At 34.5% G+C, this 72,089-nt stretch overlaps 3 protein-coding genes across 4 annotated transcripts; all 3 read right to left on the reverse strand.

Annotated features, from left to right (window-relative positions):
- Positions 1-9,308: 9,308 nt before the first annotated feature.
- On the reverse strand, positions 9,309-32,848 carry LOC109021335. 2 transcript variants are annotated; one of them, XM_035683061.1, is made up of 9 exons: positions 31,849-32,848; positions 31,704-31,730; positions 28,896-31,605; positions 24,899-25,399; positions 23,999-24,736; positions 22,238-22,975; positions 20,811-21,545; positions 19,400-19,886; positions 9,309-9,611 (listed from the first exon to the last, which is right to left on the reverse strand). In XM_035683061.1, exons 3-8 carry the CDS (start codon positions 31,602-31,604, stop codon positions 19,581-19,583), a joined length of 5,727 nt encoding a protein of 1,908 aa, XP_035538954.1. In that variant the 5' UTR covers position 31,605; positions 31,704-31,730; positions 31,849-32,848; the 3' UTR covers positions 9,309-9,611; positions 19,400-19,580. The 2 variants fall into 2 exon arrangements, with proteins under 2 accessions (XP_035538954.1, XP_035538953.1); XM_035683060.1 differs by having other exon boundaries at positions 28,896-31,730.
- A 1,321-nt stretch (positions 32,849-34,169) lies between these two features.
- LOC109021333 lies at positions 34,170-34,880 on the reverse strand. The gene has a single exon (XM_019003949.2). The coding sequence runs from the start codon at positions 34,878-34,880 to the stop codon at positions 34,170-34,172; it is 711 nt and encodes a 236-aa protein (XP_018859494.2).
- Positions 34,881-67,067: 32,187 nt separating this feature from the next.
- LOC109016358 (protein LIGHT-DEPENDENT SHORT HYPOCOTYLS 1-like) lies at positions 67,068-68,546 on the reverse strand. Its single transcript, XM_018998777.2, has one exon. It carries the CDS (start codon positions 67,951-67,953, stop codon positions 67,396-67,398), a length of 558 nt encoding a protein of 185 aa, XP_018854322.1. The 5' UTR covers positions 67,954-68,546; the 3' UTR covers positions 67,068-67,395.
- Between the last annotated feature and the right edge of the window lie 3,543 nt (positions 68,547-72,089).

Consider the following 72,089-nt stretch of genomic DNA (forward strand, 5'->3'; position numbering starts at 1 on the left):
TCCTTTTAACTCATTTATCAATGGGACTGCACACGCAGTCTCCCAATTCAAGATTGCAAATAGAATTTTCCTTTTCATATATGGTTTGCAAAATTATTGATTGCCTTATAATGTGGATGTTGTTAAATTATGCCTTCATTTGACAGCATAGTAATTCCTTTGTTGACTGACTTTTTGAAGATTGGGAGAAGACAAAAGTAGAAGTAGCATCACTGAAGCGAGAATTAGATGAAGCTTTGCAACAGAGAGTAGCTGGTGAAGAAAGGTCAGTGCAATTAGATGTGGCACTAAGGGAATGTATGCCGGAGACGAAGACATTCCTCACAAGAATTGTAGATGTGGTCTGTGTTGGATAATTAGGTTGAAAAAAAATAAATAAAAATATTATTATTAAAAAATAATATTATATTATTATTTTAGCTTATAGTTACCTAATCCATTGTGGGATTCTACTAGAATGACTTTAACTTTTAGGCAGAACATCTAGTTTTAGCCAAATTTAGCTTTGGCTTTGGTTAGACCAATGCCAATGAAATTTCCTTCTTTTATTTATTTATTTATTATTTTTTTTTCCGTTTCGTATCCACCAGAATTTCCCCCCCTCGCCCCCCTTAGCCTTTACGTTCCGCATGTTCCAGCATGTTTTCTACGCAATTTAGCATTTCGTCCAACATTTCCTTTCATTTTAGCTACTCTTTTTTTTCATCATACTTCAAAGATTATTTTGTTTATTATTCCTATAAAAAAAAATCATTATTTCAAAATTAATTAAAATATAAGAATTAACACTACATAATTATGATAATGTTTTATTTAAAGTAGAAAAATTATGCACAATTTGACTATTATCATTTTCTATATATATATATATATATTATATAATAAAATATTATTCTCATTAGCCACTATTTACCACCCCACACATTCACACCCTATGAAAAACATCTCACACCCTATGAAAAAACTATAGGTGTGGGGTGTGAGAGTGAATAATGGCTGATGCATAGTATTCTTCATATATAATACTTTGATCGTACACTTGAATCACTGTAGAAATAAATATAATTCCCTATACCATTTTAACTTGCAATAGGAAAAAACACTCACAAATCAACCTCCTCACATGACTCTCCATTTGAAAATTTTAAAAAATAAATATGTTGCCCCCAAACCTCGCTTAGGATTAGATGAAGACTAAAGCACCAGGACATGCAACTCTAAGTTACACACCCCTTATTCATGACAATTAACATGCAATACACCTACCATGTTTCTAATAGTACGCAATAATCGTAGCGGAAAAATTTATTTCTAAGTAAAGTTTTTGAGCAATGAAAATATGGTACCAAATAAAGTAACTATTGATCCCAAAGTTGTTCAAAAGTCTCCCAATACAAAATAAAAGGGTTTAGCGCAACCCTTGATACCAAGTCACAAATTCATCAAAATGAATTATCCTCTCATAAAACCTAGGGCCCGAATAATTGTAACCCAAAACTTCGTGTGACCTCTTCGGCTTCCAATACAAATTTCCATGCCTGAATTATATAGTCATTCACGTAATCCAAAAGGCTCTCTAGAGTGAGGGCTTTCTCAAGCTCGGGAGCCCATTTTGGAATGTAATTTTCATTTAGAATGTCTTGAATCTCCAAGAAAACGCGAGGTAGCTTTTAAATAAGAAATAACTATATGGTATTGAGATTTCAAGCATGTAAAGGCAAACCATGAATATGAATGCATGAGCATGGACATGAACTTGATTGAAAACTTGATTCTTTCTTGTACATGTACTTTTTCAAACATTGACCTTGTAATCATGTAACAGAGTAACAAAATGACCATGTAACAAAATATCATTTTCGATTCATATTAAGCATTTGTAATCATTAAGCCATATAACAATGTGTGGACACCTCATAGCTCTCCTAAGCACTGTGTACTCTCTATTAGTTGCCGCATCACATTGCCTGTCCTCTTGACCAGGTGTGAGTATGTTAAAATCCATATGATATGATAGTTTGCAATTCGCCTTCACCGCATTCTCAATGTATTGCACCCATTAGGGTTAGGTGATACTTCACTCCGGAATTATTTAAAAGAATCCATTTGAAGTCCGTTGAATGTGATTGGTCAACTCAGGGGTTACTTCTCCAATTTAAGCACTTCAAAGAGGATAGAGAAGTTCCACTAGGATATTCTCTCATCCTAGCATTTGGGGTTGTGAGAAAACCATTTCTTTTAATACACAACCTGAAAATATTAGACATCTAACCATGTAACTTTCATGCAGCAATGCCATGTACTTATGTCATATACAAGAATGCCTCAAGTGTACAGCTTGAAAGAATTAGAACATGCTGAAACATATACTTGTATACAACATGTGAGAGCTCAACAAATCATATACCAATTCTCAAAATCCGAACATGCCATATGAACCAACCAATCAACAAACAATCATTTTTAAGTGTAAAATGTACATAAGAGACACAAATTATAGCATGTGACAAGCAACAATTCCATAATCCAATTTGAACGATCAAGATGCAAAGTTTATACATAAACATAAATACATTATCCAATAGTAAGTTAGAGGTTAATTTACAAATTTTTCAAAGTAAAAATACCAACGATCAAGCAAGCTGGAAGTGTATGTTTTCTAACCTATTAGATTCGGATTCAACACTAAACCAAACATGTGTGTGGTGTGAACTAGGGTTTTGTGCCCTTAACCCTACTCGGCTACAAGCTCTTTCTCATTGGCTTTTGGTGTGAAGAATGTGTTTACTCGATATAACCCTAATGGCTTAAATGCATGGAAACCCTTAGGTTAGGTTTCTTGAAACAAAGATCAAGTGGCACCTCGCACAAACCCTAGTAAGAGCCAAACACGTCGCCCTCCCTTCAACATCTTTTCTTACTCCACCATCGAGCTAGGGTTCTTAAAAGAGAAACCCTTAAACAACCATACCAATCAAAGTTGCCTTCTTTTGGTCGAACCAACATTCCCTTTTGTCCCGTGGGATATACAACAAGGTCATGCCACATTTGCTTCAACTTCCTTAGGCCGAATCACTTCTCCAACTTGTGTGTGTGTGTGTGTGTGTGTGTGTGTGTGTGCGCATGTTCATGTGGAGGAGATAGAGATAGAAATCAAATATTCTTATAGTGCCAAAAACTCTTCCTCACATGAGGTTCTTGGTTCCTCCTTATGCTTGTGTGAAGGTGGCGTGTAGGTGGAAGAATGGTGGTGGTTTTCTTTCTTCTTCTTCTAAGGTAGGCGAGAAGGAGAGGAGAGGAGAGGAAAAATCAGAAGTGAGTGAAAGTGACTCTTAGTGTGCCTTCGGTAGGGGTAAGGGTGTCGGCCATTAATTTCGCTCCTTTTATATCCTCCTTCAAATTCCACTCATTCTCTCTCCTATCATTAATTTCTGATGTGGAAACTGAAAGGTTTCTTGTGCATGGGTGCCATGTGGCACCTTGCCTCTTGCTTTTGCTAAAAACTACCTCTTCCTCTTCCCTCATCATTGTTTCTCTTTGAAATGCTAAGGGACACATCTTGCATGGATGACACGTGGCGGTTTCTTGCCCTAGCCAAAACCTTAAAGCCTTGCATCATCTCTTTTGTGGTCTAGGTTCAATGATCCCGCACAAAAAGACAAAGGGGCATGTGTGGCCAAAACCCTAGAGACCTTTCATCATGATTGCAAGCTTCTAGAAACCCTAGGGGCTAAATGCATGAATGCCAAGTGGCATGTGGCATGTGGCATGTGGCATGTGGCGTGTGTGACCTTTGCCATGCCTAAAAACCCCTTCCTTTTCCTTTCTTCCTCCACTTTTAGGTCTAAATACAATGAATCTAGTAGAGGGATATAACACAATCACCATGTGGCATGTGGCTCCGCAAAACCAAAGCCCTTTTGGCTTCTTCCCTTCTTGAAAACTCATAAGTCTCATCTTATATGTTTGCCAAGTGGCACCTTCTTCCCCTTGGCCAAAAATGGACTTTCTCCTTCCTTCTCTAAGCTTCTTGTTAAAACCGAAACCCCGTAAATGATTATGGCTCAGTGTGACGACCAAGATTTTTGCTAGGTTTTTTATGCATTTTATTATATATTGTTAAATGGACCATAGAGAGGTGGAGTAACCCAATTAGAAATTGGTTTGGACTAGGTACTTAAGGCCTTGAGAAGGCCCAAGCCCATGATTGTTTCATTCTCTTTAGGAAATTAGGGTTTTGAAGCCCAATAAAACTAGGGCTCATGCCCAACCCAAATTTTTGAACGCCACATGTCATCCAATGGAGCTTATATCTAGGACTTGATGAATCTAGACTAAATTGAGGGAAGAAAGGTGAAAGAGTCTAGGGTTTGGCCTTGCCCCCTACCATAGAGGATCGCCCACTTTCTTGCCATGTGTCATGCATGCAAGAAGGCTTGCTTGTAAGAAGAGGTTTTTTGACACTTGTCACTATGAGAGAAAGATTCTAGAGGGAAGATGATGAGGTTATGGAAAAGTAGAGCCTAGGGAAGGCCAAGAGGCATTGCATGGCAACCATAGAAGAAAAGGGAAAAGTAGTCTTGCTTTTTTCCATGTGTCATGCATGCAAAAAGGAAAGAGAGGATGTCTTGTCTTGGGAAGGAGCGAAATCTACATAGAAAGGGAGAGCCACACGTTTATGGAGCTTCTAGAAGGATTTTGTGAAAGATTTACTTGAGGTGGATGGCTAGGGTAAGGGAATTTGTGCATTGCCACCCGCAATGACCAATCATGCATTGTCCAAGACAATGGTAGAAGAAAGAAAAAAATCTCCTTGGGAAGAGATGGAGATTTCGGCGACATTTACACACCCACACTTCTCATATGCCACTTGGCACACATGCACACATGTAAGAGATTGAGGAAGATTTTAGCTTGATAAAAGACCATTTAGCCACAAGGTTCATTGAACCAAGACATGAGGTGAAGGGGCAAAGGTGGAATGAAGTTTCGGTTTTGAGGAAGGAGGTGCCACTTGTGCAAAAGGTCCTATTGTGTTCCCAACGCAATCAAGTGATGAGGAAAAGGAAGAGGCCTTAGGGTGAGATGCCACTTGGCATCCATGCAAATAAGCTTGGCTTGTGCTAGAAGCTTTTTGTGTCTATAAAAAGGGAGGGTGCCGAAAATATATTTTTTTTAGTCACTTGGAGGATTTCTTTGGAGAGCATTTGGCCACCACCTTTCTCTCTACGTTCCATCATTTTCTCACCATCCAAACACTCTTCACATTGCTCTTTTTCTCACCCAAACATCTTTTTGAGGGCAAGCGAGGTAAGAAGTATGCATACTCTTTTTCCTTACACTATACACACGGCCAATGGAAAGCAAGTTTCGGACTTGGCTAAGTTCACCATGAACACTTGCTCACATGCACACACCCACGGCTAAGAAGATTATAATGTTGGTTTTTGTGGAATTTCTCACATGAGCACACGTATGTGCACTTGGCTAGATTAGGGTTTTGTTTTCTTCTAAAAGGAATATAGACTCAACTTTATTGCTTAAGCTTGTAAGCATGATGTTTTGAGGATGAAGGCTACGGCTCTAGTGTTTCTATGAGCTAGTGTTTTTGTTTTGTGCAAGTTTCGAACTTGAGGAAAAGAGGTCTGAACATTAGAGAATTATCTCTTGAAAATATGTTGAGAGAACAACACTCACTAATGCACGGATTAGGGTTTAGAAGAAAAATGGATTCTTATGACCTTGTTACTAAATTTTTCAGCTTGCTTATTTTATTGGACGTTGGATTTTTTTGTATGTAAATTTCTAACTTGTACTTGGGTATTTAATGTATATGCCATGCGAACTTGTTTGTTGTTTGGTTGCATGTAGATGCTTGATATAATAATGTTCTTCCATGTGATATAATCTCTTCTTAGTATGATTATCCAATATATGGTTGGAATGGCTTATGGTATTAGTTCATGTTATGAAAATGGAGTGGGAAGCCACCTTTAGGGTTCAGATTGCATGATGTTTGACATGCCCATGGATATTTGCCACATGACCGAATCTTTATAGGATTAAGCCCATGAAATACTTGGCATTTTATAAAGTATAATCACTAGCATGTTTCGACCACACATGTATGTTTCCTTGATAAAATTTTATTTAACCGCATTAGAAGATTCTAAGTTCATAAAAAGTTGATGTAATACATGTTTCCAAATTTAAAGGTCTCGACCATGACCATAGACGAGATATTATCATTTTGTGATTGAAGTTTCAATGAGTTAAGACCAATTCTTGGATGTGCTAGGGTTTATGTGTATCAGCCACTATATGTAAAGTTTTGAATGCTTGTTTCTTGCTTGTTATTCAAATGCCTTAGAGTTTATATAAAGGAACATGGTCACATGTTCTAATATTTTCAAGTTGTAACGTGAGATGTACATGGATATGCATGTTTGTATGTTATATGGTTATGATGAAGCATTTGACATTGCATGTGTTACATGAAAGTTCTAAGTGTCATAGTCATGTCACATGCATTGGGATTATGAAAATCTTTTGAAAGAAAAATAGTTTTTTTTAAGTTTTGTCACAACCCCAAAGGCTAGGATAGGGAAATGTCCTTGTGGAACTCTCATGTCCACTCAGAAGTGCCTAAAATGGAGTGGTAACCCTTGGGTCGATGAAGAACAGTCAACAAATCTAAATGGTTTCTAAAAGAAAAGGATGTTGCAGTGGGGTTGCGCCTAAAGCTAGTAGGTGCCCTACGGTGAAGGCGAAAAATGAACTGTCGTAATATTAATAATTAAAAGTAAGACGTAGTCACCTTGGTCAAAGTGACCAATGGTTGATGCAGTAACTAGCGGGGAACACATGGTGCATAGGGGAGCCGTGAGGTATCCATTTATATGTTAAAGGTCAAGAAAGACCTTATGCTCAAAGTTATGCTATGATATATGAATAAGAACATGAACTCACAAGTATGTTAAATGAACAAGTATGAAAATAACTAAAAGATGTTTTATGAAAGAAAAGGGTTATGAAAGTTATGATGTGCACGATGTCTTTTTGAAAAGTCAAAAGCATAAGTAAAGTCTCATGTCATGCATACATTATAGTTTGCTTACATATATGCTTACGATATCTGCTACATGTTATTTGTTTATTTGTTTACTTACTGAGATTTCTTAAAATCTCATTGTTGTAATTTCCGCTATCATTCCCCTATTTTGAATGGTAAAAGGTGTGCCAGGTATGCAAGAACCATAGGTATGGATGTGATTTGTGAAATAGTGGTGGATGAGTTCACAGTGAAAGCTCGTCATCAATCCACTCTAGAATTGCTTAAGGTCACGGCTCAGCGGCTCAAGAAAATTCTAGCAAATTTTAATGAGTCAAGTGTTGGGATTTCATCCCTAGATTTTAAGAAGATTTTGATATTTAAGAATGATATGAATTTTGTGTCGGGATATCTGGAATAAGCTAGAAACTCTTCTGTAGAAGCCAAGGAAGTCGCTGCTAAGTTGGGATTATTGGATTTGGACCCCCAAAAGGGGAGTGTTCTTAAGTCTAGTTAAGGATGGATCCTTGGTTTTGATTCACAAGACATTTTGATAAATGCCTTATTTTGATAATTTTGATGTATTGGTTCCACGTTTTGGGAGTCTCTTTCGGAACAATCAACTCTTTTGATGACTTTTATGAGATTTACGTTTTGGGATTTATGTGCTTTGGTAACTATGATATATGTCTTATTTATTAACCTAAGTAGACTTTTTGCTGCGATATACTGCATACTGCTAGTTATCATTAGGTGCATTGCATTTTAAATGTCATATACGAGGGGTATGTAGCCTTGTGTTAAATGTCCCGACGCTTCAATTTCTGTCAAGTCCCAAGTGAGGGCTGGGTGGTCACACTTAGGGACACTCAAAGATCTCTTCTTGCATTGAGCTCCTCTTCCATAAACCTAAACCCTAGTTGGGTTCTCTACCAAACTCTAAATCCTAATGGCCAAACATCACTAGTCCTTTGGGCTCTCTTGTGTGCTTGGGTGCCTATCTCATTAACAAAAGGTAGGATCCATGTCACTTATTAGATTCCCATCTTCACAATCCATTTGGCTAAATTTTAATTGGACTAAGATAGAAAAATGAAAAAGCAAGCAACAAGCAACAAGCAACAAGCAACAAGCGATAACTTGGCTAAGTCCAGGTTATCACAATAAGAATAATAATCTTGTGTTGTTTTGAGGATGCATACGTACATGGAGCTGTTTAGGACTATTCATTCGAGTAGATTTTTTCGACCCAATTTGAAACCTTGATAACCGATTTACATGGGCGATTATCGGCTCAAGTAACCTGAATTTCTTACCCTCCCATACCCAGGGGCGGGTACAAGTAAAGATTATGCATATGAGATTAAAACCTGATACCTGCATTGGAACCGGAAGATAGTGAACAAAGCTAAGGTCTTTTATCTTGCTTTTATGGTATCTAACTTAACTTGATAGTCGGTACCTGCTCAATACTAAGCTTAATCTAACTATTTCACTTTATTACTTTTATTGGAAGCTAAAAGATCATAAAAATGTAAAAACCAACTCTTTTTTTGTCTTTCTTTTTTTTTTTTGTTTCTCTAGAAAAGAAAATCACAACCAAGAGAATCACAAAAACAGAGTAGAAACCTAAGGTAAAAGCAACTTACACTCGTTATCAAAGTTCTGGAACAAAATTTCCTCTAAAGCATCTCTTGATGCTTTCTCCTAGACCATGTGCAAGCAACAAAGGAAATATTGCTGATAATGTAGCTTGCTCCAAATAAATATATAAATGTAAAGGAAAACAATAAGAAAAATAAATAGAATTATACTCGTGTCTTTTGAGAAAAAGAATTTCTTTGGTTACCTTTGCGAACCATCAAGCCAAACCAAGACTAGTTCGGGTGGCTTTTTTTTTCCTTTCTGTTTTAATTTTAATTTTTTCAAATTTTTTCAAATATTATTATTTTTAAAAGGACATCCGGTTATGTGATGACCCCAGGCCCCACTTGGAATTGGACGAAGACTGAAGATTTGGGACATGCAACTCAAGATTATAGACCCCTCGTTCATGACAGTTAAATGTAATGCATGTGACGCCCCCAGATTCTGCTTGAGATCAAACGGACATCTGAAGCGTCGGGACATGCAACACAAGTTTATATCCCCTGTTTATGATAATTAAAGATGCAATACACCTAACATGCAACTAACAATATGCAATATTTGTAGCGAATGCATTTTTTCTTTAAGCAATACAATGTATTAGAAGTAATGTATCACAAAAACATAAATATGCTTTATGACATTCACAATATAACTAATATCCAAAAGGTTACAATACTTGTCCAACAAGTTTATAACATAATTAGTACTGGGGACAGCTCCCTAAGTACATGCAAAACTATAGTAACTCGTAGGCTAATCCATCAATTAGCTTGCGCAACTCGATTAAAGATGTCATAATACTATCGAGGAAACGAAGCATAAAAGTGATGAGCTCCACGTCGTGTTGTTGTTGTCTAGTCGATTGCCTCTAGTTGATCATCTGCCGCATCTCCTAATCCTGGCACATGATCTACCATTCCAATGGGAATGGTAGTTGAAACTATCATGGTGAGATTTGATCACAAATTTCAACAATTTAATAGGAAATGTAACAGTTTAAATATGCATGCATGACAATAAAAGTATGAATGCATGCATGATAATTATAAATAAGCATGACATGACTTGACATATAACATGGCATGAACCGATGACTTAAACGTAACACAAACTAAACTTGAAACATGACATAAAGCTAAACGTGAATTGAACATGAACACGTTAAATAACATGAGCATAAATGTGAAATATATGAACTTAGAATCTTATTCAATAATTAAGCATGATTAATAAAAGCGAAATGTGGATGCTACACAGGTCCCCTTGAGCCTTGTGTCCCTACCGAATACTACATCATAATACAGGTATTTGCACCAACCACGAGTGCGTTAACGTACGTGCTAGTTCATATGTATTTGCACCTGTTGTAGAATATGTAATATACATATTCCATGTCAGGCATCTGCACCAACACGGGTACGTATAAAATGAAATTGAAATGTTAGGAGGCACCATCAGCATTAATGTCATTCTTCGCTCCGATAACCAGTTAATTATACCTCCATTCGAAGCTTGTTGAACTTGACCTTGTCAATTCAGGGGTTTTCACACTAAATTAGACACTCCGGCATGAACAAAAGAGTTCCACTAGAATATTATCTCATCATAATATTTAAGGTCATGATAAAAATGTAAACAAACTTAATTGACATGAAAATACTGATCTTCGAGATACACAAACTGTACTCAAAACACAACATGATGTGAAACGAAAAGACAGATGACTTGACGTAACATAGTGTGACATGTATATGAGATGCATGACTTGAAGTAACATGAAACAGACAAACATTACATGCATGACATAATATATAACAAATAACGTTACATGACATGACATAACATGTAACAGATAACATTACATGATATGGCATAACAGGTAACAAATAATATTACATGACAGAATATATATATATATATATATAGCATAACAGATAAATATTGTGTGACAAAATATATCGTGTAACAGTTAAATATTTCATGATAGAATATTATGTGTAATAAAAAAACAGGTAGTGACATGGTATAGCATGTCATAAATGATAACATAAGTACATAAACAATTAGTTCCCTTACTCATCACACATACATAGTAATCAGACGGTAAGTTAAAATCTAACTTATAGTAATTGCCGCGTTACGTGGGATTAAGCAAAAATACGAGAAACTGAGTAGGGATTCTAAAAGTTAGAAACATTATTACCAATAACTTAATAACATGAAAAATGCTAATTTAGAGTAAGATTACTATTTTACCAGCTAGATGTAGAAAATGATCATTTTACTCTTAACTTAAGGATTTCACATCCTAACTCCAAAAATATCAAAATTTATATTCTTCATATAAATTTTATTCTAAACTCAAATATCAACATAGAAAAATTTAAAACAATTCTCAAGCATAAAAATCACACCAAGGCTGAAACTCCCTTAGGCCATTTCTTTTTAATTTTTGTTGTAATTTTATCCAACTTCAACACTCATACTTAAACCAAAATATTGCAATATAAATCATCACATCTTGTACTTAAAAGCATGCTTAAAACAACCAACACTTCCAATAAACACAACTTTTTAGTAAAAAGATTCAAACTTTTTTAACTAAAATACAAACCCTTAAATCTCAAGGTCTTAGCCTGCATTTGATTCCAAAACTCAGCTGAGCCCAGCCTAACTTTAAGCTGAGTCTAACATCCAAACACCCAACACTCAAATTATCAAATTCATACTAACTCAAAACATTTTACATGTGGGACTCATAACTTTTTTCAACTTAAAACATCTTTATACGTAAGACCTACAACTTTTTCAATTTCCCATAAAAAGTACTAAATTTATCTTTACATCCAAACACATTTTAAACTCAATTTAGATGGGCTACACATAACTCTCCCCGCTACTCAACTCACTACTATTTATAAAGAACTCAACTTAGTTGATCTCAACTCAACATTCAAACACAACATTACTCTTTTAAAAAATATCTCCAAGAACTCCAAAAATTCAAAACTTTCTTCTAACATGTTCATAACACACTCCTAAGAATTATCATGTTTTAAATTAACATATAAAAGTCACCAAAAATCACAAAATCTCATTTGAAGTACTCGACTCCAACACTTAGGCAAAAAACAGAATTGTTTCTTGACTTTGATTTGATCAAACACTTGATTTGAGACGTACCAAGAAGAAATTTTCAAACCAACATCACATGCTTAAAAATGTGTCCTAAAGTAGATCCAAACATTAAACTTAAAATCACAAGACTAAAAATAAATCAAAATATGGATCTAGCCAAAATCATCAAACTTTTGACCCAACCGAGTATTCTCTTGCATAAAAATTCATATCTTTGAAACTAACACAAAAAATCTTCAAACTAACATCCTAAGATGTATATAAAAGGTTTAGAATAATCAAATAAAATTATCAAAGCAATTGGAGTAAGATTAAACTACAAAATATCCAAACTTTCTTAAAACAAAAACTGTTTTTCTTTCTCCAATTTCTAACATTTTAGATCAAATAAAATCTTTCATCAAAAACTTTAATCATGTAATGAATCTTCAACAAACATTCATATAAATATGTTAACAAGACTATAAAAATTTCGGATTGAGATTTGTCCATTAGTTTGGTCAAAAACTCCAAAATGCAATATATTATCCAATTTATTGCCAAGATTGACCTTTTTATAGTTAAAATAACTTTCGACAGATCATATAACTAGCCTGAAAGGGAAACAACTTACATGAAGGAAGCTTAGTGAGATAATACTTACAAGAGCTTCGAACATTGAAGGCAAGAAAGCTCAAAAAACTGCTCGAGAGATGACTCTAGTGTTCTCTCCAAGAATCAAAATGAAAAATGGTGAAATGAGTGAAAGGAAGATCTGCATGCCTAATACACTTCTAAAGAGTGAAGTATAGGCTTGAGTGACATCTTGATGGATGATGATTAGGTCACAAAAATGTGCAAATAGTGAGTGAGAATGAGATACTGCCACTGACATGTAGAAGGGAGGTGGTAAGATGGATTTTCCTCTCACATCAAGTGACTATTTGAGATTGTCGTGGGCAAGAGGTTGGTTTGCCATGAGTGGTTGGAAACTTCCTCAAGAAACTTTGCCAAGGTAGCAAAAATTCTTGAGCTTTAATGGACCTTAAACAAGTGGACTCCATTTTAGGGTTTAGAGAGGGTTTTGTTAGAGTTTAAGATGCTATCAAGTTCAAATTTAGTTTTTCTTGGCCTAATCAAATTTTCAAGTTTTAAACGGCTGAATAATGAGGTCATAACATGAATTTGATAGATCAGTAGGATATAAAAATAATTTAATTAAGTGATTAAACACAATGCTAAAAATTGTCAATCAGTTCAGATTAGGGTTTAGAAATCAAATTTAGGGTTTAGGAAAACCGTTTTGGGTTTCAGTTTCAACCAAGTTTTAAGGTTTCAATTGGATTTCAACTATTTAGGGTTTCACTAGGCTTGGCACAAAATGGATGATTAGATGGAATATGATTTTGCTTAGGTGGCATGATTTCATATCTTAATTTCCTTTACATTTCTATCTTATGATTCCTCTTGCTGCAAAGTGTCCAATATTATTCACCAAGTGTGGCTAAGATCTTGCCAAGTGTCCAAAAAAAATTCTCTAACCTAATTTGGACATTCTACATTGTAATTTTGAAAACATTGCACTTGGTACTACTATTGAGGTTACCATTCAATCTGGAAAAAGTGAAAATAAATTTTGCACTATAAAATTCTAAATATACACATTAATTTAACTATGCAATTCGTTTATCGAAATTCAATTTTGAAGTACCTCGAAATAAACAAAATGCATTTTCAAACAAGTGTTTCATTCAAAAATTGTAAATGGATTTATGCGCTATTCTGACACTTTCAACTATCTCAAATAAATAAACTCGCACTTTTGGCACCGCTGACTATGCTGACAGACTAAAACTTATGCGATTGATCAATTCATGGAAACTTATGAAGTTTTCACAAGATTCCTAAAACCTATAGAAATTTTACCATTGAATTTCTAACAGACTGTTACAATGCACCTAGCATATTTCTAGTAATATGCAATAATTGTAGAGGAAAAAGTTCATTTCTAAGTAAAGTTTTGAGCAATCAAAATATGGTACCAAAATAAAGTAACTATTAAATCCCAAAATATTTGTTCAAGATATTTCCCAGGGTTTCAACTGCAACCCTTGGTACCGAGTTAATCATCAAAAAGGGCATAGATCAAATGTAAGTGACATATAGGCTATTCAATTTTCCAAGTACAACGTTCCTTCCGATTCAAAATTTCTTGAGCTTTCTTGATGCGCTTAAGTAGCTTTATCAAGTCGATTACTACGTCTTCGAGGATATCTACCCTAACATGCTAAGAGCTAGAGGCCACACTGCTCTCGCCCTTCCTAGTGCCTTCCTCGCTAAATTCCTCTTTAGTCCTTGGGAAATCTAAGCGCTTGCGCTTCCCCATCGCTATCGTCTATTCATGTCACAACTTTTACTCTTCCGAGGGGATTGTAGTAGAAACTATCAAGGTGAGATTTCTCGTAGAAAGTTAAACCAATAATATACAAGAAGATAATATAAACATGTAAAGGTAAACCATGAGTATGACTGCATGGACATGAACTTGACTGAAAACTCACTTATTTCTTGTACGTGTTCCTTACAAAACATTGACCTTGCAATCATGTAACAGAGTAACAAAGATACAATGTAACAAAAAATCATTTTCGATTCATATAATCTATTTGTACTCATTAAGCCATATAACCATGTGGGTAGATACCTCACGGCTTACCCTAGGAACCATGGGCTCCCTACTAATTAGCACATCATATTGTCGGCCCTCTTGACCAGGTGTGAGTACGTCAGAGTCCATATGATATGGTAGTTTACAACTTACCTTAACCGCATTTTTCATGTATTGCAACCATTAGCGTTAAGTGCTACTTTGCTCTAGAATCCATTAAAAAAAATCCATTTGAAGTCCGTTAACTGTGCTTCGTCAGCCCAAGGGTCACTTGTGACCAATCGCTCATTTTTCTCTTGATTGGTCACGAGTCTTGCCTTTACATTTTGAATCTCGAATTTGTGTTTTAAATTTATTCGATATTTTTTAAGCGAGCTAAGTATTTTAAAATCTTCGAAATATTTTAAATGTCCAAAATTGTTTTAAATGTTGTAATTTTTAGTATTATTGAACAAACCCTAATTTTCTAATAAGCCTTTTTATATTTTGGAGTTCTGAAAATAATATAGTTTTAGAAAATCATTTTATTTAAATGATTTTAGTTCTTTAGAATATTATTTAATATTCACTATTTTATTTTATATTAAGAACTCTATTTATTTAGATGCTTTTATTTCTCTTAAGAAATATTTATGAAAAAAAACTCATCATTTTATTTTATGATGAAAAGTATTATTTTTGGATCAATACAACAAAGTTGTGTTTTTACATTTAGTCTAATTCACTTTCCTTTCTATTTTCTTTATGTCCTTTCTCCTATTTCCAAGTGTTTAATCTTCACCGTTAGATCTAGGTTAGAAACCCCAAGATATAGAGCCTAGATTGATTGCTCGAAAACTCTAATTTTTTCCCACATCCTTTCCCCTCTTCTCTCTCTCTCTCTCTCTCTCTCTCTCTCTCTTCCCTCCCTCTAGTCGTCACCCTTGACTCTCTCTTCTCCCTTGCCTCACTGCACACCAGCCACCGCCGCTGACAGCGCAACCTCGAACATCCACCCTCACGCCTTCGCCAACGACTAGCCCCTCATCCATCACAGCCTCACCCTCATCCCTCAAATCTCCCTCTCTCTCCTCCTCCCCAAATCTCACTCCCTCTCTTCGTCACTCTCTTTCAGTAGACCACCCAACGACGCCGCGCCTCGCCACCATGAGCAATCCCACAAACCTCACTGCAACCAGCCCTCCTCCCTTTCAGCCTTCCCTCACAATTGGATATTTAAATGGATTATATGTTAACCTTAAGTGATAAAGGAGTATAACACATGTATGTTTGGTGGATTGTATATGTATGTTTGGTTTATGTAATATGTTTATAGGTGAGGAAGTGAATGAGAACTTAAGTTGATGTTAGATTGGATTGTTTGTGTGGATGACGGTTATTGTATTTATAGTTAGGATCTAATGGTTAAGCGAGACTAATTTGTAAAGCTTGTTGAGTGATGCTTTGAAGGTTAAAGTGAAGCATGTGAGCTCACTTTTATTAGTTAGAAAATGAAGTTAGGCTTTTAGATTCATAGTTTAGACTTGGGATTTATGAATACGGTTATTCATCAAGGATTGGGTGATAACATGTGTAAGTGAAGTGGATTGGATATTATGAATACCTAGAGATGTGAGTTTGTACAATTAGGAACATTATGAAGAAGTATGCAAGTAAATAGAAGGTGGAAGTTATTTTGACAATAACTAGTCTAAGTGGAGGTTAAGGCCATGTGGAAGAGAATGCACTAAGGTTTAGGAGTAGTTTTATTATGCAAGTTCTAAGTTTAAGTTTCATATGTAAATGAAGAAGGAAATGACGTAAAGCTAGGTATGCATGTATGTTGCCATATAACATGCACATGAAATGTAAATAGCATGGAGTTCATATAAGTATTATATTCATACTCTTCTAGAGTTTTCTAAAAGATATGAATGAAAGAGAGATGTTTTATTTATGAAAGGGAAATAATATGTTTTTATGAGAAAAATTTTCTTTTATGAAATGAAAGTAAAATAAATGTTTTCTTAGAATGACAGTACTTTATGAATCTATGCTAAGGTATTAATATTTAAGTATATGTATATAATGGTCTTCTTTGGTAGCCCCTTTTTTTGCACCCAAAGAATAGTTGTATGCATGTGAACGGATGTTATATGTAGTACGTATTGTATTTATGTTCCATGAAATGAAATGATGAGGTTTTATGCTTTATGTTATAAAACGATGTTTTATGAAATGAAATGGACTGATGAATGAAAATAATGAAAATAAAATGAATGAATGAAAGAAAAGAAAATGATAGAAAAGAAATGAATGTTTTAATGTATGAAGCTACGTAACGGTCATGACTGAATGAATGAATGATGGTACCAATGGACTGGGCAAATTGCAATGCCGGGTAAATAGTACTGGTAGTGCACCTTGTGCTACCCCCCTGATTTAGGGATTCCCAACCCATAGCCACAGGCAAAATCGGTTCCAAAAGATCGCTAACCCTAACACACGAGGCATAATAATATATATATACCGCAAAAAAAAAAAAAAAAAAGTGATAAGAAAAATGGGATGTATGAAATGCTTGTTTTATGAAGGAATGTACAAGGTGAGAAATATTTTGAGGAATGAAAATCTTTTTAAAAGAAAATTTTCACCTTGTAATGTTTTTAAAGAAAATAAAACATTTTATGTAAAATCTATATATGAATGACAAATGCATAAATGAAACTTATGTTAGTATATTTTTACAGTATAAAATAATACTTACCGAGTATTTGACTCATTTTGTTTTAATGTGTACCCCACCTAGGAATCAAATAAAGACAAGCATCAGGATAGACATGGCCTAAGAAAGAGATGACAGAAGCCTAGTCTTTTGTGTAATATATTTAATCCTATTTTATAAAATGACTTGTATTTTAGTTTAATGAATTTCGTTGCAAAACTCTCTTAGATTTGTAAATGCAAGATTTAAATTTTAACTATAAAATCTTTTATATATTGGGAAGGGAAAGAAAAGTCTTATTATTATTATTTTTTTTTTTTTAAATTCAGTAATTCTTGTATCGTTTTCTAAAGTTTTTTTCTAATTTAATCACTCTAGAGTGGACAATGGAGTTTCACTAGGATATTTCTTCATCCTAACATTGGGATTGTGACAAAACCATTTTTAATGGACAACCTAAAAATGTAATTTTCATACAATAATGTCATATACTTGTGCCAAATGCAAAGAGTGCATCACATATACAACTTGAAAGAATTAGATCATGTCCAAACATATACTTGCATACCACATGTGAGAGTTCAACAAATCATATATCAATTCTCCAAATCTGAAAATGTCATATGAACCAAGCATTTAACAAGCAAACATTTGAGCATAGCATCCACATAAGAGATATGAATCATGGCATGTAACGAGTAGAAATTCCATAATCTAATTTGAACAATCAAGATGCAAAATTTACGCATAAACATAAATTCATTATCCAAGAGTAAGTTAGAGGTTAATTTACAAATTTCCAGATGTAAAATATATCAACGACCAAGCAAGCTGGAAGTGTACGTTTTTAAACTATTAGATTCGGATTTAACATTAAACCTAACATGTGCGACATGAACTAGGATTTTGTACTCTTAACCCTACTCAGCTACAAGCTCCTTCTTGTGACTCACATAACACATTGACTTTTGGTGCGAACGATGCAAGTGTGTATAAGGTGTGTGTGGTTTACTCGGCACAACCCTAAAGGTCGAAATGCATGGAACCCTTAGGTTAAGCTTCTTACAACAAGACTAAGTGGAATTTTATACAAACCATAGCAAGAGCCGAACATGTAATGGAAAGGATCAATCTTTTTTTTTTTTTTTTTTTTTCATTTTGTCATCAAGCTCAAGTCCTTTGGAAAAGGAACTCTAGATAAACTAAGCAAAGTTGTGTTTGGTTGCCCTCTTTTTGGTAGAACCAAACACATCCTTTGTCCTGCGGGACTTACAACAAGGCCATATCACATTCCCTACAACTTCCTTAGGCCATACCACTTTGCCCCAACTCTTGTGTGTGTGCGTGTTCATGTGGAGGAAATGAGATGGAAACCCAAAGATCCTTACCGTGCCAAAGACCCTTCTTCTCGTGAGGTTCTCAATTCCTCCCTATGCTTGTGTGAAGATGGCGTGTGGGTGGAAGAATGGTGTTTGCTTCTTTTCCTTCTAGGGTGGGCGAGAAAGAGAGGATGAGAGGGGAGAAAAATCTAAAAATGACCTTTGATATTCTTCGGGAAAGGGTAAGGGCACCTTGCCATTAATGCCCCTTTATAAATGCTTCTTGTCCCCCCACTAACTCTCTCTCTTATCATTACTCTGATGTGGAAACCGAATAGTTGCTACTGCAGCTAATGCATGAATGTCATTTGGCAAGTGTGTCCTTTGCCATGCCCAAAAATATTTTTCCTCCCTTTCTTCTTCCACTTTTGGCCTTTCCCCTTCCTTCTTATAAGCTTCTTCTAGAAGCTTGGTTGTATGCTTGCCAAGTGGCAAGTTGCTTGCCAAAACTGAAAATCTTCCTATGGCTTTAATAATTCTGGTTTAGGGAAACTCTAGGGTCTTTCTCCCCTCCTTACACCAAAACCCTAATTAGGTTTTTCCAAAACCCTAAACCTTTATGGCTGAAAATCACTAGACTTTGGGCTTCTTTCTGGGCTTGGGCGCCTACCTAACTAGCGAAACATAGGGTCCACTTTACTTACAAGGTTCTAGTCTTGATAATTTGTTGGGCTCAAATCTAATTGGACCAAGACATAACATGGAAAAGCAATGAGGACTTGGCTTAGCCCGAGTTATCACATCTCCCCCCTTTAAGAAAAGATTTCGTTCTCGGAATCGGCACCGAAGTTATCGTAAAACAGAATTAATCTAAAGGAGTAACTACTCACTTGAAGGAATACGTCCGCTAGCTGCAGTTGAGTCTTCAGACGAATAAGGTAAAGGTACTTTCTTCTCTTCTTCTGTGATGGAGTCCTGCGACAAATAAAAGATCGCATCCACATTGAGGTCATAATACATATTCGTCCTTAACTCGTTCAACTTGTGTTCTATGGTGGCCTCATCATCTTCCTAAGGTTGGTCTTCCTCACAAACATGAAGACGATCAAATGAGGTATCGGAGATTTCTAATGCTAGGTGCCCTCTAGCTCGGGTCTCAGAAGCGTGACTTGATTCTGCCTCTTGATTAAGCCCTAATACTTGCAATTGCAACGTACATGTCTCTCCAAATTGTGTCTCTGGTGGAGGAGCTAATTCTTTAGGACCACAAAGCACCTCAAGAACTTTTAAATTTCCAAAAAATTCCTCCAAAAACTGGCCATACCATATGGTGTGATTGTGCTCCAATCTCAAAATCTCCAAGTTGGGGAATGTATCCTATAAGAATAAAAGAAATAAACAAAACAATGTTAGCGCTGAATTCCCTCAAGAAGTTAAGGTAAGGTCATAGAATAGGTTTTAGGGATTGTGAAACAGACTACAGCCATGCAGAATTCTCTACAGTTAACGATAAGATATATATATATATACACTAGGGAACAGTCCCGGATGCATTAGCCCTAGAGTGCACCTGACATAATGATTTAAATAAATAAAAAAGTAAAAAAGTCATTAACTTATTTGTCTGGGAAAAGAAAATACTAGGTTAAAAAAAGACAAAAAATCAAGATTAAAAAAAAAATCTAAACTTCAATAAAGTATCTAACCGTAGGGCTATTAAGAGTCTTTTGGTAAAATATGATCATTTATTAAATTCTACAAGGGAGCTACACATCAAACAATCAAGGGTCTTAAGGACCTTTTGGTAAAACAGGATCCCTCATTAAATTCTACAAGGGAGTTACACATCAAATGATGAAAGGTTTTAATGGCCTTTTGGTAAAACAGGACTTAATGGACTTAACGGAAAAGTAATAAAAGTTAACAGAAAAACAACAAAAGTTATTATTCACAGTTAGATAGCTACTTATTATAATAAAGTATATATATATAGTCCCAACATGTTACAAGAATATACCTCGATAAAAAATAAATAAATAACAAAGTGAGGAAAGGTTAAAGAGCAATACTATGAATATTTGAGCAGCAAAAGTCTACACAAAATGATGTTCAGTTTATTATGCAAAGTAAATACAAGGTATAGCAAAGAGTGTTTTGGAGGAAAACATTTTCTGGAACTAAGATAACCCTCGATTCGTTTGATTAGCTGCAATGATATTCTGAGTGATAATCCCATATTTCTGGGTCATGGATATAATTTCTTGTATACAAACAATAAAACAGTTGTTGGTTGCTCCTTACCTCTTCAACTACGAAAAGGGGTTGTTGGCTATTGGAGGTCTTATGTTGGCTCTGTTGAACTGTTTGTTGAAAGCTCCAAAATTTTGATGAAAATATCTCAACTTGATAGCACTCGGACACATCCAATTCTGTCAACAATGGCCATTCTGAAGTATGCAGTCCCGAGGAAAACCACTTGAGGTTTGGCAATGCTCTGAGTTTCAAGTAAGTTACTTTAGGAAACACAAGTCTCGATACTGCTTCACTACCCCTCTCAACAATTGCCTCAACTCCACAGCTATCTATCCTGAGTTTCTTCAATTGCACGAGAGTTCTAGCCACAGAGGCTGGAAATAGACTTTTCAGGTTCCCACATCCTACCGCAAATACCGTCTGCAGATTTTCAAAGCTTAAAATTCCTTCGGGATCTTCATTCCATATGTGCTTCAGTTTTGGCAGACGAATCAAATACAATTCTTTCAATTGGGTGACTGTTTCAACATGCCTCTCTTTATCATTTTTCCCCTGGAGTTCAAATACTTCCTGTAGTGAACCACAATCATTTATATGCACCGCTTCTAGACTCTGGAATCTCCTTAGCATATTAAATTGAAAGACGTGCAAAAGATCTTCACAAAATCGAATACGCAATGTTTGAAGATTGCGAAAGGAATCTGCAACTAGTCGGTTGTGCCATATGATCATCAACTTATCCATGTAGGAAATTACCAATGTTTCCAAACTTGGGAAAGCAACCTGCAAAACTTATACCAATTCACTAAGACATACATAAACATAACTACACGTTATTGGAAAGAAGATACAAAATATGATAACAAGTTAATAAATTTAGAACCCCTTAAAGGCACCTAGCTCTTTCTAAGCAAGCGGAAATGAATAAAAGGAAATGCATGCAAAATCATGCAAAGAACATTCTGCCTTGCACTGCAAATACTTCTCATGAACGACAGTTAATTCTATTTTGTACTCAAGAATATTGCCAAATATTAGTTGGCAATGCGCGTAATATAGTCAGCAACAAATTGGTTTACATAATAAAATTCAAGTTATTCCTGTTTGAGATTGTCATTACTGCCAAACATAATTGAATAGTTGCATACAAGATATGTGTAAATGATATTATTTATCGCATAATACTTCACATAGTTGAATATAAGATAGCTGGTAAAGATGAAAAAATTATTAAATTTATTATCTTAGAAAGGATAAGACTAGCAAAATCTGGTGCCACGGGAAAAACCAAAAAGGAGGTTTACGAAAAGAAGGAACAGCATCTTTATAGGAAAGAGATTGTTGTTGGTATGAAGATTCTTATCTTAAACTCGAGGTCATGCTCCAGATATCGCAATGAAAATAGTTCACTCTATCTAGGAGTATATCACATTCATCTAGTATGTGCATCTTAAAAGCGTAGTTAAGGCTTCTACCTCTTCAACCAAGAAAAGTGGTTGCTGAATATAGCTCCCATGTTGTCTTTCTTGAAGTGCTTCTTGGAAGCTCGTATACTCTGAAGCAAAGATGTGTACTTTTTGACATCTATCCACCCTCATATATTTTAACAATGGCCATTCTGAAGTATGTAACCCATGGTAAAACCACTTGAGTTCTACTAAACCTTGAAGATTTAAGCGAGTTACTTTAGGGAACACAAACCTTGGTACTGCCACTCTTGCTCCTTCTCCAGCAATAATTTCCTTCACCCCACATTTGATAATCCGAAGATCCTCCAATTGTAAGAGACTCCTAACAATTGATTCCGGAATGAAACTTTCCAAACTCTCACATCCCTTGGCATGTATCACTTTTAGATCTTGAAAGCTGCAGAGGTTTCCGCTATGCTTCTTCCATACACTTCTCAAGTTTGGTAGGCGAACCAAATACATTTCTTTCAAACAAGAAACTGTTACAGCTTGCATTTCCTTAGAATCTTGGCCTTGCAAGTCAAATACGTCTTGTAGCAAACCACAATCAGTTATCCTTAGAATCTTTAGGCTTTGGAATATTTTGAGCATATTAGAGTGAAATACGTGCAAAATATTTTTACAAAATTCAACATGCAACTTTTGAAGATTGTAAAAGGAATCTGCAACGAGCTTGTTATGCCATATAATTTTTAGGTTATCCATGTGGGAAATTGCCAGTGCTTCCAAGCTTGGGAATGCAACCTGCAAATTTAATCCTTATTTGTCAATGAAGACAAACTATATATCCAACTTAACCGTACATAACTGAAAATAAGATACAAACTATATCTTAGATAATTCTAGAATATTGAAAAGCATTGAAGCTCCCTAAAGCAGAGGGAGTGAAATTACAGAAAAAGCATACATAATCCACCTAGTTAAGAAGAGAAGAGGTTCCATGAATTAATTTGAAAAGTCCCATTAAACTACATTACTTACAAGGGTTTAGCATGCAAAATTGGAACTCTGTGTTCCTTCCACTTGCAAAATAAGCTAGATAACATCATAATCGCTATTGGTGGTTAGAGTTTAGTTTTCGTTGCTTTTATTTTTTTATTAGTTTCCATTTTCAACTTTCCTAATAACATAATGATTTTTATATTTTTCGGTATTCTTATTAACTCTGGAGAGGCTCTCTTTTCTTTTTTCATTTTTACTCTTTAGTCATGTTAGGATTTCTTTCTAAGTAATACAGTCTTAGGGTATGCAAGCGCTGTACACTCCCTTCGAAAAAAGTAGGATCTACTATTAAAAAAATAATTTTTTCATGTGAGTCCTAGATTTATACACTTTTTTTCAAAAGAAGTGCGCGAGACTTACTCACCATAGGACTGCAAATATCATTTCTCTTTCTATTATCTTCTTTTTTTGGAGTCCTCATATATGGTGAAACTTATTTCATAATTGAGGTCATTGGGTTTAATAATATCTTAGGAGATATTTCTCTCTGTTTTACAACTAACCATTGGTATAACTGCTGATGCCTTCAAGAATTTCTTTGTGACATCACAAATATCTTACAACTTGGGAGAACGGTGATCATAGTTGATTCAATAAAAATAAGAATCACAACCAATGTATATGGAGAGACAAAGAGAGAGTGAAAGCATCTCACATTTCCATTAAAATTTTACATGTCGATTTCAATAAAAATAATTAAGTTCACTCTATCAAGAAGCAATATCATTTTGATCACTTCTACCCAAATGTAGTTAAGGCTCTTACCTCATCAACCAAGAAAAGGGGTTGTTTAATTGATATCATACCACGTTGGCTCTCTTGAGAAGCTTCTTGAAACATTGAAAGTTCAGAAGCAAATATCTCAACTTCTGGGCATCTATGTACCCGCATATCTTTCAGCATTGGCCATTCCGATGTATGCACTCTTGGGTAAAACCACTTGAGTCTGGGTAGCACTTTCAGATTTAAGAGAGTTACTTGAGGAAACCTGAATCTAGCAATTGCCTCTCTCCCATCCCACGCAACAATTTCCTCCACTCCACAATCAACTATCTGAAGCTTCTCTAATTGCTTAAGAAATCTAGCCACCGTGGTTGGAAAGAAACTTTTCAAACTCTCACACCCTTTTGCATGTATTTGTTTTAAGTTTCGGAATCGAAAAAGTGGTTCAGGGTCTTTATTCCATACATGCTTCATTCTGGGTAGACGACTCAAAAGCAATTCCTTCAACTGAGTGTCTATTACAACATGTGTTTCATTAAAATTTAGACTTTGCAAGTCAAATACTTCTTGTAGTGCACCACAATTAGCCATGATAAGTGTCTCTAGACTCCCGAATCTTGTCAGCATATTGGATTGAAAAACATTCACAAGTTGTTCACAAAATTCAACCTTTAAAAATCGTAGCTTGCAAAATGAATCTGCTGCAAACTGGTTTTGCCAGATGATTTTCAAGTAATCCATGTGGGAGATTTCCAATCTTTCCAAACTTGGGAAGACTACCTACAGGGTTCATCGAGTTTGTTAATGGCATACCCAAGTATAAAGACTCGCATAATAGAATTAAGAAAAGATACATCCAAATAAACTGCCAAAGATTGTTTAAGGTTAGAATCTGAAAAATTAAAAACTGTAACAAAATGATAAGTAAAAAAAAAAGCTTACCTCTTCATTGAATAAAGGCTGCATCTCCATTGCATTGTTGGCTATCATGCCTGAACTGGAAGTATTGAATATGAATGTCCTTAAATTAGGGCAATATTCTATCTGGAGCTTCTCCAAGGATGGAAATTTTATCTTTCTTCCTATACAGAATCTTTTGAGGATTGGAAGATCTTTTAGGCAGAGAAGTTTTAGTTTAGGGAAGAAAACCATAGGACTTCTTTCCTCTCCTCCTAAATCTTCTGTGAGCAGTATTTCTTCCAAAACCTTACATTCTAGTACGTGAAGATCTTTGAGTTGCACCATAAATCTAGCTATAGAGTATGACAGTATGTATTTTATATGACTAGAGCCTTGTACATGCAAGGACAACAAATTTTGAAACCTGGAGATTGTGCGCATGTATGTCACTCTACAAGAGGAACTTGCTTGAAGTTGGTTGTGGAAAATGTCTTCCAAGTCTGTTGAGGATAGCTCCAACCTTTCCAGATTGGGGAACACAACCTGGAGCAACAGTTAATTCTTTACTCTTCAACAAAGTAAAAGATGCACAAGCAAGGGCATGCATAATATCTTCATTTTTGTTAACATTCTGGCATAGAATGCTTGGAAGGAAAGAGTTCAAAAATAGATATAATCATTCCAAAATCATAGTTTGATCCCGACAAGTTTATATTTGGTTTAGGGCTGAGCAAAAATCCGACAATCCGACTCCGAATCCAACTCCGCTCCGGTTCCGCTCCGACTCCGACCCTCCTTCTCCGCCTCCGACCCTCCGCCTTCGCCTCCGACGTGACCCTCCGAGTCCGCCTCCGATTTTATACAGATTTTATAAAAATGTGTTTTTCTATATATTAATTATTTAAATTTTATACAACTATATCTTATATAGTTAGTTAAACTCAATAATATACTAGTTAAATAATATATTTATACTATAATATATAGACTAAATTTACTAATAATAGTTTAGTATATGACTATATGTAAATATCATACTACTAAAAATTTACAATATTACTACCATGTTGTTCTAAATTACTAATGTATAAATATAATAGCATGTAATACTAATGTATATATAATATACTATAAACACTAAGATGCATAATAACATCAACATGTAATATTGTAATACATATACTAATGGATAAACACTAATCTATAAATTTATAATAACATATAATACTAATGTATAATAACTAAAGTATTATTCATATAAATTTTATATAACAATATCTTGTATTAATTATATTTTTTTACCTAATAAATTCTCAACATATTCATTTTGATAAATATATTAGTAATTCTAATATACATTAGTATAATAATTAGATTTATGGCCTAATACTAATACTATTAGTAAACCACTTTAAGCCTATATATAAATTACTATATAAATCACTATAGTATTAATTACTAATACTATATTACTATATGATACTATTAACTATAGTGATATATTAGTATTAGACATTAGTATACTAATACTATCAGTGATATAGTTAGTGTAATATAATAATATTTATACTAATACTATTATATAGTTATACTAAATTAAAATCACTATAGCAAATATTAATATATAGTTATGCTAATCACTATAACTAATACTAATACTAATATAGACTATAGTTATAACCTATAGTATTAAAACTATACTAAATCACTATAACTTATACTAATATATTATATAGTTATACTAAATCACTATAACTAATACTAATATAATTATACTAATCACTATAATTATATATAGTATTAATATCACTATTAGTATAATACTATAATATATAGTATTAATAATAACTAATACTAATATAAGTATTAGTATAACTAATATTTATATATATTAATATATATATATATATCAAGTATAAGAGATTAGAGATTTAATATATATATATATCAAGTATATTAGTTTATTACTAATATTTCATATACGGTGCCTTTTTTTTAATATTCATATATAATAATATATATCATATATTTTTTTATAAATTTTCATATATATATATATATATATAAAATAGATTCATATTAGTTAGTATACTACTATACAATACGGCGCCGTTTCTATTGCAATAGGACTTTCTTTTTAATTTTTGAATGCATGTTAGTATGTTACTTGTTTTATTTAGTTGTATTTTTTGTTATAATCAAAAGTTTAATTAGTTTAAATTGTAATGTTGAGAAAATTGAAATTTGAAAGCTCACAAATTTTTTTTTTTTTTAATTTAAAAAATGGGTCAAAAATGAAGTTAAAAAAGATAAAAAAAAATAATAAAAAAATCCGCTCCGACAAGTCGGAGTCAGAGTCGGAGCGGATTTTGTATATCTCGGAGTCGGAGTCGGAGGTCGGATTCGACCTCCGACAAAGTCGGAGTCGGAGTCGGAGGTTGGGCCCTCCGACTCCAAAAGCGTCGGTGCTTAGCCCTATTTGGTTATTAGTATTGTTTATGAGGCTTCTTGAGCTTGTTATTGGTGGTTTACAAAGAGTTAAAAAGGTGTTCAGATTAAGTGCAAAAGATCTTTGATAGGAAGATGGCTTACAAAAAAATTGTAATTATCAGCTGTCATTCTAAAATCTTGTTGGAGCAAATGAACTTGTAATTGAAAGGCACTTTGAGGTATGATGCCAATTCAAGTTTTGAACGACCAGACTTGTTTCATAGCTTTTAGATCAACCTTATACGCAGTCATGGAAGATGTACAGCTACATAAATAAATTGCATTTGCAAACTTGTAACACGCAGTACTCCATAGCAATTTGGACATGACAAATAAGTAGCCGCATTGTGAAGTTACTCTTAAAACATGAAATAGAAATAATAAATTTCTTAAATTAATTAGATGAGAATTGCTAAAGTCACAAAAGATTTCACAAATGATACGTAGATCTACTTTATAATAAAGAGCTTTTATTAATACAAGGAACGTTTAATTGAAACTATTGTACATATATATAAAAATCAAAAACTCTATGTGCATTCACTTTTGCGTACTCCTTGCACACTCCACTAATGTGATTGGCTGCATCAGCCTTTTTTAATATAAAATAACTGTTTTGGTCAATCACATTAGTAGAGTGTGCAAGGAGTACGCAAAAGTGACTATATGTAGCAGAACTCATATAAAATTGCCATGCTTCTTGTCCAAAAAGCTGAATCAAATAACTGAGTGATTAAGATAAGTGCAATCTTATTTTGGACCATATCTTAATTTAACTGAGTGATTAAAATTGCAATCTTATGTCCAAAACACCACAAACACAAACACTTTTCAATTTCAAATTTTCAAATTTTCAACTTTTTCATTTAATCATTACCTATTATTACAAAACTTTCCTAAACTTCCAAACAAAACATAAAAAATAACTCAAAATTTTCAAATCTTAAAACAAAAATTATATTAAAAAATTATATTCTAACAATATTATTTTAACTTTATAATATTTTTAATCAACTTTTTCTCTCATTTTTCAAAATCCCATAAAACATCTTAATTCAAATCATTTCACTAACATCCACAAATCATTTCACTACTATTCATAAATTTCTCATCTCATCTCATCTCAACATCCAAATAAGGCCTAAGATGTTCGCTATAATCTCACTTGAGCACTATCCGTTAATATGTGTATATGTTTTTTTTTTTTTTCACAATGGAAAATTTATCTCATTTGGCCATTAGTTATCACTTCACATTCACTTCATTTAACCACTAATACGGGATACACAACATTCTAGTGGTTCTAAAAGTTTTAGTTTATATTGTTGTAATTGTAATCATGATTACCAATGAGCATCCAATACCAAATATTTACTATGTGAAGAGTGGTTCACATGTAAATTAATTTGTGATCTTGTTCTACATGGATTCAGAATTTCCTTAATTGACATACTAAAACAACTATCTAGGAAATAGTGTTCTCAACACTTCTATGTAGGTGTGTGTTGCATGGGTTGCATCAATACATGGGGATTATACTTCAGTGTACCTGTTTGTCAAGAATTGGCAAGTAAAAATCAAGCTTGTTCTCTGGAATGATTTCTCCTGCATCAATTATGAATGGACTTTTTATGGTGAAGAAGCTTGCGAGCTTTGGAAGATGGTGCAGTGCCAAGCATCGCAGTTGAGGGAACACTATCATATTTTTGTCTTCTATTTCACCTTCTTCTTTCAGAACTATTGCTCCCATAATGCGGCATTCTCTGATATGCAATTCATTGAGCAGTGAAAGGCCCCTGGCTATTGATGAAGAGAAGACAAATTTTAGTTCATCACAACTTTCCAATTTCACGACTCTCAAATTACCGAAGGATGTTGAGGGAAGATGGCCACGACATATTTCTTCTAAACCAGACATATTTTTCAAAAGAAATGTGTCCAAGACAGGAAAGGCAATAATTGGAATCCGGGAGTTAACAATATATTTAATCTCAGAATTATTTTGGATATGGAGATGCTTCAGTTGTTGAAAACCTTCCATATCTAATTCATGCACAACACTCTTAACGCCCTTTAACTCGTCTAAATAGAGATTCTCTGTCCTCTTCAACAGCATTCTAATCCCATCATCTGATTTTAAGTTTGTTTGGAGCTTGAGTTTTAATGTTCGTGAGGTTTCACGCATACCAAACCTGCTTTCACAATTATCAAACCAAGTTTCATGCTTTTCAAACCAATCCCAGCGTACATTGCCAACAAGTATCATGTATCTTTCTAACTTTGTAAGCCAAATATCTTTTGGCAGATTGCTGGCATCTCGAATATGTATCTCTAGAGTGGTCAGATGTGACAAGTTCTTGAGTTCAGCAAGGTTAGCATTATTGTCAAGTCCTTCAGGATCCCATTGAATGAAACTATTTCCCACATACAGCTCTTCTAATTTCAACAAGCTTGATAGGACATTAGGTGGAATTAGTTCAAGTTTGGAACAACTGCTCAAATCCAACAACCGTATATCAGTCAACAATCCAACTTCTCTTGGAACTTTTGAAACATTGGATCCAGAAAGACTAAGAATTACTAAATTCTTGAGCTCTCCAATTACAGATATGTCTCCCAACTCACAATGCTCCAGACACAATGTTTGCAGGCTTCTAAGGAGATGAAGAGATGAAGGAAGTGATGGAAGTTGCATTTTAGTGAAACATAAAACTTTGAGCTCTCCCACCCGTTCAAAGAAAGTCTCTAGGATTTGCCAAGAACATTTTCCACCGTTTACATTGAATAATCTCAATTGTGGACATTCCATTTCATTAGGAAGGTCTTGGATTTCTCCACCAAAAATGGATAGCGTTTTGCATCTTTTTAAAGCATCCATGTCTGGCCATTTGTTTAACTCACCATCATCTCTCACCATAAATATGCTATGATCCTTTGATGCAATTAACATAGCAACATCACGAACAACGTCATGCATGACAAAATGTTCAGAGCTGTAGGGACAATCTAGCAACAAACAAGAGTCTTTCAGATTACGAACTAGTCTATATATTCTATTTCTTGCTTCTTCCAATGTACTGATACCCTGAAATAAACTGAGGCCGTAACAATATTTCAACAAGTCCAGATATCCAATGAAGTAACCCATATGAGCACAAAGCAAAAAGAAGGATTTCATGTCCTGACTTTCAAGACGACTATAACTCAGCTCTATAGAAGAATATATAGTTGATTGCATTCTTGTTAGGAAATTTGGACTGGGACTTCTAAGTTGACGAAGGGCATCCTTCCATTCATATAAAGTCTTTTTCTTTAATGCCTTAGAAACTGTTACAAGTGCAATAGGCAGTCCTGCACACTCTTTAGCAACCTCGGTCGCTGTGGCTCGGAAACTATCATCCTTAATAGAATCACCCACCATCTTCTCAAATAAACTCCATGCTTCTTCTTCAGGCAAAACTTTAAGTCCAATATCCTTTTGAGTGTCCATTTCACTCATTAATACATTTTGATTCCTAGATATCATTAGTATCTTGCATCCCTCGCAAGGAATTCCAATCGCCTCCAAATCAAGTTTCTCCCATATATCATCTAGGATAATCAAGATCTTTTTTTCTCTTCTTAACCTCTCCTGTAAACGAATTGCTCTTCCAGGTACAGTCTCCATATCAAACTTCAAATCTAGCATATCAGCGATTTCTCCTTGAATTCGTCTCATGTCTGGGCTATGCGTCACAACTGCCATAGCCACCTCATCGAATAACTTTTCTTTCTTGGCTTGCTTGGCTACTTCTCTTGCTAGTGTAGTCTTTCCAATCCCAGGCATCCCCCACAACCCAATCAGGTTGATGTTAGGATCTCCCAGTGACTCCAGAAGTTCCTTCACAGTTGAAATTCTTGACTCAAAGGTAATAAAATTCATATATATTGAAGTCTCTATCTTCTGTGAAGCAAGGCGATAGGAAACTCTATCAAATCTGCCATTCTCCAAGAGTTCGTCAATAACTTTCACTATGTTTTTTGCTTTCTGGCTTAGTTGATGCCTTAGCTTCAAGTTCAGGCATGCCCCATTCGAAGGCCTTGACTTTGCTTGTTCTTTTCCTTCAAGAACTTTCCTTGCCTCGTCAATAATCACTTCCACATCTGTTAGCCACTTGATAACATCGCCTTCAATTTCTTCACCGTTTCTTATAGCAGCATCAATGGAATGTTGCACCCTATCTCCAGCATTATGCAACTTCTCCATGCACTTCTTCATGCTTTCAATGTTTTTTTTATAGAAAAACGAATAACTAACCCATTTTCCAACTGGAGAAACTGTGTAGTTAACAATTGTTGATGCAATAGAAATAACTACCTCCATTCTTGCTTCAATTAAAGTCCCCTAGGAATAGAGAAATGATAAAATTCACAACAAGAACCCCTTTAGTTTTGGCTTTTCCCCCTTCCCATGATTAGTCAGCATAAAACCTAAAACTCATGCGGAGGAATTTGATTAAAACCTGTGTTTCTTCACATCATAATGGAAAAGCATAAGAATTTATAGACCTTTCTCTTCCACACCATCATTAGTTTCTATATCAGGTCATCAAGGCGTTCCTAGCTCTGAAAATTCAAACTGTGTAGATCAAAAAATTGAAGTTAGTAATATTGGAGATATGAAAATTCAAACAGGAATTGGTACAACTCATAAGCATTCAAGGTCAAGCTTCATATTTGGAAAACTTCTAATGATTTCATAGATGGCCAATGAAAGCAAATATAGAACTTGTTATGTTTATTGTATGCCATGAAATTCAATAACCATATCGAATGTAATATTTGTATATATAGGAGAAATCGAGTGATCACGCGCACAACACTTCAAAACACAAGATGAAACTAAAATAGATATAGAGATGAAAATTTTTATTTTAGAAAATACATAATATTGATGATAATAAGAATAATGACAATAATAATGATAATGATGATGATAATTTTCAAAAACAAAGGAGAGGCAATTGACAGCCAGCACAATTTTCCCTCTTCACCCAAGCAAGTGGCAAGTGGAGTTCGCCCAGATTGCATTGAGACACCCTCCCCCCAATTCATTTTTTCTATTTTCCCGTCATACACTCTCTTCCTCACAATATACTTTTCTCTCTTCACTCCCTCTCCTTGGTCGACCAACCCACCCCATTTACCTTCATTTCCCTCACTTTTCCACCTCCGAAAAAACACAAAACCCTAGCTACTAATAACTCAATCCCCTTAGCATGAATATTGGTAGTGTCGGGAACGAGTACAAGTGATGGAAACTTGGGTTTGTGGTAGGAAAGGCATTATGGTGCGACTGAGACTCTCCCGTAAGGAACAACCCAAAGGTGTGTCTGAGGAGGATCAACCACATAACGATCGGAATTACGCCATGGCTCAGGTGATTAATCGCATGACGGAGATGTAACGTTCAGAGACTCGGGTTGCAAGAAAATGAGTATAATTTCTTCCAGAGAAGTGACTTTACACTGTTCTGTTTTTATTCAGAAGTGATTGAAAGCAAAAGATAAAAAACATTCCTCGTGCTTATTTAAATTAGGGTTGGGCAGCGGGATCCCGCCCCTCCTCCGTGCGAGCAGGGCATGCCGGGGCGGGGTCCCCCATCCCGCATAGAGAGAGCCTAGCGGGGGCGGGACACGGGATGATCAGGGCGCTCCTGCTCCATATATAAAAAAAATTATTTATATATATATAAATAAATATATTGTATATAAATATATACAATTTATTAAAAATTTAAAATTATATTCAAGTCATTGGATTGCTTTGGCCTCCTAGGCCAACCTTTATATAGGAAGTCAAAGCAATACAATAGTCATCCTTAAGCAATGTGGGACTTACTATTTAAACACAATAAATTTTAATTTATTATTTAAATTATATTATATTATAATTTTTTTATAATTTAAACACAATATGGTGCCTAGGCGGGGGGCGGGGAGGATTGAATTTTTTCCCCTGGCACCGGGGCGGGGGGAAAATCCCCAACCCCGCATGGTGCGGTTGAGGGCACTCCCCGCCCCGCACCATGCAGGTATCAGCCCTAACTTAAATCCGAAAGAACTAAATACTAGTGTTTAATAATAAGCATGTGATTGATATACATCTAAATGTTTAAGATTTTCATCTTGCATAACACAAAGCATAAAAAAATTAAAAACCAAGTGGCTTGGCGAAAATGTCAGCCAACTGAGAAGCAACATGTAGGAGTGGTTTGAATTTAGAGATGAGTTGAGATGGGTTGAGATTGTTTGTAAATAATAGAATAAAAGTTGAATTGTTTATTATATTTTGTGTGAAAATTTAAAAAAGTTATTTTGGAATTTGAAAAAATTGAATTGTTTATTATATTTTATGTAGAAATTTGAGAAAGTTGTAGTGACGAGATGAGATAAGTTTTTGTGGATTTTAAATGCAAACGAGACCGTAATGTTTGAATAGGAAATGCACTGATTGATATATATCTAATATGAGATGTTGCAACGGCAGCAAGAGCTCTTTCAACAATCGCTACAGTAGCAACAAGTTCACCACTAGCGTGCTATGTAGAGGGGCTATTCGATTTTTAGCTTACTGTGTATCTGGGATTTTTTGGTATTTTTGTTTGTTTTTTTTATTTTTGAAAATAACCTCAAAAACTTTATATTGAAATTACGTGTTACAACTTGTATCATTAAGAAGGCATCCCACAATGAATTCTGGGACCTCTTCTATCCAAACTAGTTCTTTTCCTATCTCTAAAGCTTTCTTTGCTAAAGTATGGGCTACTGTGTTCTTTTTTCTACTAGCAAATTGAATAAACCAATGTGTCATATTTTCTGAAGTGAAACTTAACATCATCAATAATAGAACTAAAGTCAAAAACAGCTTCTTCCTCACTCAGTACAGCCTCGACTATTTCCTTTGCATCGCCCTCAAAAATAGCTTTTTGAATATTGAGATCTGAGCACAAATCAGCCGCTTTCCTCAAGGCCAAACTTTCTGCAACAGCTGCATTTACCACATTATTCTTGATATCACACTCAGCCACCAAAGCCTCTCCTTCTTCATCTCTTATAATGATACCAATCTCCATTCTCTTTCTTTTTACATCCAAAGAGGCGTTCCAATTAACCTTAACAAATCCCCTTTCTGGTTTCTCCCAAGTCTCCAATAACTGTTGTGCCTTCTTCTGCCAGCTTTGATGAGCTTGAGCTTGTACCTCCTGAAATTCTTGTAAGGCTACTCTTGTGGCAATAAATGAATTCCTGGGGCAATCCCATCTCTTTTCAAAAATCCATTCATTCCTCTTGAGCCATACCTTCCTTAGCATCACTGCCACCTCTTCTAGCTGGTTCTTGTTGAGTCTGCATCTAAGTTGCTCCCAAAGTTCCAGGAAATCCACCTCTGATCTAGTCCATTTCTTGACATAGCTTGCATCATCACCCCATAAATCATTTGCTGCAGGACACTCCCATAGAACATGTATAAGAGTCTCTTCTTCTGCATTGCACATAGGGCATCTCTTGTCAATTGTTATCTTTCTTTTGTACAGGTTTACTTTTGTTGGCAGCAAACTGTTTGCAGCTTTCCATAAGAAAAGCTTTGTCACACCTGGTACCTCAAGGTCCCAAATGTTCTTCCATATGTCCCTTACTTTCTTCTCTGATGAACTCTCTCATTTGCTTCTTTCTTTTAATTCCAAGTGCAAGAAATATGCACTTCTGACTGTGAAGAGACCCTTCTTGGCTGGCCCCCAAAATATCTTGTCCTTTGCTCTACCTCTACTCAAAGGCATACAAAGAATTTGTTCAGCTTCTTCCTCCGAGAATATGGTTTTTATTATTGATTCATCCCACTCTCCCTTCTGACTGTCAATCAATTCTACAACTTTGGCATCCTTCTGCAGTAGAGATACTAGGGACTATACAGCAAAAGAAGTGGGTCTAATCAACCATTTAGATCCCCATATATTAATCTCCTTCTCATCTCCTACTTTACACCTCAGTCCTTCTCTCAAGAGGTCCCTTGCAGACCATATGCTCCTCCATACCAGAGAGGGTTGAGCACCCAGCTTAGCCTCCAAAAAATTCCCAAATCTGAAGTACTTTTCTTTGAGTAACACTGTTGCCAAGGACAGTGGATATTTGAGTATCCTCCATCCTTGTTTAGCAAGGAGTGCAACATTAAAGCTCTCCAAGTCCCTAAACCCCATTCTCTACCTTTCTGAATACTCATGTTTTCCCATTTCCTCCAAACCATCCCTCGCCCCTCTTGCTGACTTCCCCACCAGAACTTTGATAGCATAATGTTGATTTCCTTGCACAATTTAATTGGGAGTTTAAAAACCCCCATGGTGAAAGTTGGGATAGACTATAGAACAACCTTGATAAGTACTTCTTTTCCAGCTTGAGACAAGAAAGTGTTTTTCCAACTAGAAACTTTCTGTCATATCTTCTCCTTTAAGGTTCTGAAGGTGTTGAACTTTGATCTCCCTACCATAGCAGGGAGTCCAAGATATTTTTCATAAGTGCCACATACAAATGAATTTCCAGCTTTCTTGATAGCTTGCTTGTCTGTCAACTGAGTATTATTGTTGAAAAAAATAGAAGTTTTCCCTTTATTAAGGAACTGTCCAGAGGCCTTTTCATAAACCAGTAGAATTTCTTGGATTTTCCTCCAGTCTCCAATATTAGCTCTTCCAAATAAGATACAATCATCCACAAACAGTAGATGATTGATACTAGTTCCTCCTCGAGCCACTTGTACCCCTCTTATGAGCTTACTCTTCTCATAATGATCAAGCAAACTGCTCAGTCCCTCAGCACAAACAATGAATAAATAAGGTGACAAAGGGTCACCTTGTCTCAAGCCTCTCGATGGCAAAAATTTATGGCCTGGGACCCCATTGATCAAAACTAAGTATGAAACAGATTTAACACATTTCATCACCAAATCTGTCCACTGTTTACAAAATCTAAGTTTAGTCAAAACAGCCTCCAAAAAATCCCACTCCACACGATCAAAGGCCTTAGACATATCTAACTTCATATCCATACTTCCTACCTTCATTTTCTTTCTACTCTTTATGGAATGCAATAACTCGTAGGCTACCATGACATTATCATTAATAAGTCTACCAGGCAGGAAGGCATTTTGAGAGGGGGAAATAACTTCAGATAAAACATGTTTGAATCTGTTGGAGATGGCTTTTGAAACTATTTTATACATTACATTACACAGACTTATATGTCTGTTTTCAGTAACTTTTTTGGGGTTCACAGTTTTAGGGATCAAAGCTAAATAGGTAAAATTGAGGCAAGGATCAATAGGGTTACCATTCAGTATATCAAGTGCAGCTCTACACACTTCATCAGAAACTACACCCCAATGGTTTTGATAGAAACATGGTCCAAAACCATCTGGACCAGGGGCTTTTAACGGGGCCATTTGTTTCACAGCTTCCTCCACTTCTACTGATGTGAACCTTCTTGACAGCCTTTCATTCATTTCTATAGTTACCTTCTCACTCATTCCCACCAAGGCATTTATCAATCTCATCCTGGCTTGGGTTAGTGGTTTGAAACAACTTGCCAAAAAACATTCTAAAGGTTTCTTCCACCTTCTGAAAACCAATAAAATTCCTGTTGTTTTCATCTTACACTTCATTAATAAAATTCCTTTTCCTTCTCTCCTTTGGCACATGCCTGGAAATACTTAGTATTTCTATCTCCATGCTTATACCAGTTCCTCTTTGCACGTTGCTTCCACCAGAAGATCCTCCTTCTCTAGTGCTAGGTGCAGCTCTTTAGTGACCTTTCTGATTTCCTCCACATTACTCCCATTTTCCATAGCTTGTAAATTCTGTAAGATCTTGGTTTTTTCCTCTACTTCCTGCCCTTGCCTTTGCATGCTATTTTTATTCCACATTTGAAGAGCTTTCCTGCTATTATCCAGTAACCTTTGAGGAACCTGTCCAAGCCTATTTTAATATCACTTCACATTCCTCTTCTAAGGCCCAACAAGCCTCATATTTGAAACTCATTTTCCTTTGCCTTACTTGCATCCTATTAGAAGGATTCTGCACATTAATATGGATTAATAGTGGCTTATGATAAGAAGTTCTAGCCACCATCACTTCCACCCACGTCTCAGTATAATTGTTCATCCATTGAGGGTTCGCCACGGCTCTATCTAGCCTTTCTTTAGTAAAGGTTGCATTTGTATGGGAGTTGCTCCAAGTGTACTTGTCACCCCTCCATCCCAAATCAAACAGGTTTCCATCTCTCATTAATTCTCTAAACATTTCCATTTGGTTTTCAGGTCTAGCTTTTCCTCCCCACTTCTCATCATTAGTTATAATCTCATTGAAGTCCCCTACTATGCACCAGCCTTCATTGCCACTGGGTTTCATGGATTTAAGCAAACTCCATGCCTCTTTCCTCTTCACAATTTCAAGGGGCCATAGAAATAGGTTAACAACCATCGAGTTTCCCCTTTCCCTCCTATCCATGCATTGATATGCCTTTGGGAATAGTTTACAATTTCCAATTGCACTTCATCATTCCACAACAAAGCCAATCCCCCACCCCCCCCTTTTTCCAACTGCATCCACTCCAAAACATCCAGCACCCTAAGTCTTCTCCTTATTCTATCACATTTCTTATTAATAAGCTTAGTTTCCATGATGAAAACTATATTGGGTTTTGACTTCTCTACCATAGAGCAAAGATCTTGAACTATCCGAAAGTTCCCCAACCCTGGGCAGTTCCAACTCAAGAGTTTCATGATAATTGGCGAGGCTGCATCATAGCCTCTGCCACTTCAGTAGGTTTATCAACCACCCCATACCCTTTCCTTCTCTTGCCTAACTTTCACCACATTCCCTCCACCATAGCTCCAGCCCTTTTCTTTTGTGTTGTCTTTGTTGAATCTACTCCTTCTGGTTTGTGTTTATCTCGAGCCCTCCTTTTCCATACCCTCCTCTTGTCTACCTCCCTGTTTACCACCAGGGTGCCTTCTTCCTCTACTTCTTTCTCATGGTTTTCCTCCCCCACCATGGACTCGAATTGCACTTCAACTTCCTGCAAGTTTTTGTCTCTCTTATCCATGAGTTCAACTTGTTTAATCCATCATGCCTCTAAGAAGCTGTCTCCCACTAACTCCCCTCCCTCCTTTGATTTTTTACTTACCCCATTTTCACTCTCTAGGCTTTTTTCACTCTCTCTTGTCTCTTCCTCATTACTTTCCCTTTCCTTCCTGCCCTCTTCTATTGTTTCCCTCCCTTTTGCTCCATCTTGAGTTAAGTTTTCTTCTTCATTTCTCCATCTACTTCCTTCTTCATTACTCCTATAACTATTGTTAAGCAGTCTGTTTCTTTGAGATTGTGCTGCCCTCATCCATTGGCCATACTGGTTCCCTTCTCCTCTCAAGTTCCCCTCCCCCTTGAATCTAGAAATGCCCTGTTATATGCATCCACACGAGAAGCATATTCTTGGCATCTTCTCATAGCTAAAGGCAACCCAGACATTGTTTTCCTTAACTGTGAGTGTTCTTCCTCTTGCCAAGGGCTGAGTTATATCCATGTGGATTTGAACTCTCAAAAACTTCCTCCATCCACTTCCATCTTCCAACACATCTACCTTCTCCACCCTTCCCACCGTATCTCCTATTTGTTTTCTTCTCCTTTCTGTCATGCATGACAGTGGTAAGTTGTGAAATCTCACCCCAAAAGCTCTCTGAGTGAAACTCAATTTGTTTGAGAGGAGTGTTCCCTTCAAACTCTTTTAGGACCAGCAGCTGGTTGTTAAACAACCATGGTCTTCCCGACCATACTCTTTGTTTGTTAGTAATATTATCAAACACAATAGCGAAAACATTTGGACTCACCTCAGTAAACACAGCCTCTTTACTAATTCTCCAAATTTTTCCTAATGTGGTTTCCAGCATTTCCTTGTTGATCAGCCTTGTTGAACAGAGTTTCACCATTAGAGACCTCTGTTCCTTCCTTCTCAGCTCCTCTGGTACATCATCATCATCAATCTCGATCTCCTTTCTTTCCTCATCAAGCAGTCTCAACTCCTTCCATTTTTCTTCCAAATCTTCCATTCCTTCGTAACAGGCACTAGAGTCTCCCCTGAAATGGCTTCACCTGGTTGATTTTCACTCCTTCCGTCGTGGTTTGCGTCCTCCTCTAACACCTGATGGCTGTTGACAGCCAGAGCAACATTCCTCGCACTGCTGGGACCACCTCCAAATTCATTTCCTACCGTTATAACCGCCTCTCACGTTCCACTCACTAAGACTCACCACTCCACCTCTTTTCAGAGAGAAAAGAGTGGATACTACATTATTGTGGGATTTTTTGGTACTAAAGGGTATGAAGTGGTGAATTTTGCCAATACGTAAGGTTAAACATGATTTTAACTTAGCTTTCAATTGATGGACATAATGATCTCACTTACACTTTTTTGCTTCTAAAATTGTTAAAAAATGAGGTTTTTATGGAGAATATATTTGAATTACAATCTTTAATTAAATGCTCTGTGTGGTATCTTTGGGATTTTTGGGAGGCTTTGTGCAAGGAACTCGAGGGGCTTAATTTTGTTGTGGTTCATCAATTGCGGGAAGGTAACAGTGCAGCGGATTTTCTTGCTAGAGAAGGTGAAATGGGTTTGAATGTCACGTATAACGGCAATCAAGATTTTCCCAGGTATTTAAAAGGGATTGTGCGGCTGGATTTTCTTGGCATTCCGTATTTGCGCTGTTAGTCTGCGGTCCAGGTTTGGTTTTGTTGTTTCTGGTTATTTAGTTTTTATTTGTTAGGCTTGTTTAGATGCTTTTTTGTTTTGTTATAGGCCTGTTTAGTTTTATTTTCGTATTTTTTTAGGCCTGTTAGTTTCTGTTTTGTTGTTTTTCCGTCTTGCCGTTTTTGGTTCTTAGGTTGGTTTGTATTTGAGAGGTTTTTGTTTTCTTTTCTGTAAACTCCCTCATACTTAGCTTGTAACCATGGTATTCCTCCGCCATAAGTGAGGGCTTATTAATAAACTTGGGACGGGGCCACTTCCATATGGCTACCGGCTCTTTTTTTTTTTTAAAAAAAAAATCTTTAATTAACACACTGAAAAGTAAAACCTCATCCTTTAAATGCGTCAAAACAGTATACAGGTTGTGCACACGTCTCTTCGTTCCATTACAATGCATGTAATGCTTAAAAGGAAATTAGTAAGAAAACAGGCAATAGGTCAAAGTACATGTTCATGTTCCTTGACCACCAATAAAAAGTCACGTGGAGAAGAGAGTATTCGTTTGGTTCATAAACTCATCTCAATTCATTTCAATTCATCATTACAAATTTTTCAAATTTCAACACAAAATATAATAAACAATTCAATTTTTTCAAATCTGAAAATAATAATATTAAAAAATAATATTCTAACAATATTTTATCATCTCAACTCAACTTAACTCAACTCAGTTCAACATAAAAAAAAAAAAAACATAAAATTGATGATTCATTGGATATAATATGTATTTTCCTTTTGAGTTTCTATCTATTTAGTGGATAGAAATAAACAAAAAAATATAAAACATTCAAACTAATAAAAAAATATATATAAATATTCTGAGTTTAAAATCCGGTAGTCAGATCGGGTATACCCGAGTTTTTCTATGCTAATACCAACCCAGATTTGTTCCGAAACAAAATCCGCAATCGAAATCCGATTATCCAAATTTTGGATCGGACTGAAAAAAAAAAAAAAAAAAAATTCCGAATGAACATGCCCAGAGATGTGTGGGTGCACTGAGTACAGAAAGTACTTAACGTCAGTTATTTATTGTAAGGAGAGGTTGTAGTTTGGTGGAATACCAAGAGGCAACAACCAGGACAAAGGCAAAAGCAAAGCAATGGAATCGAAGAAACAATCACGGATAAATGAAATAGAGTTAAGCCACACAAATGGCGTGGAAAATCCGGTCAGTAGAACAAATTTAAAACAAACCTTGTCAAAAAATTTAGCCATTACCTGTCACGGAAATATCTTGTGCTCACTCCTCTGACCGATGAGCGGAGAGCAAAAGCTGGTCACCGGAATGGATACGAAAATCGAGATCTGAGTTTGGCGGTAGAGCTGGAAATCCTTTCGCTTCACTACTTCCTTGAGAGAGAGACAAATTTGGCGGTGAAAACATTATGTATTATTTTCTTTGCAAATCTCCACATCATGAAATAACGTAATAAACTATTCTCTTTGCAGCTTTCGGACGGGTAATGGCTAAAACAAACTAATTTGTTTGAAATTTTCTATTCGACTTTGTATATTATTGCTCCTCTGTTTTACGCGGCATCTTCCCTCCCATATTCAATATCTTCGGCAGTAAAATTGACTTTCAAGGATCTCAATCGTTGATTTTTGTGGGTGTCAATTCGTATTTGCGACCATATTCATGTAAGTTAAAAGTGTTGACCTCGTGTTTTGTATGCTTTTGGATCAAGTTTTAGTAATTTAGGTTTTTAAAATTTGGGCCTGCAAAAGATAGGGAAGAAGACAATTTGGAAAAGGTGGACTTGAGGCCAGGAAGTCTCCGATGCCAAAGTCAATAAATTCTCTTAAAAGTTTATAAATAAGTGAAATAGTTTAGGGATCAGAGAGAGTTTCTTGTACCTAATATTTAATATTTATACCAGGGTGTGTGGGGGGAACAGCTTGTGTCTGTCCTTACGAAGTTCGTGCCCTTCATATTGTTCATTCTATTAGAGTCCTTTAATGCCACGTGGTTTTGAGACAACACCATTAATATAGCACGTAACTCGAGAAGTGATGTCATTAATGGGGCATGGTTCCATGACCCTGCTTCATCCTTCGTGATCCGTTGATGTTTTCATCTTAGAGGATCGATGATTTTCAGTATTTCCCACGAAGTCTTGTACAAGTTCCCATGTCAAAGTGTGGCCCATGTAAGGCGAGTCAGTCCCATTTGCTACCTGATTACTTTCCCTTATAGGCGTCTTGCTCCATGGGTGATCTTGGAACCCTTGGGCTGAGTATTGGGTTGAGGCCCAATGGGCTTTGTCAAGTGGGATGCCGGAACTTAACTCAAAGGCGTGCGAAATACAATGTTAGCAATGAGTATTAAATTATATAGATTAATTTCAACACGACACATTAATTAAATGGGTTAGACTCAACACGATCTATATAAATAATTGGTGATACAATACAAACTATATAACTCGTTTAATAATTCATTTTTATTTTGTTTTGGCTCAATTAATATAATTTTATATATAATAAATGAATAATTATATAAATTATTTATAATTACAACTAGGTTCAAGATAAAATATTTTTTAATCACTATCCTAACTCATAATATACAAGAAAATTAATATTTCTATAAAAAACTAAATAGTCAAGTACTATATTAATATTATCCGTTTATTAATAGTATTTTATAGAATCAACTCATTTTAACCCAAAATTCATTTATATTAAATTTAAGTTCATTTAGTTTATATAATTTTCGTGAATTATATATATTGCCATCCGCATCCAAAATTTGAGTCCAACTAACTCTTATTTCGAAAAATTATTTCTGAACCCATCAAACATCGTGACACTTTTGATACGTCATTTTTTTTAATAAAATAAAAACACAAGAGAATGGGTTATTTTAAAAAAATAAAAAAAAAAAAGTAATGCTACGTAGTAATGCGAGCCCAAATAATTTTCTTTTTAAAATTTTTTAAAATATTAAAAATATCCTTCTTAAAATAATTTTTTATCATTTAATAAAAAATTTATATATGCAGTCACTTAAAAATTGTAAATAAAATTTTTCAATAAAAAATGGCGGGTCGTTGACAATTTGGAAATAAGTGCCACGTCAACAATTTCTCGATAAAACAACTCGTTTTAACTTAAATTCATTTTATATTAAATTTAAGCTCATTTAATTTATATATATTTTTGTGAATTATCCAAAATTTGGTTGAGTCCAATTACGTTGACACTTTTGACACGTCACATTTTATTAATAAAATAAAAACACAAAAGACGGGGTCATTTAAAAATAAAATAAAAGTAGCGGGTCGTAGGCACTTTGGAAATAAGTGCCGTGTCAACAATTTCGCCGTTGAACTAATGGAATCTGGTCTTTTTAAAACATTTTTAATCCTAGAAATAGTCAGCTTGAAAAAAAGATGAAATTCTTAGAACCTCTGCAATAACTTTTCCTTTATCTTCAAGGGCGTACCTATATTACAATAATAATTTTTTTACATAATGTATATAATCCATATATAATAATACAAAAGGAAACACAAAATATAATGGAAGATGCAAAAAAAAAAAAAAAAAAACAACATATTCATTAACTTGAAGATGCTTAAGTCAATATCATGGTTGTAAGTTCGAAATTATAATAATCTCTCTTGCACATAAAAATCGATATTTTCTTTCAAAATTATAATAATTATCATGAAAATGATTGAAAGAAATGAAAGAAAATAAAATAAGAGAAATAATATTTGTAACTGTAGCGAGTACAGGCGCCGCATAATTATTTTGGAGAAAAAAAAGAGTAAATATAGAATCCAATTGAAAAAAACTAAATTTTTAATGGTGGACCATATTCTTTTTCAAAAGAATTGTCTGACTTTTACGCACTCTATAATTATATCTAGTATTATTCATAAAACAAAATATTATATGTTGCTCGGTGGATAGGGAATAGGTTTTTGTAAGATGTGGAGGGGTTATGGTTTATTTAAAATTAGAGGAAATTTTTTTTAATGCATTTTAGGGTTAGGAAAGCTTCTATTTATGATAAGTGCCCAATGGTGTTGTTAATGACAAAAGATAGCACAACAGGTTGGAAAGAGAGAAAAAGTCATTATCAGCCCGGTGTGACGATTCGGGTCTCGATCGGTATGGTTTGGATCCTTTAGCGGTAGTCCGGTGCGGCTGTACAACATCTGTATATACATCCATGACAGTGAATAAAAGATAAATATAATAAAAATAAAAGAGATAAAGACACAAATTTACATGGTTTGACATAATACCTACGTCCACTGGTCGTTTGCAGGGTACGTCCATTATAATATGATTATTTTACAATCTCTCATCCTCGTTGTATAATAGAAGTTTGGGATTTATTTTCTAGAAGATATATTCTCTCTGGAGCTCTTGTCACAAGGTTGGAGAAGTCGAAGTAGAAGTCAAAATCCCTTTGAAGTCGTTTGGTCCTCCCCTCTTTACCTTCTGTCAATCTCCTTTATATCACATATCCTATTTTTCCTCCGAACACACTATCATTCTTCAACCTTTTGTCCCATCATCTACTCCTCTCTTTCTTCCCTCCTGATGAGACTCATACCCTTAAGTTGGGCTTGGAAGGCCATTCTCGGCTTGGGATATTTTATCCCATTCAGGTATATTTAAGACGCTTTTTTATTTTATTTAAGATACTGATGAAGTTGATTTAAGATGGATATCTTAAATACTTTAATTAGAACATTTAGCTTTATTGAGAGGACCACTCTAGATATTTATAAATCATCAAGAGAAATGCTACTTATTATTTCTACACTACACACCAATATATAATTTTTCAATAATGGTGCCTCATGACTTAGAAGTTGATCGTTGAGTATTCTACATGGAAATCATAGGAATGATAAAGGAACAATTCATTTTTAATTTCTATATAATTACTAAATAAAATAATATTTTCACTTTTACTTAATTTGATATGTTTATATTTACTAAGAATTTTTGAATTTGAAGTGGATTAATTGTGAATTTCTGATATGTTTGAGGGGTGCTACTCTACTGCCTGAGTAGCACTGCTCACTGTTACTGATAGTGGGTTTTGTAAATTTTTTTTTTAATTTTTCTATTCATATTTTTTTAATATATTTTAATATTTTTAAAAAATAAAAAAAATATATTAATACACTTAAAATCAATAAATAAATAAATAAATAAATAAAGGTCAAGTAGAGCGGTAACACTGAGGCGGGAATATAGCTTTTTCCGATATGTTTAAATACTTCCCGGCCAGTCAACACGCTGGTGGACGTGGGGGCAATCTCACTCGACCAATATTGGTCCACCTACAATGATTACCAAGAATTATTTCAATCCCCTTCTAGAAGATAAGGCCACAAGTGCGCCACTTTGAACTCTCACAAAAATCTAATCGATTACGAGAATTTAGGGATATTTCCAAGCAAAGAATGTGCGCGCCATTAATGCTACTTCTTCAACCAAGAATTAACCCAAATTGCAAAGAAAGAAAATGAGAATTCAAGACATTTGATTTTCGAGGAACTGGAGCCTCCAAGAATGCAAACTGCATTGATGACATCAATTTGATGTATTTTCTTCAGAGTTTCCTCATACAGATCAGGCCTGTGCATTGGCCCGCCCAATAGGTTTTTTGCCCGACCCGAGTTGACCCGTTGCCATATCTAGAGAAAATTATCCATTCCCCATCCACATTATTATATGATGAGAAAATATACTTACAACCGTGAATTGCGTAATCGTTTTGAAAAAAATGAATAAAACATGAGACCCACATGAAAAAAATTAATTTTTTAATAATGGATCCCACTCTTTTTCAAAACGATTACGCGACGGTTACGCATTTCACGGTTGTATGTAGAATTATTCTTATACGATTCCCTTATAAAAAAGTAATGTCATCACTTTGATTCTTTTAATGTTTTTTTTTTACTCATCCTTTTTCTAAGAAATGCGCACAAGTATATATATATATAAAAAATTATATTCATTTTGTCTATGATAGTTAATTTATTGATAAGCAAAGGTAACCGTTCGAAAACGTGGAGCCAGAGCTTAGATTGGGTCCCAAATGACTGAACTAAGGACTATTAAATAATATAAAAATAAATATTATGAAAAAGTTTAAAAAATATGTAAGTAAGAAATATGTTCATTACCCAATTTTACCTTAAAACTTTTAACATTGTCCAAGGAGGCACAGAGATCAATAGGTATTAGATCTTTTAACCAATTCTGAGTATAAACGAGTACCTAAAATGTTCTTGGAGATAATGAACAATGAAATGGGTTAAACACACGGCCCCCTACACTGAAGGCCGACTCAGAAGAAACAGTAGAAACAAGAATGATGATCACATCCCATGCAACTCTTGTCAAAATATGATATTTTATTTTATTGATCTTCCACCAATCCAAAATATTAAAATTTGGAACTCGTGGCTCACAACCATGTTCTAAGTATTAATCAATATTTGATTTGTTCTTCAAATTACATTCAATAATTTCTTACTCATACTCAACCCAAAAACTTTGCTGAGAATCAGAATCAATCATACTAGGATCAACTGAGAAAGTAGGCTCAAAGTATGAAACTCCACTTAAACTCCCATACATAATACTATACTCCCCGTATATGTCAATCATCAATTGTTTAACTTTTGCAATCATTTCTTCAACTAAATTACTACCATATATTTTTTTAACCGAAAATGTAAAAGACTAAATTTGCATCTTGGTTCAAGAACAACAACAATGAATATTATCAAGTTAATCTTTTCAATTGATCTCCAATATTTGTCATACTTACTCTCCATGCTCGCAGCCATACCTCTCAACACTGGATCATTACTTTGACTCATTTTTTATAAATGCGATTGGATGCCACAAAGCTTTTGGAAACATGCATTAGATGTGATCATACAAAGAACCAGAAAGTCTCATAGCATCATCGTAAAAATATTTAAAAATTTAACATTTATTTTAACTCTCACCCAATCAATAGAACTTGGGGGGCTCAAAGCTCACGCTATGACAATAGCGAGAAAAATAACCATTACCATTCTTCAATCGCAAAAATGGCTTTTGAAATGTTTCTGCAACTTCTAGTATGAGATAAGTAGAGTTTTGTCTGGTGGGAACATCAAAGGCACACCAATTTTGAACAGCTAATTTTCTCATTCTCTATACACTTTTTGAATTTTTTCATTTTTACAAGAGATGATCTAACATATTTAACCGCATTACGCACCCTTGTGATTGAATGATTACAATCTTTTATCCCATCATTCACAATAAAGTTCATAATATGGGCGCAACACCTTATGTGAATATACTTCTCCTCCAACAAATGACCTCCCACAAATCTTTTTAAGTAATCGATGACAACATCGTTTGAAAAAGCATTGTCAACTGTAACAGTACAAATCTTGTCAATTCTCCAATCCTATAGACATGACTCTACATGCTTTCCAATAGTGTCCCCTTTGTAATTAGGAATCAAATAAAAATTTATAATTTTTTGTGTAATTTCTATTCATAGTCAATAAAGTGTGCAATAAGACACATATAATTGAAATTCTGATTGGACATCCAAGTGTCAGTAGTTAAACTAACCCGCCCAACTGCCTTAAATACTTTCTTCAACTTCTCTTTCTCTTTTTTAAATAGTGTAATACAATCTCTCACTGTAGTGATTCGAGATGACACTTAGAATCTTGGTTCTAGTGATTTATATACCTTCCTAAATCCTTGTACTTCCAACACCCTAAATGAAAACCTCATGAAAAATTATCATCTCTGCAATTGCCATTCATACATCTTCTGGATCAAACTTATGTGTAGTTTGTTGATCAATGGGTCTAATTCTATTAGTGTTTTTCCTACAAACACCAATATGATGCAACATACTTGATATACCATGTTTTTTGGGGTGACAAGTGTAAGTCTTGTGGTAGTAATTACACCCTACTTTTGGGTCACTTAATGAACATCTATCTATTTTTGTGATGTGTTCCCATACCGCTGAGGGGTCCTTACTTGCATTCCTTTTGGGAGGGATGATGATGTTACTACTACTAGACAAGTAAATGTTTGATGCTAAAAGAGTAGTAATCTAATCGTCTCTTAAATTTGTAGAAGTGTCACTTCTGAAGTAATCCATGATATGACCTGACATATAATAAAAGCATGAGAAAATAAGAATACCATACTGTTTTGAATAATAGAAATTCAATTTTTTCTAAATACTAAAGAGAAACAGATGAAAAGACATAAAACAAACAAGAATGCATAGGGAGAGCTGAATCTTTATTTTCTGGGTACTTCTTTGCAACTTTATTTTCAGATACAAGCGCAGATAATTTCTTTTTGACACAAGTTTTGGGATTTTGTGTGATATTATTAACTCTTAAAAGGTTGATAGCTCAAGTAATTGTTCATCCATGATGTAAGTTTTGTGCTCAAGTAAATCCCATTCACACATGCAGAGACTTTCTGCTGATGTGAACATCTTTGAATTAATTTATTCAATGCCTCCATTGAGAGGAATTTAGCAATTATAAGTCTGGCTTTATACGCATGGAAGGAAGGAAACAAGTGAACAAAATCCATTATACTTGGGAACTCCAAATTAAGAACATACATGATGATAGTTTACTGAGTATGATAACAACCATATAGACATTTGAACTAATCTTTGCGACACCTCTATATAAGAGATATTCCTTCAATTCTTGATGATGAAAAACAGGGGAAAGGGCAGGGATATGGGGCAGCACAACAGTGAAGTTTTTGTATGTATGGCAGTGAGGGTGTTTTGTGAGTCAAAAGTCTGGGGCTCTAGTTTGGATATGGAAAGATGGAAATATTATAGTGATATCCCACAATTTGTATCTCTGAGTAATTGGTCAGGCCAACAAAGAGTCCAACAATGCAGAGATATCCAACAACAATGTGGAAATAATTACAATAACTTGCACTACAACTTAAAACTGAGAGAAAATAAAAGAAAAAAATATTAGAACCATGGAACAGTTTGTCGATATATTTTGGTGCTTCCAAACTATTGAAATCTGAAATTCATATCCATAAAGTCGAGCTCAAATGTGGAATTTTATTTAGCATATTAAAGAAACTACCTCTCATACTTCTTTTCTGTCAAAAGAAACTTTAAGAAATATATTAAAGACAATTATAATGGCAAGAAATAAAATTTAGCATGTAAAATGGAGCTTAATTAGCATGTGAACAGCCTGAGCTATATCCACCTGGTCCTTATTCCGACTGTGTATTTTATACTCTAGTTGGATATAAAATATCAACCAAATTCAAGAAACCATATCTCTTAGGTTTCTAAAAGTGAAAAAAAAAAGAATGAACACTGTTGGTTATTCACATCAGACTGTGTATTTTATACTCAATTAGCAGACAAGGGCACGCAATACAAAACCAGTGTGCATCTTTTTTTGGGTAAGTAAAACCAGGGTGCTTTCTCAACCCTTAAATACTATGTATGTACTTTTCATATTTATCCTTTAAAACTAAAGCCAAGGTGCATCTTTATTTTTTGGGTAAGTAAAACCAAGGTGCTTTCTCAACCCTTAAATACTATGTATGTACTTTTTAGATTTAATCATTTCACATCCCTACACCTTCCAATGCAGCATGCATATTGTATAGGATTACAAAATGAGTTGGATTTTCTAGCTTTAAATTCGAAAGCTTTATTGCCATTTGTTCAGGCAAATAAGCAAAAACAGATGCAAATGCTTGGTAATTCTTTGTAGTAACCCTCAGAGTTTCATTCAAACGACCATAATCACTAGATGGTCATTGCGGTTTATTTCTACACTATGCACATCAACGAATCAAACCCCAAATAAAACTAACACAACGGAAGCTCCATGTGATACCAGCAACAACGAGATATTGAAATGGCAGAGAAGGTGAAGACAGAGAAATTTGGAGCATGAGAAACATAATATACCTCAGCAAATCGACTGGTGAGACTGAGAGAGAGAGACTCACGCCACCGTCTGTGTGTGAAAGTTCTTGGGGTGGTGCCTCTGGTTCACTTGGAACGTCTACGACGAACGGTGATGGCAAACGCAGATGGAGAACGCCGATGGAGACGGTGACTGAGAATGGCTAGGGTTTCTGTAGGTAGTGGGGGAGAAGAATCGGTTTCGTCCGTTTTTTATTAAACAAAACCCACATATATATGTTGACTCGATGAACCCATTTTTATTTGGGTTGGGTGGATGGGTTAGTTAGGCAAGTCGGGCTCAAAGCCCATTATGCACATGCCTAATACAGATGACATCCCTTTTATACTTTTCAAGATTACATTTTATTTCATTACAATGAAAGGATACTTAAGTAATTTTTCCTAATTAATGAACACATGCTTCCCACATGCTCCTTTGTACTCTTTTGCCCTCACTTCGACCTTTACCTTCAAACTCCCCCCGCAGCCACTACACTTCCCTCTCATTGCCTTGTGCTCTTCTATTCCAATCTACCATTTCACCTTAGGCCATGACATTCCCTTCCCCATCAAAAGACCTTGCCCATAACGTTAGGATATTGGTACCTCAATTGGTCCATAGAAACCCATTATCAATCCTCTTCAAGTGTTCCCTTCTACTTGACAAGGAATTTAATCAAAGACATATTATCCACAACATGCATCTGGCGTTGGAGGATAACCTCTGGATCAGTCTTGAACCCTCCATGTGAATCTAGAAAAGGTAATGAAGATGAAACTACTGTTGATGATCCCACATGTTTCTTCAAGGAGGACACGTGAAAAACTGGATGAACTGAAGCACTAGCAGATAGTTCCAATCTGTATGCCACATCACCAATACACTGCAAAATCTTGAATGGGCCAAAAAATCTTGGTGCTAACTTGTAATTAACATGATGAGCCACACTGTGTTTTCATTGTTCTAGGCCCCAAAACACCCATCAATGCATTGATAGAAATTTGAGGATCTCCCCTCACGGCTTCATCTTGTTCTTGCTCTTCTCGCCCTTGCTCTTCCTCCCCTATGTCTTCCTCTTCCTCTAACTCCATCTCTATGAGAAAAATTTGCTTGGCTTTGCATTTGTGGCCCATTCTCAACCTCTCATTGCAATTGAAACAAAGCTCCTTCTCTCTTCGTCGTTGCATCTCTTCCCAGGTAGCCTTTTTACTCTTGTGGGTAATGGCTTGGTTCCACTTGATGCACCTCCACTAGGACCTCTCGATGAGAAGTCCTTGCTAAAATTTTGGTTTGCATCAAACTTGGAAATCATTGGGGGTGGTTTCCTCACCTCTAAGCGGCTATTCTTCCTTGAATCTTGGAGTTGATCTTCCTTAATCTGTGCAACCTCTAAGGCTTGCATCAAGGTCTTCTGCTTCTTAAGTTTTACCTCTACCACCAACTCACTTTTCAAGCCACCCACAAAGGTCCCAATGAGGGCCTTCTCCGACCACCCATGTGCTCTAGTGGACAAGTATTCGAACTCCTTTTAATAATCTCTTAAAGATCCGATTTGCTTGATCTTTGAGAGAGTCTCATGGTAGTACATATAGTCGATTGGCCTGAACCTCCTCAAAAGCTCCTTGACAAACTTCCTCCTTTTCAACTCCATCCTTTAAGCCCCATAGGTCTTCCTCATCGATTGCCACCATTGGTTGGCCTCTCCCTCAAGGAAGTAGGCGTCATAAGACACTTTAGCATGGATCTCAATGTGATTGTGCTCAAAGTATTGCTCGGCTCTATTAACCCAAGTGCTCAGGGTCATCACCATTGAACTTGAAAAAGACCATTTTTGGTTTAAGAACTTCCCCCCTACGTGCACCTCTCCTTTTATCATGGTTCCCTTCTTCCCTTTCACTTTCCCTGGTTGATTCCTCATTAGTGTTTGAGGAATCTTGAGTGGATGAATCCGAGTCCTCCACCCTCTCCCGGTGTTGGCCTCTACTAGACCCCACATAGCCCTCAAGACTATGATGTCTCTCGGCTCTTCTCTTATGGCGCCTCCCATCTCCATTCCTCCTTTGATCCACTAATTGGTGGAGCACCTCCTTTATCTTTCCAAGCCTTTCATTGGTGGTGGTTTGTTGTGCCTCCAAAGTGGCTTCAAGGTTCTCAGTCTGCTCCTTATGAGTTGGTTGTCGATTGGCCATGGCTTCCTCTCCTTGGGTTGGATACTCTCAATGAAAACACTAATGATAGAAGCCCCACTCTCACTCATGTGTTTGTGGCATGTTGGGTGATTGAATCTAGGGTTACCTAAAGGCAACACAAAGATCCCAATGGTTTGGTTGGTAAAAAGTAAGACTAACTCAAGCTAGCACTCAATTTCCGAAAGTTGGAAGAGAAAATCCTCATTCATTCAAAAATAACATAATCAATTACAATGCAAAACTGAAATAAATAGTACTAGGATTAGGCTAGCCCTCCCCCAATTATTCCCTCTAACAACCTTAATCTCAAACATAAATCAAACTCCTAAGTTTAAGGAAACAATCCTATCAAATGCCTAAAATAAAGGAAACAAACTCAAACAAATTAACAAATAGATAATCTCCCTAATTTGAAGGAGATATTCGGCAAACCCTCTAGCAACCGTCCAATCCCCTAAAATCAAGGAGTTTGCCCCCTCCCCTAAGTTCAAGAGATTTTCCAACCAACCCCTAAAATCAAGGAATTGGCTAACAACTTGATCCTTCTCTAGTTGACCTTGTCTTGAGCACCCAAGGACCCATCACCCGAGCCATGCATGCACCCCAATGCCACCCTCCTAGCCTTGGCACGCCTAGCCCTCCTAGTAGCATTACGAATGACCCTTCTTGGATCTTCAAAACAGTGTCCTAAACCACCATGATTCCACTTATACAATTGCTACATTGCTCCTATGGGGGTTGGTCAAGTCGTGGTACATAAGAAAATAAAGAAAAAAAATCAAATCATCATACACAAGCAAACAGGTTCAATGGTGGTTTCCATGGGCAGATTTCAGTTTTGTGATTTCTTTGGCTGAAAAGAATGAGTCCAAAGCTCATGATGACCATGAGAACCTCTTGAGAATTTGGTATTTAAGGAGGTGGTGTGGGGTAGTGGCTCAGCCAAGGGCAGATGGGTTGTTGAATCTCAACCAAATCAGTTTGCAACCAACTAGCTTCCTAGGTGCAATCAGTTTTGTCTATTTGGTTTGGTTTTTGAAACTAATTTAGTCCAAGGCTTGGTCTGGGTTCAAAGGAGTCTCATGAGGTGTTTAAGGACCATAGTGATCTTGAGAAAAAGGCACAAAAGGATTGGGCTTAAGGGCAAAACAATCCATGCCAATTGGTGTAGTTTGGGGTTTAATATGTCATTTCCTCTAATGACATGTGTGGAGGTTTATCCAGGATCTTAACATGATCTAAGAGTAATGTAATTGAGTAATAAAATAAAAAAATTTCAGATCAAAAGGTTGAACAAGATTAAGAAAGAAAATTAAGCTTCAAAACATGGTTTAAAAATCACTAATCTTGGGTAAGTTGATTAATGGTCTTAACGAATTTTAAAACTTAATTTTGGGTACTTAGGTTATGACATGGGTTTAAGGAAATCCATGATATGGTGCATTGGGCTGTCAAATTGAAGAGTGATCATGAATAGAATAAAACAAGGCTTTGGACTTTGTGGGCTTACAAGGGTTATGAGTGTGGGTTAATGGTCCGAAGTCTTTTGGGTTTGAGTGGATGGGGACATTGTTTCCAAATTCTGAGAGACCTCAAAACCCACAAAGATGGGGCTTGAAAGGCTTACTTGGACAAAATTGGGTCATGGGTCAAATCTATGCCAAGCTTGACCCAAAGGCCTTATGCCTTCCTCACACTTGGACCAAGGCTATCCTACCAAGTCTTGCACTCCTATGAGGCTTGTTTTAAGGCTTCTAAGGCTTGCCCCATAAATGTCCTAAGGTTCTAAAGACCTTAATAGGATTACTAATGGCTTGCTTCACTAATCCTTCATACTTAATAAGTTGGGCCTAATATATTCACTCTTACTAAGTTAGGCCCAATGACCTTATGTCATTTTCATTGAGCCTATTTTCTGCTGACCTCCAAAAAAGGCTTAAAACTTTATATTTCCCAAGTTAGGCCTAAGGCTTTTTAACATCTTAACCTTAGCCTATCACATCCTTAATACATTAGGCCCTAAAGTCTTATTGCCTCTCCTAAACCTTTATACCCAAAAAGCTTGGGCCCTTATTAGTAAACCACTCTTTGGGCCTTCTCTAATTCCATCAAATATTTAACCCAAATTGCTTAGCTCATTAATGTGGCAACCATCTAATATGTCATGTGTCATTCCTTTATGGGCCTTTTGACTTCTTATTCTCAAAATTAATAAAGTACTAAAAATTCTCCAAAATAATATTGCTAAACCAATTAAGCTCCAAAAATTTCCTTTTCATTCAAAAATCAATATTGCACTAGAACCTTCTAAAACTTCTTCTAAACTCAAAGTATACGGCCTTTTTACTAACTCAAGTATCCAAAATTGTTCTTATTCTAGAATAGCTCAACTCCTAATTAACTAGGATTAAGGTTACTAAAGTCAAGGCCTAAGGAGCTTTTAAGGCGGGGTGTTACAATAGTTGAGCAACCTAGTTCTCGGTTTGAAAGTTTTGGTTTAGGTCGAGAGTGCTCAGACAGATGATACAGACCTGAAGAAGATAGTGGATGAAATACGGAGAGGGAAGAAACTAGAGTTTTGAGTGATAGATGACAATACCCTATGGTATGGTAACAGGATTTGCTTGCCCAACAAGAAGGAGATTCGGGACTTGATTTCGAGAGAGGCACACCGATCCTTGTATATAGTTTACCCGGGAAGTACTAAGATGTACCTGGATCTAAGGCAACAATACTGGTGGAGTGGTATGAAGAGGGATATGGTGACCTTTGTAGCTCAGTGCTTGACATGCTAGCAAGTAAAGGTTGAGCATCAGAGGCTTTAGAGACACTTCAACCACTTCCATTACCAGTCTGGACTTTGGATGTGAAAGTGATGGATTTTGTATTAGGATTTCCTAGGGCATTAGGAGAAAAATATTATGCATAAGCGACTGTTGACGGGATGTCAAAACTAGCTCATTTATGGTTGTGGCTTGCCTATCCTAAGGTTAGGGCTTTAAATGATTTAGTCTATTCAATAGCCTGCTTGGTACCTGTCCAGTTAAACTCGAATCGAACTTAATTTGTTAGAAAAAAAAAAAAAAGCTTTCCCGTGAAAACAAATATCCGCTTGATTAATAAATGACACATTCCTGACAAAATTCGATTAAGACTCGTTAACGCCCGCTCGTTTATGCTCAAGTCGACTCGTTAGCTCGACTTAATTAAATCTCATTCATATATTGATAAATATATACATACACATATGTATCTATACACATATATATATGTATTAACTAATAATATAAGCATATCACTTTGATAATTAAATATATAATATGTAACCTAATTACTTATGTCTGTATATTGAATATATTTCATAGCTATATTTTATAATTTGTACAATAATTAGTCGATAAGATTTAATGATTTCATATCTAGTACTATATGAAAACCACATATAAAATAGATATATGCTATCATATTATGTGTATGTATTAATTATATATGTAGGCATATATTATATAGTTATTATAAATAAATATCAACTAGTTAGATATTAATTATTTATAAATTTTTAAAATCGTATAATTCAATAGATGTTCTACTTGTTATTTGTATAAATTCAATATTAGATTTTATATTTTTTTATTTATCTAATTTATTAATTATTAAATCTTATTGAAAAAAATAAACAATTCAAGCTCGAGTTGAAAGTTTAGTTTACCGTGTCGAGTTCAAATAAAAAATAAATAAAAATCTCGAGCTCAAGCTCGACAAGCCAAAGACCGGTTCAACTCGATTCGGCTTGATTACAGCCCTACCTAAGGTGGTGTAAAACGTGGGACCATGGAGAGAGACTGCTGGCCATGCAATGCATGGGAAGCTGCTTGAATGTGGGACGTGCTTGGGTCATGGGAGGAGGCTATGGTGCGGCAACAACCCTAGTTTTTTATGAAGGGCGTGAACATACATGCATGGCTCGAGTTTATAGGCCGAACTGGGTTTTTGTCTATAATTTTATGGGGCAAGTCACTCAATAAAGAATAATGGGTCGGATCTTGAATTCAAACTAAGTCCGACTTATCCAATATATGTTTATGGGTTTTTAAATAATTTCTTGAACCTAATATCAATTAGATATGGTCAAAATTGGATTTAGTTCTTATAATCTATTCTTATATGTATCATAACGATATGAAGCAACTTCTTTTTTTGCAAGTTATGTTAATTGACTTTCGATAAAGATAAAATTAAACTATAAAGCTTAGATTATTCAATTATTTCATTATTTTTATTTGTTTAAGTTCGGTCGACCATAACAAGTACTTGTGTTATGCTATTGCAATGAGTTTCTATATATGTATGTGTGCATATATGTACGTATGTGTGGATATATGTATACCTATGCATGTATATGTATGTATGTGGTGTGTACATTCATTCGAATTCTTCCAAAAGCGTGTCTTGAGAGGACATATATCATATCTGTACAAATGTATGGTGGCTATTGATTATTGATTTGTGTGGATTGAGATATGAGCTCTAGTTAATTGTATAATTATGTTTGCAGGTTTTTGTGAAGGCCTTCTGAATCCGATGAGAATAGGGTTGTTAATAACCAATATCACTCGACAAGTAACTTGTGATCGGTATGCTCAAACTCTAGTTTAGTTCGATTCGGTTCGTTTAATAAATGACTCAGGAGCAACTCAATACAAATTGAGCGGCGAAATTTAAGTGAGTAATTTGTAATTATAATATAATAAAATATAAATTATTATATAGAATATTTTCAAACTTTACAATAAAATGAGATTTTATTTAAAATATTTAAATACAATTTTTGTGAATTTATATTTACAACAACAACTTAAAATGAGGTTTCGATTTAGCAAGATCTTAAAAAAAATATTTAAAATATAAATAATTCATTGAATTACTAATCAAAAAATAAAATTCATTATATTAAATATTAAATTTAGTATTATGGGGCATTGCACATATTGAAAGCTATAATAATTATTTAAAATTTTATTTAATGAAATGGTTTTTTTTTTCAAAAATAAAAATTTAAAAAAATACCTCATTTTTATTTTGGGGGGCCTTTCATAGGGTGTGGGGCCTTAGGCAATAGCCTAAATGGCCTTACCATTGAGCCGGCCTTGAAATGACTTGTTTGTGATCAATACAAAATTATAATCAATTATTAAATTATACAACTCGTATTCAACTTATATAAACTCAAATAAACTCGAATAACTTTGTATTTATTAATATTTTACAGTATTCTCTCTATATTTATAATGAAGACATTAAACTATTTAAAAAAGATTAGAGCAAATCATGTTCTTAATATTAAATATATTTATTGGATTCATATGAATCTAATAATTTTACATATTAGTAAAGAATAGTTTGTTTGTCAAACTTTATAGATAAAGTTAGAAAATAAACTATAAATAATTTATTTTATCTAAATGAAACAGTTCAAGAATAATTTCGTACTCACTCTAATATTAAATGCGTTGTTTGTGGCCAAGAGCCTAATAGCCTGATGACATATGATCCGGTTCTCCAAATGAAAAACCTGAGTTCTAAACCTCCCACCCCCTTGTATAAAAGAAAAATGTGATGTTTGTGAACATAAAATACTGATGAAAGTAAGTGCCTACTATTAGTTCAGGAACTCAACCAAGAAGGGGAGTCTATGATAATGGTGGATAGGATTCTTCATCTAGGTTCCGGCCCAGGAACCCGGGTATACTCGGACTAGAGCCCAAGTTTTAAACTTGGGCCAAAACCTGGACTGGGTTAGCCCAGGCCGGAACCCGAATGAATCTGAGTGGTAAACCCGAGTTTACAACCCGGAACCCGGATTTTTTTATGTTTTTATTTTTTTTTTCAGTTGGAATGTTTTGATGTTTCTTTAAAATATGTATTGATAATCTGTATTAACATTGGAATCAGAAAGAAGTATATCTATGATCTCCTTCTTGGCATCCTCTCTACCAATAACTTCTATCTCGGGTACAAAGGAATGACTATCATCCCTCTTCCTAGTCCTGACAGTGACTCCTATCTCGACAGGGCATTCCTGATCTAAGCGGATTTTCCTATCATTTGCGATGGCATTTAACTTCTGTCTAATCCCTTTTACAAGATCTGCCTGCATTTATGTCTCCTACTGCCTCTAGAATCCTACAAGATTTTCAACATTATGTAATAAAATAACGTCCAAATCTGCATTATTAATACATATTTTAAAGAAACATCAAAACATTCCAACTGAAAAAATAAATAAATAAATAAAAATAAAAAATCTTGGTTTCGGGTCGTTCCAGGTTTACAACCCGGTACTCGGACCGGGTGTACTCGGGTTCCGGGCCAGAACTCGAAATCGGAATCCAATTTTTCAAGTTTTAGGCCGGATCGGAAAAAAAATCTGACCCGAATGAACAGTTCTAATGGTGGGCAACCTGCTCAGAGAGATTAAAACACTAATGAAAGCATTTGTTGATTGTCAAGTGGAGCATGTCTATCGAATGGGCAATGAGGCAACTCATAGATTGACTAGACATGCTTGACATGTAGAGAATGTTAAAATGTGGTGGGATAATATCCCAAATTCAGTGTCACAAGCTATTTGGCTTGATGCAAACAGTTTGTAATGGTTTGGATGCAATGAATTCTGTTTTATCATAAAAAATAAATAAATAAAAAATTAGCTTAAATTCAACTCGTATATAAAAATCACCGGAAAAAGATTTGACTGCACACTCACTCACTGTTCACTGAACTCAAATCTTTAATTCAGAACCAGGGCGTTGAAACCTCCACTAGATTTGTCACGCCCTGTAATCTGTGATGGGTAAGGATGTGTTGCCTCGAGAGGATTATGAGCGATTAAAGTCAGGGTCCCATGGGAAGCTGTACGGAACCTGTGACTGGATTTGATGTCTTATTTTATTGGTGTCGGTAGCCCGCGATTGGTCCATTACATAGTACTTGACACGTGTATGCATGATCATACGTTGCACGGTTTTTCCAATCTGTAGTTAGATTCGATAAGTTCGCACGTTGTTTCTAATTTTTGTGTCTCTAATGCTTGCAATGTGGTTCATATAATATAATATTTTTATAAAATTTATTTTATAATAAAAATAATTTTATAATTTAATATATTATATCAAATCATATCAATTTATAAATTTAATTAAAATATTTTTCTTATAAAAAAAAAATACTAATAAGAAAATAGTAAATACTGATCGATGACAACGTTAAGTACTAAAAGTCTTTAGGGTTTGCTTGAAGCATTTTTTTAATAGGATGGAACCAAATTCTAATGTTTTATTGTAATGTGAGTCATCTAGGGTTTTCTAATTGAAATCTTTTAAATATGAGTAATATTAGGAATAAATTCTAAATACATGCACAAGTCTTTTGTAAATAAAAAGTAAATCATACAAAGAAAAATTGAATTTTCCAAATATTTTATAATGGGACCTATTTCTTTTATAAAAACCTGTGTGATAATATTTATAAATTATATATATATTTATATATATATCATTATTCTTTAAATATTAATTTGCCAATCCTGGACTTTAATTATATATTTTGAATCAACATGAATGAGTCCGACTTCATCGAAAATGAGATTTATTCATATATTGGGGTGCAAACTAGTACAATCGAGTCTTTATTTTCTTGTAAAATTCCGTCACTTCTACGTACGTACACATCTGCTTGCATCAATTTTTCACTTTTAGGAAAAATCAAATGCAACAATACCATCGCCTTGAAATCAAATTAAGCTGCCGGATTATTCACTGTACTTAAAAGAGACATTAGTCGTACTTGCTATTAGAGCGGTGCTGCTCTGCAGCCTAAATAGCACCGCTCCATTTGACCACTAGGTCATTAGGTTTTTTTTTTTTTTTTTTTTCATTTTTTTTATACTTTAACATATTTAAATATTTTTAAAAAATAAAAAAATACGTCAATACATTAAAAATTATTTTCTTAATCATTAAATAAAAAAAAATTAAATACACAAGCGATTAAAATGAGTAGACAAACTAGCATTTTCCCTTGCTATTATTGCCAGAGATTTTGTAAGAAAAGGCTTTCACTAATTAACTTAGGCTATTCATTTTGTAATGCTCCACCAAATCATGCAAAACGACTAAGAAAACATTGGGATTTTGGCAATAGTGGCTATATGGAGAAATCTTTTTGAATATTTTGAGTTAGGATTTAGTCTAATGATTTCCACTACGTGAGATATGATCTTTGGGAAATTCTTGGATCATTGGGATTCATGCTTTTGCTTCACATGTTGGCTTTGGTTCTAGCTCTTCTTCATGGTCTCAAGGTTTGCAATTCTTTGGATATTAATTTTGTTGAAATTGAACTTGATTTTATGACTGTAGTATCCTGGTGGAAACGAAGAAGATGTGGGATGTGGTATTTGGAAGATTTTTGGGAGGAAATCAATGACATTATGGATTCTATGATTTGTTCTGTGAATCATGTTTTCAGAGAAGTAAATCAAGTGGCTGACTGGTTAGCTAAGAATTGGGCGGCAGGGTCAAATCTTTCATGGCACAGTTTTGGGGATATACCTCGTATGTTGAGAGGATTAATTCGTATGGATTATTTAGGGTTGCTTTCATTACATTTCTATTAGAGTTTGTTGGTTTTTTTCCTTGTAAGGTATTTTTTATTGGTTTGTAATAGTTTGATAATAAGGAGTCAACTTTATATGGAAATGTAAGTGCCAAGGAAGGCTTATCAATAAAGACTGGAGGTACCGTCCTCCTTCCACCAAAAAAAAAGAAAAAATGAAACTATAGCATAAAATGAATCTTAGAAGGATAGGTGGAAGACTCAAACCTAGTTATATGATAGATCAAACTTTTGAAGAAAGAGGCTATAGATGAGCCCAAGATGAAGCCCAATAAGAAGCCCGAAGGGAGGGCCAACAAGAAGCCCAAGAGGAGGCCCAATATGGCAAGATAGTGAGGCCCAATATCAAGAGCATACGAGCTTTGTGTGAGAAAATCAAGCATCTTGCAAGAGAATTGGTTGTGAGTGACCCCAAAGCTTTGAATTTGGTAAGCGATTCTTCCATGACTTTTTGTTAGATAATATATTAACATATTAAGTCTTGGTTCATGTTATAAAAATAAGTTTTGGTTGGAGTTTTAGTATTGATAAACCGATTGGAATCATACTTGGTTCTATTTGATGAAATAAGCTTGTGTTAATCTTGGAATATGATCATGACATGCTTAGATATAAAATGATAAGCTTAGATAAGGTCTTGGAATGATAGTTAAGAGTTGATATTTGAAGAAAGATTATATGCCATGTTAGGTTTAAAATTGATATCTTGGATTGATCATCAAGCATGTTTTGGCTTCTACTAGATTAAGAGTTTGATTGTGATAGCTTGACTAAGTTTCCTATAATATGCCTTGAAAGCATTTAGAAGTATAATATCATAATGATGAGAAGGAGTATACATGAGTTTAGGGATTTCAAGTGTTCATATGCCAAAGAAAAGTCAGATACATCACTATTGAATACTTGGTTTTAGGAATGCATGATACTTTGGTGTTATCCATCATGTAAAAGTTAGGTCTCGTTTATTTTCGCAGATGAGATGAGATGAGATGAGAAATAAAAATTAAAAGTTGAATAAAATATTGTTAGAATATATTTTTTTAATATTATTTTTATTTTGAGATTTGAAAAAGTTGAATTGTTTATTTTATTTTGTGTGAGAATTTAAAAAAATTGTAATGATTAGATGAGATAGGTTGAGATAAGAAGTTTTTGTGAAAGTGAATGAGGCCTTAGTATACTCATTTGTGATTGAATCTAAGTTACTAGCATGATAACAAGATGCAATTTGATGAGTAGTTGGGTGTTAACTTTCAGATTTACAAGAAGTTCATTTAGAACATAAGCTTAAAATCAAATATAGTGAAAAGTTGGAATCATATATGTCACGGGTTGATTGATCTATCATAGTTAAGATTTGATTCATGTGATACTAGAGTTTCAAATAGATAAATATGGGATATAAGGAATTTTATGAAGTATGATGAAGTTTTAGGATCAAAATGCAAATAGGAAAAGTGTAGGGTTATATATGCAATTTTGGGTAGTATGTGGACAGATTTGTATGTATGAATTTTTGTATAACCAAACTTTGTAACTTCTAACTCTGAGTATATCTCTTGTTTTAGACACACCACCCTTAGAACTTGAGAAATTTGTTAGTTAGTCTCTAAGTTACTTTTGGATAATGTTAATATGACTTTGTGTAAACACTACATTCATATTATAAATATGATTTTGATCATGAAATGTCTTATGGTACATGAGCATTTGGTCATATACATGGCATGTGTTGTTTAATTATTAATTTTGCATGAACATGTACTATTGATCATGATACATGAAAATATGCCACTTTTGATTAAAGCGTATGACATGCTATAAAGTGAAGCACATGTCATAAAATATGTTGTCATGAACATAGCATAAAAAATATTTTATCATGACCCAATATTAGGATGAATGAATATCTTAGTAAAACTCTTCTGAACACTCTAAAGTGATTAAAAATGGAGTGCTAACCCATGAGTTGACGAATAACACTCAAGAAACTTTGCTTAGTTCCTATTTAAAGAATCCCAAGGCAAAGTCAAGTTATGACATCTAACGCTGGTGGGTGCATATATTATAAGATGTTATGAAAAGTTATGATCAATGCATTGAAAGTTATATCTGCACATCTCTGATGATGTAGGCTCAAGTGAGTTGCGGTAACCAGCAAGTACTCATAGTGCAAATGGGGAGCCGTGATTACATCATATGTTAAGACTGATGCTAAGGAAGGACTATTTTGGAAAATGTTCTTTATAAAAAAAATGTGCAGCAAAGTTTTTTGAAAGATGTTGAAGAATCTGGATATGAGACAAATATGGTTTATTTTTCTCCATTCTATTCATTTCTCATGTTTATAGTCTGTCATGTTTGTATCATCTCTATGTATGTAGGTTGTTAACATACTGAGATTTTAAGGCATCTCACTATGGTAATCTAAATTTCAATTTCTCTCTAGAATGATAGAAGTTGTGACAAGACTAGGAGATGGTGAATTACAACCCATGGCTAAGGATAATTGAGGAGGAACCATACCCCGATCTTAAATTGGAGTTAATCATGATGTTTTTGGAAATCGTCACGTCTGCCATTCAACACATCCAAAAGATGCTTTGAAAAATGTTTCCTTTTGAAACCCCCAATAAACCAAGCTTATGATAAAATCTCCATAACAATGCTGGAACTAAGCAAGGTATTATGAATGTTTAATTAAGCTTTGAGATGTTTAGTTTCATTCTAGTGTAAAATTTTTACAAGTTATTATTTTTCACTATGATTTAATGCATACTGTTAGATTGTATAACATGTTATCTATCATGAAAGGAAATATGTAACCTTGTACTACATATTTTGACATTCCAAATTTCCATTCCATCCCATACGGAGGTCGGAGCTGTCACATATTTGATAAATGATTAAAAGTGGTTTACCAATCTATCATATCTTAATAAAATGTATTTTGAAGATATTCCGTACGATATTAATACTGGTAGCACGTAATTAGTTCTTTTTTTTAAGATGCTATTGGATTCGATTTTGATTATTTTAAAATAACGTTTTTGAAGATAATTTCTTGGCAATTAATATCAACAAGCCTCGGATCAAGACAAAATCTATTGCTCAATGATATTGCAAGCCATGGAATTATAAGGAGATATACGAGTACGTGATGCTGATCTTATTGATCTAACACTCCATGCTATGTAATGGCAATTACAACCAATTAAATTATCCTTGGACACTCCAATCTCCATGCTATGTAATTAATATCATTTTGAAAGCAATGCCATTCTAATGTTCCAATTAAATGGCATTGCTCTCAAAGGGTAAAAGACCAAAGTACTAAAAAAAACTTCAGATCATCACCAAATAATTTTTACATATCAGTTTGCTATGAGCTATCAGGTTGGATGGTTTGATATTTAAAAGGAAACATAAGATCAATGGTACACTACATATAAATTCAGAAACATTCTAATATTCTATCAGGAATGGGATAAGAGGTGCAGAATTATATAGCTAGGGCATGTTTGGGTTTCATTATTATATATAATTCCCAAATTTCTCAAAATTTCTCATAACTTTATTCCCAATCATCACACAATATAAAATACTTGATTATTTCAAATTTAAAACTTTTTAACTAATCGTTATCTAATTATTACTCAAACTTAAAAATAAATACAAATTTTATAAATTTCAAATAAAAATTATATTCAAACAATTTTTTAATTTTATATATTTCTTTTGCAAATTCCAATACAATACTTATTTTAAAAAATAATTGTATTCATTTTTTTTTCTCATTTTCCAAAACCCAATATAACATTTTTACTCAAACAATTTCATTACTATTTACAAATTACATGAGATACTTAAGAATCCAAACATACCCCAGATACTTTAGGCAAAACTTCTCAACTCATCTCATAATCTAATCATTATAACTTTTTCAAATTTCCAAACAAAATAAAATAAACAATTCAACTTTTTCAAATCCAAAAATAAAAAGAATAGTAAAAAAATATATTTTAACAATTAATATTTTATTCAACTTTTAACTTTTATCTCAACTCATCTTATTTCAGCTGTGAAAACAAACAAGACTGAGTCTATTTTTAAGCATACTTACAATTAGGAAGTGAGAGAAACTAGAACCCACTCAATAACAGTTTAATTTCAGAGATTAAAAAGGTTGCAGACAAATACAAAACTGAACACCCGTCATTTGAACAATCACCTTGCACTAGAGCTTATTTTCATCAGTAAGTTAAACGTCCAATTCCAGTAGGCAAAAGGCTCAGCTTTAAACCCAAACTTAGTGAACCAAAACGAAAGCCTAGAGACATTAAAATGAGGCATTTAAGTAAACTACACGAGTAATGCGCATGAAACACATTGTATGTTCCACATGATTTAGAGAGAGAGGAGGGTAGAAAACATCATGTGTTGTCTTTTCCTCTGTTGTGAATAAAAGCTTCAAGGAATGTTCCAATCAAACTTGCAAATTACTCATCCGGTCTCATCTATAGATATGTGTCAATTGTATTTATTTATTTTTTTAATTTCATTTAGCAATTGTGGCCTCATGCAAAGAAGGGAGGTAATTAAAAGGGGAAGAATCTAGATACGATCAGAATATTAATTTTATGACAGAAGAAGAACTGAGGAAATGAAAGTTCTCTCCCTCCTATTAATTTGGTCTGGTTTGGATAGAGAGAGATGCTTCCATCTCATCTCATATCATCTTAATATCCAAACATCACAAACACAAATATTTTTCAATTTCAAATTTTTAACTTTTTCGTCTAAACATTAACTAATTATGACAACTTTCTCAAACCTCCAAACAAAACATAAAAAATAATTCATCTTTTTCCAATTCTAAATAAAAAATAATATTATAACAATATTTTTACTTTATAATATTTGTATTCAACTTTTTCTCTCATTTCTCTAAACCCCATAAAATATTTTACCTCAAATTATTTTTAGTTCAGCTCATCTCAACTCAAATATCTCACTTTTATTTACAAACCATCTCAACTTATCTCATATCAACTCACTATCCAAACCAGACGTATTCTCTCATCACAAGCTGAATACTTTTGGTCAAGCACAATCTAGCTGACAGAGAGATTACACTGATTTTCAACCCCTTAATTTTAGCAAGCTATAAATCTTTATAAAAGATAAATAAGGTTCACTACTTGCAGAATCATTGGTCTGGTTCACACATGAAAAAGAGTATTAAGACAAATATATAAAAGATTAATCTCATCTCACTATCCAAATAGACCCTAAATCTACCTTTTCCTATCACCCTTAAACCTTTCTTCTTCTTTTTTTTCCTGGCAAGTATCCACAGCTTAGTCTAAACCCATTCCTTTAAAATCAGCCCGATCTGAGTGCTTCCCTCATCAAGATTTTAAAATGGTTATATAATAGTGTATCCTTCAAATGCGACATGAAATGAGAGTCCAATTTAAAGGACAATCCAACATCAGCTTTCCATTGACAACTACTCCGGCCACCTTTAATCATGTTTATAAAGGTGTTGTCATCCAGGTGGATATATAATGAAATAGGCTCTCGAATTCTCAATATTCCATTCATCGCAGGCCTCAAATTCTATTTAACAACCCTTTTATAATATGCATGTGTTAATTCTTAGCTGGCATCTATAATAGAAAAGATAACCAAGGCTTTTGTCTTCTTGCCTAACAGGACTTATATATTAATTAACCTACAGCACAACCAGATCACTGTTTATAGGCTCGTGAGTTTTCCACTTACCAAATACTGTCCCTTCACTAGAAACTTTTCCTTTTTTGTTACGTTCTCTTTCATATTGTCTGGTAATATATAGCAGTCAGCTGGAAAGGATCTACATCACATTATCTGCTGATAACAATATAAAATTCATATATATATATATATATATATGATAGTGCAACTGTATAGATTTAAAATGAGCCCCTAGATGAATTGCTAATTAGATAAATGGAAGAGATCTCCACTCATCATCATGCACAGTGTCATCATATTTCCCTTCAACAACTGGATTTCCCTTACACTAAAATCAAACGGTGTCTTTAAGAACATATTTACATAAATCCGCTATATATTAGAACAATTTTCCAAGCATAAACATTACTTCTCCCACTAATTCATTACTCAGTACTTATACTTCCACTCTCTTAGAGCGATTTCAAGAGTAGATCCATTAATCCGGAAGTATATTGAGAAAATCACCTCCAACTAGCAAGAAATCCACCACAAACAAAAGAAACAACCATCTCCTTTAATATTTAAGAAAAGGAAAAAATATGAGAGATATACCCATTTGGCTGATCTTTAGGTTGATTTCTCCACTAGTTTGCGTTCGGAGGAGGAATCATCTTTGGCTTGGGCCTTTTTCGCTTCTTGTCATAGCTGACCCCTCTCGATTTGGACTGAAAATCACGAACTTCACGCAAATACAGCCTCACAGCTCTAGCACCGAAGGGGTTTGCTTCTGGCGTTCCACCGTGCTCTTCATAAGCGGCTCGGAGGCGGCCGATGAGTGCGTCGAGGCTGCCCCAGGCTTGGCGAAGAGGGCAAGGGCACGGAGCAGGAGGGTTTGGGAGGCCAAAGAAGGGGCAAGTCTGGTTGTGGACCTTGGTCTTCCCAAATTGGTCGAGGTAGTGGAGGAAGTCAAGAACATGTGCACCACTGCACATGGGGAGTGAGAGTGGAGGCTTGTGGTTCCTTAGGTATTGGCAAAAGGTATTCCAGTCTCGCCGCTTCTGGTTCTCATAGCGGCTCGGGGTAGTAGTAGTAGAAGAAGATGGTGAGGATGTGGCTGCGGATGGAGCGGTGGGAATGACGGCGGTGGTGTTCACAATGGGTATGTCATAGGTGGGTTTATTTGGGTATGAAACTAAATCCATGGCAAAGAAAGGGTTTTTGGCATGGGTGTGTCCTGGATCTCGGAGGGTTGAGACTTGAGACCCTGCAGTTGTTGTTCGGGATTAGTCTTCCTGATGCTTTTCTTCTGCTACTTGTAGGGTTTTCGTTTCTAACTTCAGAAAAGTAACAGGAGAGAGAGAGAGAGAGAGAGATTACGCTATCTTCACAGCTAAGATTGACTCTCTTCTGTTTATAGGTTGGGAAACAGCTGAAAATTACGATCCAAAACAAGCAAATGCCAGCAGATTTTGCATGGCAAAGTTAGTAGGCAAAAAAGAAAGTGGGGTTGGGGCAATGGCTCTTTGCTGCGGAAGATAATGGTGAAATGGAAGAGAGAGAGGGAATCTCTTGATCCGCTCTTTCCTTTGGTGCTCTTTTGTTTAAGCAAGAGTCCGCACAAAATCTCGGAGGATAGCAGACGCAGTTATTGGGTGGGGATGACATCTGAGAAAAGTGTTCATAAATGGGAGCATATCATCTGATTTTCTTTCCAGGTAAAGGGAAAGCAACTGTGAGTTCGATACTGCCACATGGAGAGAGAGAGAGAGAGAGTCAAGAGGCTTCAGTCTCTGGAAAAGCTAGGTGTTGAAATAAGCAGTGTAGATAGCATAACAGTGTTTGCTATAATAGGACAAGTTTGGCAGTGAATAGAAAGATGATGGTGACCAGAGGTAGACATAAATTCTGTAGCAATCACTCCCTTTTATAGCGCGTGCAAAAACATTATCCCTCGTTGTGCTTTTTTTCAATTTTGTTTTTCACTATTTACTATCTTAAGTATTATGGTCTCATCTAAATATATTTTAATTTATTTCATTTTATTATTATAATTTTTTAAATTTTAACACAAAATATTATAAATAATTCAATTTTTTTAAATTTTAAAATAATTTTTTTAAATTTTTACACAAAATATAATAAATAATTAATTTTTTATTATATTATTCACAAACCATCTCAATTTATCTCTAAATCCAAACCACTTATATATCTTATACAAAAATATCTCTATATATTATAAAAAAATTATAAATATAAGATGTGAAAATAAATAATAATTTATACATAAAATTCTTCTTTCGCACAATTTTCTTTGATAAATTATTAATATTATGTTTGGATAATGAAAGTAATTTATTTTATTATTATAATTTGTTTTATATTTTTATATTCAATTTTTTAAAATTTATAATAATAATAATATTTAAAAATAATATATCAATAATATTTTATTTAATTTTTAATTTTTATCAAAAATTATTTTATTTCACATCACACTCAAAACTGCTACTAAAGTGTGGTAGGTATTGCTCAATGCAAGGGGAAGGTGGGGAAATGAATTTTCGATGAAAATTACATCGGAAGGAACCTTCAAGGCAACTACCTAACTACTTCAATCCAAAACTTTGTACCATCCCTCAAACTTCCACATCTTAATTATTCAGACAAAAGCTAATTTACAATTTATGTTTGGCAAATGGAAATGTCCAGGTCTTTCCCCCTAACAGTTTCCTAATTATCTTAACTATATATTATAGAGAACCATTTTAGTCACAGATATTTCAATTTAGTCAAGTTTGCTTTCTATAAATTAAGAAATTTCGTGCCAAAAGAACAATATTGAGAGTAAATTACACCACCAGGAAAACTTTTAAAGGCTCGGTTTGGATATAAAAAATATTTCATCTCATCTAAATATTATAATTTTTTTTATATAAAATATAATAAATAATTAGATTTTTTTAAATTTTAAAAATAATAATAATATTAAAAAATAATATTCTAACATTATTTTATTCAACTTTCATCTCAACTCACTATCCAAACTTACCCTAACTGTTTGACAAGATGAATTTATTAGTCTGACTCATATACACAATAATTATTAGATGTGAACTATGAAACATTCAAACTAGGGTTTTAGCAGTTACAAACATGATGTGTGCGAAGAAAGATGGTCTAGTTCATTGCTTTCCCGCAATGTATAACAAACATCATGTGCAATTTCAGATCTTCAATCGTATTTTATTTGTGCTCTTGTTTAATTAGTGCATGTTTGAGAATGTGGCAAAAAATATAGATTTTTTTTTTTTTAAAAACGGAAAATATAGATTTTACATTTAGGACTTCTAACTTATAATTTAGTTAATAAGTTATATTATTAAAAAGTTATTTACTATTTGATAATTATATGTTCAAATGTTTTAAACACTTTCAAACATGTTACGTTTATTTAGAAACAAATTTAAAAAGTACTTTCTATTATAGAAATTACAATTATTTAAATTTTTACAGATTATGATCGTAATTTTGAAAGTTTCAAAGTTGTAATTATATAAAAATTGTATAAATATTTTTCGTCTATTGACAATGTTTTTTAAGTTTGAATTACGTTCCATATTATTCAAAAAAAACACATTTGAGGAATAGTACCAAAATATTATTTTTTATCAAATGTATTTTTTAACTTATTTATAATTAAAAATATTTTAATATATAATACTCAAATAAGTTAATTTTTTTTTATTAAAATATTTTTAAAATTATTTAAATACTTTTTAAGACTCCCACGAGTCCCACCAACCTCATACGGACCCTTAATCGAGAATGTTGTTTATCAACTATCAGTACTAAAGAGCAGGTATTCTCTTTAATGGCTTAACCAAACTGATAATTCAATTTAAAAGAGATATATACCTATCATATGGGTGGGTCCTACAACGTTCAATACTACACGTAGGTATAGGATTTTTTGATAATATGGATCCTACGTGAGCATTTAATTTTATATCTATCTCAATCTTTAAGGAATCATCTAATTTAATGTTACACTCGAATTAAAACCCGAACTTCAAACAAAAGGAGTCTTGTTTATAATTTAGAGTTCGTGCTTATTGTTTACAAAATATTAATTAGTACACAATGTCTAAACTATTTTTCAACAATAACTACAATAAACCTCAAAATCTTAATTTACAATAGGGGTGGCCCCGCTTCTGCTCCGCCCATGCGGGGGCGGGTGGCAAGGAGGGCCCAATCCCGCCTAGCATTTCTCTCGCCCCGCCCCGCCCCCACTTACATTTATATATATATAAACATAAATATATATTTATATTTTACAAATTGTGTATATATAAATATATATTACAATTTGTTATACTTGTTTACAAAATATGTATTAGTAAATTTAAAAATTACACAGTTTAAAAATTAATACACTACAATTTAAATAAAATATGCACTAGCAAATATAAAAATTACATAGTTTTTAAATTATAGTTACATTTACAAAATTTAAATTTATAATTTGGGTCTAAAAATATATTTTTAATTACTTTTATACTTATAAATAATTTTTAAATCTAATAAAATATAATATTTTTTTTTTTTTAAGTAGAAGGAAGCGGGGTGGGGTGTGAGGAAGGAGTGCTCCCACCTTGTAGGGGGCGGGTAGCACCCCTAATTTACAAGGTTTGGTGAGAACTAAATTCTGAATATTTACATGACATATAGTCCAACAAGACTCATCAAAACTAAAAAATATGAATACAACTAAACTCTCTCTACAATCAAAAGTTATCTTTGATAACATAATGCAAACTGATGACCATATATCCAACCACAAGGCTCCAACTTCAATCAACTATAGCCAAGCCCAATCCAAAGTCTTCGAATCCAAAAGCTACAACCACAAAAGGAAAAACTTCATACTATTTTAAAAGGAGATTTATTATACATCAACCATTATTCACCCTCATACTTCATACTTGACAATTTTTTTTTTTTTTTTTGTTCATAATGTGGAATACTTTTCATAAGATATAGGGTGTGAGGTAATAAATAATAACTGATGAATATGAATATAAAGTGGGGAGCTTCGATTGTTCAGTATATAGTAAATGGTACGTGTTTGACCTGGAATATAAAAATATAAATAAATTCTCAATAATAGTAATAAAAAAGCTATGTGAGCAATCCAAATTTTATCCAAAAAATTTGTATGATCCAAATATATTATCTAAGGCCATATGATAATAGGAAAATGACCAATACATTACAAATATATCATGACACTAGGACATCATCAATATATACCACAAAGACTCATATCATGAGG

This window comes from Juglans regia, chromosome 11, assembly GCF_001411555.2.
Source record: "Juglans regia cultivar Chandler chromosome 11, Walnut 2.0, whole genome shotgun sequence".
Taxonomy (NCBI): domain Eukaryota; kingdom Viridiplantae; phylum Streptophyta; class Magnoliopsida; order Fagales; family Juglandaceae; genus Juglans; species Juglans regia.

What these genes read in the sequence shown, in the direction of transcription:
- LOC109021333 (XM_019003949.2), bottom strand. Translation starts at nt 34,880, where the DNA reads ATGTGCAATGCAGAAGAAGAGACTCTTATACATGTTCTATGGGAGTGT.
- LOC109016358 (XM_018998777.2), bottom strand. Translation starts at nt 67,953, where the DNA reads ATGGATTTAGTTTCATACCCAAATAAACCCACCTATGACATACCCATT.
- LOC109021335 (XM_035683060.1), bottom strand. Translation starts at nt 31,709, where the DNA reads ATGGAGGTAGTTATTTCTATTGCATCAACAATTGTTAACTACACAGTT. An exon ending in CCCTTTTCTTGGTTGATGAG is followed by an intron (nt 22,976 to 23,998) that starts GTAAGAGCCTTA and finishes TTAAATTTGCAG; the next exon opens with GTTGCATTCCCAAGCTTGGA. An exon ending in CACTTTTCTTGGTTGAAGAG is followed by an intron (nt 21,546 to 22,237) that starts GTAGAAGCCTTA and finishes TAAGTTTTGCAG; the next exon opens with GTTGCTTTCCCAAGTTTGGA.